Genomic DNA, 72,089 nt, shown 5'->3' on the forward strand with positions numbered 1-72,089 from the left:
CTACTCGACGAGTTGGACTCATAACTCGTCGAGTCCCTCAATAAATCTCAAAATAAACATATAATTAATATACCTGGGTTTCCGGATGTTACACCGGTGGTAGCAGTTGTGTTGACATTGATCGGTGGTGGTAGTTGTGGTGTTGAACTGTAGTTGTGGTTGTGTTGTTGACCAATGGTGATGTTGTTGAGTGATGTAAATGTTGTAACGTCAAAAAGGAGATAAGAAGTAGGGGTTACATTTTGCGTTTTTTTTGTTTAATTTTTAATCAAGAAAATACTAAAATTAAAAAAATAATAATAATAGAAAAAGAAAATAATAAGTGCATATCTATCACTTTAAGATTTAAAAAAAAAAAATTATGGACCAAAACTGCAACAAAAAATCTATTTTGAATCAGTGATGCTAGTTTAATTTTTTTTTTGGACAAATACTACATTTCTCGACAAACCACGTCGACCATTTTTACAATTTTGTCTTTAAAAATAGGGATGAGCGTGGGACCACTACTGGAAAATAGCTAATGTAGTACACCACATCTAATGCGGTTGTAATAAAAATCTGTATTATAAATGGCTAATGTTAATGGCATATAATATGGCTAATACGGTAAGAATTGTAATTGAATACGGGGACTTACTAATGTTATTAGCTTGAAATCTAATACAATTAAAACATATATCTAATACGGCTCAATTTGAAATCAAGTACAGAACTATCCATTTTCTAATAAGGCTCACCGTATAGATCGCAAAACCAATGCCACGTCAACCTTTTTAATAACAATTACATATGACAGATGATAAATTCGCCTTCGTAAAGACCACCATATAAACGTCAAAAAAAGAGACAAACCTGAAAAGCGCCCCCTAGGATTTTGCAATGCTTCGCGAAGGAACTGATCGACAGACCTCCGCCTCTGTTCTCCAGTCGACGACACCAACGAAGCTTCCTCGTCCGCCCTCCCGCTGCTTCCGCCTCCCCCTTCTTTCACGTTGTTTACAGTATGATCGGCCTTTGGGTTAGTTGATTGATTCGTTGAATGTGTTATACGTAATGCACTTGATTACACGAGTCTTGTTTAAGTGCAATCTCTTAGGAATTTTGATGACTAATGAAAAATTTTGTGATTAAAGCAGTTATTCTAGATCAATGATATCAATTCAATATCCTGATTTTTGTAGTTTCGATCCTTTGATCCTAATTTTCTAGGGTTTTGATTTATTGTTGTTTATACTGTTAGCTTTCGTTATTTATGATTATAAGTAATCAACAATTCGATCCTTAGTCTTAAACAACCAATTTACTTGTGAAAGAAGAAAAAAAACACTTTCACCAATTATAGTATTCTTTGGTTCTTTTATGTCAACCTTACTGAAGTGTTTATTTGGAAAAGTTTCATTTACATTTGGTTGTTTATGAAAGAGGTGATTGTTCAAAATGCTAATTCCCTCCATGATTATACATGTTTTGGCTTTCCTGTTCCCATAATCATCTTATTGGCTTTGTTTTAATCATAAAATCCAATCAAACAGAGTCTTCATTGACTTTGTTTTATAACTAGAGGTATGGCATTCTAACTGTAAAAATAGATACATTTGAATAATTGAATATTAAAATTGTTTATGGTTAGTAAGATAAAATATAAAGTTTATCTCCTAGAAACTAGTTTATAAGCTTGGTACTTCAATCAAGCCTACAGTACTTCAATAGAACTCCTATTTTTGATGTATCAAAATCTATATATAACCCATTCATCCCTCTCTACCCTCTCTTTAGCCTGCAAAGAATGGGGTTTCTTTCACATAATCAACCATGGAATATCAAAAAATCTTAACCACAAACTTATTTTTGTCATATCAAATTTTTAGTCTGTTTCTAGGTTGTTTCTAGTCTGGAGTTTGAGCCACAACAAGTCAATACTCATAAAAGACAAAAAAAATGACGAGTAAACCAGTGGTAGGGGCATATAAGTAATTAAGCACTTGAGTTACCTATACCATAAGTCTTTCAAACCATGGAACTAATAATTAACATTGTTCATATGTTAGTAAATTACATATGGAGGAGATACCCGTGCAACCAACCAAGAACAGGTGGAGAAGAAGTGTTGGTAAACCCAAAATGAAACATCTTGAAGCAAGGTATAAAGTATACATGTTATTCAATTCATGATTAGATCACTTAAATTCCTGATACCAAAAAACAAAAATCATTATAGCGTTGTAGTTTCATTTCTCATTACAATATTTTACTTCCAACTTATTTCTTATTAGGTAATTATATGTTTGGTGATTTTAAAACACTTGATTATGCATTCACTTGCTGCAGATCGAGGAATTGTAGCTGTCATGTATTGTATAGTATTATAAACATTTTTTATAATCAATAATCTTACATCTTATTGTGGTCTCTTTTTGTTTATTAAAAAAGCATAAATGGCGTGTGGGAAATCAGTTTCATACTATTTTATCTTATGATTTTTTTTTCATTCTTTTTTTTTTTCAGAATAAATGTGAGGAGTTATCTTTGCATCTTCAAACTGATGACCTTAAGGGTTTTAGAAAATATCAAAGCATTAAAAAGACTATGTTATATGAAGTTGTACGTATCTTTACCGATTCAAAATTTTGTTTCTATAAAAGGCTATTCTTTTTATCTAAAAAACTATTCTTTCTTTCAGGCTCATATGGTTTTCTCCGAACATGATGCAAAATTCTATGACCTTGATAAACAGGTAATACAAAATTCTACCAATTCTAGCATCTTTCTTTCAAAATTCTACCTAATTATAGACTGTACTTTAAAAACTCCATGAAATTACAACATTCTTTTAGAATGAAACTTTTAATCAAAAGCCTTTTTACTAATCTTATTTCATTATGAACAGCTCAAGCACGAGGCCAATGCTCTAGACTGGACAAGATCTACAGGTCATACCTTAAGTGGGTCCCACACAAATCAACAATATGACCCGAATTTCCATGTTGAAAACAATAATTTGTCCCATAAAATTTTCAAAGTACAATGCCATATAGTAAATAATTTAAAATCCCTTCTTTATACTTGTTTTGTTTTCTTTTTCATTTTTCATTTATATGTTTAAAAAAATGAAAATAATCATTTTTTCCTTTTTCATTGCATAATGCTTCAAGTAATATTATGAGTGTTAATGTTTTTGTAGGCATACAATGGATCGTCTACAAAAGAAAAAAGACAAATGTGGCATTGAAGTGAAGCCGCTTGGTTAGTGGTTAGTTGTTCTATATGTGTGATAACTTAAATTTACGATATAACAATATATATGTAATTAGATTATGTCATTATAATAAAATGATTAATTCAAGGAATAATGAGGTAATTAGTAGAGAATTATGGAGATTAATGACAAAAAACTGTCATCTTCAGTAGGGTTGTAAATTCGAGCATATGAAAGGGTTGCACCAGTTATAGACTTAGGTAATATATATAGTTTGAGAAATCAAGTGGAAACCCCACTAGAAGTGCGAAAAAGGGGGAAGAATCAAGGAAGAAATCGGAGGTAGAAGGTTGTGAAGGATTTCAGAGTTTTCTTAGAAATTAAGGTATGATTATTCGATTTAAGTCTGATGTAGTTACTTAGACAAATTAATAAGTCTGCTAAACGTGTTTTGGTTCAATCTATTGTCTCAATTTCATCCAACTAGTACCAAATCAACAAAATTTATAAGAAACGTTTTTTTTCCAGTAGTTGTTTTAATCCACACGGTTTGGGTGCATAACTTTCATAACTGTTTGTGGAAGGTTGTTAGGCAGAGGTGAAGATAAATGATAGTGATTTTTATTAAATTAATTAATACTGTTTTGAATAAAATCGAAACTTCAATATAATAGCAGAAAATATGAATTTTCGGGTAAAGAAGGAGATGGTCTCGGGTCTGAGTTATCCTTGTGGGTGGGTCAAAAGTCAAATATGATTTAAAAAGGAAAATGTAATGGGTGCAGCTGGTTGCTCTTTTGGTGTTATTTGCTTATGGATCGTCTATTAATTCAATTATTCAAAAATAACAGTTTTCACCCCTAAACTTTGAGTTTTATTTATATTAGGCTAAATTAAAGGAAATAAAAATTACAGAACCAGCCCCTGAGTTTTTTTAAATAAAATTGATTATTTAAAGTTGTATAAATGAACATACTTCGAGTTTAGCCCCTGTAATTTTCATACTTTATATCCAAAGTTGTCTTCAAATATTTTAGCATTGAGTTTTATTATTTTAGAATATTATTTCTAAAAGGAAATAACAATATCTAAGAACTTATTCAAAAGGTTGATACAAAAAAACGTAATTATCATTTATAATTATTATTAGTCGGTTGATTGAGACATATGGATGGTTGAACCAAAATGATCACATAAGATGTTTTTAAGATTATAGCCTTAGAAAAATCATATTGGCTAAATGTAGGGTACGTGTAGCGTAACAAGATTCGGTTACGATTTGTCGGTTACGAGGTGAGTTTTTTTCATGTTCTGTGGTTGCTCGCATATAAATGTTTGTCATGCGTTTATTATGTGGTTTTTATTTATTTATTGACCGTATGTTTTATGATAAGTATGGTTGCGTAAAAATGTTATTTTGGATTTGTTATCTACTTGGTGTGTTTTTGGACGACATGTTTAGCGGGAACGGATGGGTGTTTATTCGCCGTGAGCATGACAGATGTGTGTGATCGGCGGGGATAGGAATTGAGAGTCATACTCATTTCCTTGGATATTTAAAATACTTGAGTACAATGGATGATGAGTTGTCTCAAGGAGAAGGGAAATGAACTTTTGGTTCTTTCTCTGGATAATTAATCGTTCCCCTAAATTAGGTCATCACACCCCTAAACCAGAACGGCGGAAACGTTCGGGGGCGGATGACGTCATGCTCAGTATCATAACCATAGTGAAGAAAGTAAAACACAATCATCATAGATATAATTTAAAAGATTACATTGTTTCCAAAATACATGTTCCAAAAATACATGTTTCCAATTAAATTACATATGATGATAAAATGTAGCAAAATAATCTACGCCTTAGCGTCTTGACTTCAGAAATCTTGCGGTTACCTGTATTACTGATTACCTGAGAATACAAGTTGTTTTGAAAAGAGAGTATCAGCATAAAGCTGGTGAGTTCACAAGTATTTTATAAAAATAAATGTTGTTTCCTTAACGTTTGTTACAAGTTTGTATCCCGAAAATCCAATATTTTCTAAAATATTTGTTGTAAAATGAATTGAAACAAGGCCTAGTATGTGTAAGTAAATCGTCATACTTATGTGTGTGTTTTATATTTAAATAAAACTCCTTTGTATAAAGCCTTAGAAATTTCCGTGAATTTTATGCTGTGTTAATATTCCATGCGAGATGTTATAATCATACTAAAGACTAGATGGCCTCGAATGCGACGTTCTTCAGGCGTCGGATATTTATGACACTTGTCACGACAGACCTGCCGGTCTAGCTGTTGCAAGCAGCTCAGGTGCGGGTTTGTCAGACCCAGTATAGATCTATACACAACTATCACGTTCTCATTCCAAGAGATTCTGATTATAACTAAAGGACTTTTCTGTGGTACTTGGAGTACCCCGAAGGAGAATGTCTCACAATTATTCATTAACGAGTTCACGTAGTGTGTAGTGCAAGTTCGTTTTGTAAATCGATAAAGTTATTGTTTTCTTTGTTAAATGAAGTGTTTCAAAACTATACCCATTATAGTTTATCAAAAGTGTTGTATGATGGTATTAAAACCTGGTTACGCATGTATATGTATTTCAAATAAAGGACATTGGAAATACTAAGTGTAAATCTTACACACCTTGCTCAACATGTTACAAGGTGTGAATAACTCTTAAATATGTATTTGACAGTTTTACCCTTAACTGTCACTGTTTTTGAGTAATTATAGAAAAATCATCGTAAGTCAAAAACTAAATCCGCAAACTCTGAGTATTTGGAAAAAGTGTCTAAAGTGTTCATAAATTTTCCCATAATTTTTGGTGGTCTCAAACTAGTGTGAAAATGTTCATTTTCACAACCTGGTCTGATTTCGTTGCTGCAGTGATAGGCAGTTTTGTAAAAATCACCATAAATTGTAGAAAAATTGTATGGAGGTGTGCAAGTAGTCATTTTAAAGGTATAAACCTGAACTACTTGCATATTATACAGTTTTGAAAAATATTAAGTTTAAGTTGGGTAAAACAGTTCGTGAACAGGTCACAACTTTTCTGTTGTAAGCTGTCAAGTTGAGTTTTGAATATGTTTTGGTGTTTTAACTTGTATTCCCCCCTGAAAACTGAAGAAGACTAGAAAATGTAGGGGTATGAACTCACCTTGAGTGATTCTTGGAAGATTTGAAGGTCGAAGACGAGGAGTATCAAGTCAAGAACACTTGATGAACACGTAAAAGCTTGGATGATCCTAAGAACGATTCTTTGGCGTTAGAATGTGTGTAGATGATTCAAGGATGTTATGAAAACATGGAATAACACAATGAGTTTAGAGGAAATACTTACCAAAAAGTGAAGTAATAGCTCAAGAACACTTCCAAAAGTGGCTGGAAGTTGAGAGAAAATAAGCTTCTTTGTGTGGTAAGAAAGGTGTAAAAGTGTGGGAATGATCAAAGTGAATCAAGAAATCCTCCAGGGATTTCTTTATATAGAGGAGTTGTTGGAGCAATTTACAAGATTGATAGGATGTTTACCTTGGTTTGTGTGATGTGAATAGGGTTGGGTTAATAGGGAAGTGACACATGGAGGCAAGTGGGCACACTTGACCCACTTGTGGGGTAAAATATCCTTAGATATTTCTATTAATGAAATAATGATTTTAAATTAATAAATCCTTGAGAAATAAATAAAATATGAGTTTTGGGAGTTTAAAATGGTAAAAATATGAATTTGGTGAAAAAAATCCCGTCAAAAACGTCAAAAACGGGCTTAGGAGGCGAAAGTAGTCGAAAACCGGAAGAAGGGAGCGAACCTGCGAGGGGTTCGGTGCTTCAGGCTAAGGACCGAGAGTGGCGCAAGGAGGGACCGAAGGTTAGGGCCCGGGCCTGAAGGTGTGAGAGAAGCGAAATGGACCGAAGTTCGGTCTATTTCGGGTGTGAGAGGGAGGTTTCGGCTCTGACTGGCTTCGGTTCTTAGGTTTCGGTCCTAATGGGGCTTCGGTCCTAATAGGAGCTTCGGCCCTATATGACTATTTTTCAATTTAACTTCCCGTTTTGCGCGATTTTTGGCTATGTTAAGGGTCGAGATGATCCGGATGACTATAAAAAGTTGAGAGAGATTGGAGAGAGATTCACTTTTAGCCATATTTATCGAATAATCTTGCAATGCAAGGTCCGTGGACCCCGTTATACTTCGTTTATGATTATTTTAAGTCCCCAAAAGGGTTCATAGTCGTGTTTTGATGCGTTTAACTCCCTTCTGAGGGTTTCACATTGAAAAACACATAGATTCTTCTAGACACTTGAATTTTTGACATACAAATGCACATTTTTATAATAGAATAACTTTTTAACATACAAGTATTAGTTAAGTTTGACCAGTTTGACTTGTTGACTTTGACTTGAATTTGGCGGTTGTCACAGGTGATATATTTGTTGTATGATTTATTGAAGATATATGATAAAACTATTTGTTTTTTTAAGTGATGGACATGTATGTGCAACACGAACTCACTAGGCCCTAGGCTTACCCATTTAGAAACTTTAAATGTGCGCAACCCAGGAAACTATTTAGCAAGTGGCAGTGAAAAGTCCAAGGAAAAGGATTGATCCAGAAGACGGCAGAGGAATTCCGCAAAGACGTAACACCCGAAGTTGTTCAACTGAAGATTTTATTTTATTTTATTTTATTTTGCTTCCACTGTAGTTTAGTCTATAAGTAAGTTTAGAATTGATCTTGGGAGATGTTGGAACGATTATTTATTATATAATCTATATATGATAATTGGGGTGTTACAATATGCTAGGTTAGATGCTAGAAATAAAAATTTGCATTTATTTATATACAAGGTTAAAAGAGAAAAAAAAATGGAAAGTACAATGATATTATTTGATAGATTTTGTTTAAATGCCTTAATACGAAAAAGTTCATGTACATTATTAAAATTGCTTATGTTTTTCAAAGTACAATGCTATAGTGGGTTTTTCCAAAGTAAATTATCTTAATAAGTAAACCTTGAAAGTAAAATGTTATAATTTGTTGTATTTTTTTAAATTAGAATGTTATAATTTCATTTGAATGTTGTCCCATTTAATATATATCTTCCTTTTAATGTTGATTAGGTTTGGTTGGAATGGAAGAATCTAATATGATTTGTAATTAGGAGATGAATAAGGCTGGAATGTAAAGCCAAAATGGGTTGGAATGGGTTGGAATGCAATCAGGAATAGATTGTAGGAATGGGTGGAAGAATTGGGGGATGTGAGACATCAAGTACGGTTGTGTATAGCGTATTAGATGTGTATATATGGTGTATTAGATGATTGTATGTGATGATTATAAAAAGTAGATAGGATTCATATAGAGTACGGTTAAATAGTCGTACTCTATTAGGCAATGTAATCTAATACACTCATCTATTAATACGCCTTCAACCTATATACTATATATATATATATATATATATATATATATATATATATATATATATATATATATATATTTCAACCGTACTAGATTACACTTTTTCTAGTAGTGGACGGAACCGGTACCGACCCGTACCGTTCCCGATTTCCCGAAAATCGAATTTGGTCGAAAGTCAATCTCGAGTACCGAACCGAATTAAGAACATCAGTACCGGTACCGGTACCGGGAATGGTACCGATTTTCGGTACTAGTATCGGTACCGGCGGTACCGATTCCCGAATTTCATGTATTTGGAGTACCAAGTACCGTCTCATATTTTTAAATTCGGTACGGTTCGGTACCGGTTCCGGTACGGTACCGGTACATGATCGGGATTTGGGACAAACTACTCATCCCTATTTAAAAATATATGTGAAAATCTAAACCGCCACTTCCCGAAATTAAGGGCATGCGAGTAAAAATACATTGAATTATAAAGCGAAGATACTTTCAAACATGGGTAAATATACAAATGCATCAATTTATCTAATTATCGTATAGATGTGACATCTTATAAGAATCTATTGGATAGAAAGTGACTCAATACGGGATCGATTTTATAAGGTCGGTTTGAGTTGTTGTCTTGATTGGTTAATGCTATTGCTACGTACACTAGCCATCGCCCCAACTCCAATGTTTATAGTTAACATTGAAGTTTACAAATCGTTCATAATAAATAAATAAAATATCCCTTAAAAGTCCAAAATAATAATTATATATAATTAAATTTGGTTTCAAATTTTGGAGCGACAATGAATTTTATTAAGACCGGAGGGAGTGGGAAGGAAGTTTCCCTGACTTTTTGTGGGTCATACCACCATTTCCTTCACTTTCGTTTCTCTCACCTAAAACCCAAGGAATGGGTGGGAAGGGTTTCGCTCATTATTATTTTTTTTTTATTTTTTAAATAAAATTAATTTTTTTATGATTTATAGTTTTTAAATTAATACTAAACATAAAATTTAATTAAAAATAAAAAGCATTTCATTAATTAAAATAAAAATTACATTAAACCTAATATTTAAATAAGTAGAAAATAAAAAAAAAACGCAAACAAAAAATCAAACAACCCACAACATAGAAAACATAATTAATATCCTAATTTTAAAAATACCAAAATACGTCACTCGGAATCATCGTCCTCGTCATTGACCTCATCGTCTTCATCATTCTCCCGAACGTCACTCTGACTGGCTTCGGTTCTTAGGTTTCGGTCCTAATGGGGCTTCGGTCCTAATAGGAGCTTCGGCCCTATATGACTATTTTTCAATTTAACTTCCCGTTTTGCGCGATTTTTGGCCATGTTAAGGGTCGGGATGACCCGGATGACTTGTCACACCCCAAAACCGGAACGACGGAAACGTTCAGGGGTGGAGGACATCATGTTTAGTATCACGAGATATGTATATGGTAAGCAAGTAATGAACAACCATTTCATTTCGAAAGAAAATGTTTACAATGTGTGTGTTCACAAAACATAGAATTCATACACAAATAACAAAACAAGACTTGAAGCTATAAATGCTTCATCTTCTGAATCCCCAGCACGAGCACCTGTCTAACAGTCTCCTGAGAATACAAGTTATTTGAAAGAGTTAATCAGTAATTAATCTGGTGAGTTCATAAGAGTTTAGTAATGTAAGTAAGTGGTAAAGTGTTGTTAAAAATGTAAATGTAAAATGTTGTGAGTTGTAAGCTCTGTTTTGAAAAGATCGCCTGTTCCTCTAGAAAATCCTATATTTCCTACTTTGATGGAAGTTTAAGTAAAATGACACTACAACCCATTCTATAGGTACTAAGTGGGTACAAGTTATATAAGATTTAGAGTAAACAAACAATTGATTGTGCGCATCTGCCCTAAGCCCACAACCAAACAAGGAACATGAATTAAGGCGGATAGCACACATTCCATTGGTTGTTAGATCGTCGTCATATATAACCCTGGTGAATTCACTTGTTACTCATGGAGTTAGTTGTGATGGTTCCTTTGTATCTAATGAAAAGTTCTGTAAGAAAACCCTTATTTCTTATAATAAAATGGTGACCACAGTGACTACTTTTATAATAACTTAGTTTATACTGATATATATAATCTAATATCGGATAGAAAGTTAACTGGGTGAATCTGCCCTAAGCCCACAACCAAACAAGGAACAGGAAGTAAGGCGGAAAGCACACATCCAACTACCTATTGGGTAATAATTTTATATATAAACATGGTGTATAAACTAAGGTATTATAGAGTTACTCACCTAAGGTCCTTTAAATGTACTGGTTTAATAAAATGGATTAAACCCTCTACTGGGAAGTTTCTAGTTTTGAATACCAAAAGTACTGATTTTGGAAAGTATGTTTTGTACTAGAAAAACTGTGCTTTGACTCTGTGTCCTATAACCTGACCCATACCTGGTACCCTTATGATGACTTAATGTATATTAAGCATACATATATATAGAATCGGGTAGATAATAGATTGGGTGAATTCGTTCAAGCCCACAACCAAACAAGGAACAGGAAATGAAGCGGAGAGCACACATCCTATTAGCTGTCGGACCCTATTGGTATATATGTATCCTGTGATGTATACATTAAGGAATCATAAGACTAGCATTATGGTCCTATCTTTTAATCGTAGCCTTTTACCAAGGCATCTTCTGTTATGTGCTAGACTCGACTGATCCATTTGTCGATTGTAAAAATGTATATTTTCCCTAGTTTATAACTCGAAAATAGATTGAGTTCGACTCTCAAGTGGTACTGTCACTTTATGAAAGTAATGGGAAATGTAAGTACACAGCTGTCGTTTATAATGACAATGCAGATGTACTAATAACCTAAAAACGTATTTGTTTTATTACGGTTATAATGTGAAGGCTAGAACCCCTACTATACGCTCTCCCTGTCAGGAGATTAAGGGTACTAAACGCGACCTCTGCAAATTCTTGCAAGCCGTGTAATTCACATTAAAGTATATGATCATGTATACCCAATATAACTATCACCTTTTGTTTAAAACAATGAGTTAGTGATTCATTGGTATAATTAGATCCTGTATGTGTGTTCTCATGCTATAGCAACCTAACTTGTTTGTTCTGTATGGTATTGTTTGATTCTCTTCACTATATGTTCTGTATGGTATTGTTTGATTCTCTTCACTATATGTTCTGTATGGTATTGACTCTTTGTGTGCTTCATTGTACTAGAAGTAATGAATAGCATTATCCTAAACTATACCTATTATAGTTTACTAATGTTCTACTTGGACTGTTATTGAAAAGACTCATTTATCTACTAAGTTATGCTTGTACTTTAAAACGGAGTTTTGTATAACTATAAAGTAACATAACTTTAAAAGAGTTTTGAAATGTTTTGACAACTTATAAATGACATAAGTAACATTTTGAAAGATGTTTATAACAAACATTTACACAATTATCATTGTGTTCAACTTGTATTCCCCCCTTAAAACAGTTAAAACAGTTAAAAGATTCATTACGGGGTATGAACTCACCTGATGTGGGTGATTCAATCGGGTATGCGTGTAAGGATGAGAAGTTCCACGAATGAAGTCCCGAGACACAATAGGTCCTCAATGACATATATTGGCATGAATATAGTGTTTATAAACAACTATATGAGAGGAAACACCTTCCGGGACTAGGAAACACTTTGATTCAGGTGCTATAGGCACCGAAGGGTTGCATCGAAAGGTTGTATGGCATGGAATTTGGCGTTTATGGCCCAAGGACCACTCCTTATGGAGTTTACGGCCTAAGGTCAATTCCCCCATGAGTTTACGGCCGTAAACTCATGGTACTAAGTGCCATAGGGTGTTTTGAGGTCTTATAAGTCAAGATTGAGCATCCAATGATCAAGTCCAATCCTTAGGAAGCATTAGGGGCACAATATCACCCCTTTATAGAGTTTACGACCTAAGGACCATTTCCTTATGAGTTTACGGCCGTAAACTCTATGTGGACATGTTTTCTTTGATGTTTAAGGTCTTTAACACTTCAAGGATGTGATCTAGGCTAGGTTCTAGGCATAAGGAAGGAAATTAGGGCAACATTGCACCCTTATAGGGAGTTTACGGCCTTGGGAGATCCTTGGCCATAAACTCTCTTCCAACCCTTGATTCTTGATGTTTCTAAGACATAAACATGTTAAATCTAGTACATAACAAGTTAGAACAAGAGTACTTACGATATAGGGGCTTGAATGGTCGGTTTTGGCCAAGAACACTAGTGTGTGTTCTTGGTGTTCTTGGTGTAACTTGAATATCTAAACAATCATGATTTCCATGGATGAAATCAATATATGTAGCTAGTTAATAAGATGTATCAACTAATCAAGGGAAAGAACACTTACACTTTTGAAGATCTAAGGTGAATGTTGTATGATAGTTGAGAGAGAATGAGGGAAAATCGGCCAAGGAATGAGAGAAATGACTAGAAATGACCAATTGCCTTATATATGCTCTTGAGTTTACGGCCACATGAGTTTACGGCCGTAAACTCATGGTCTGGTGGCCGTGAACTCACTTAGATGAGGTTAAGATTCGATTTGCTACACTTTGGCTCTAGCAGGTACTTTCCAACACTTATTCCTTAAGTGTATTAGGCTCAAAACTCCTTAGAATGACCTTTAACCGGGCTAGAACTCCGTACTAATGAGTTTGACACTCAGTTTAGTTGACTGACTGAGCTTATAAAGTAAAAAAATTTCGGGTTGTCACATCGTCCCCCCGTTAGATGGAATTTCGTCCCGAAATTAGCTCTCTTTGCATTACTACTGGGGTTGCGCTTGTTCGATTTGTAGAATACCCACTCGTAGACCTGACAACTTTGCCCTGGTGTTCCTGATAGGATTCATACTTGGTCCATCTATCATTACCTCGTGTATACAAGCCGTATATAATTAGGATTAGTAAGACGGTCGGATGTGCGACTCTGCCCCAGGTCCACAACCAAACAAGGAATAGGAGATAGGGCGGAAACACACATACTAAATCTGCGTAATCATAATCATATACCACCCTCGCGTATACACTGAATAGTAATAGGTGGGCTGTATTCGTCCTTAGCCTCTGTGCTCGAACTTGGTCTGCTGGACGAGCAGTATTTCGTGACGGTCTGCGAATATCTGACGATAAGGCTTCGGAGGACAAAGTACTCTTCGCATGAGTACTTCGGGGTTTAGAGTACGAAAGATAAAATCGAGGTTTAGGTTGGACTTTCGATACGAAGGATGAAAGTTTCGAGAACTTGCCGATCGAGGCGATAGGAACATATGAACTCAGTATGGTAAGGACCACGCCAACTCATGACGAAAGATAGTAACGGACTCTTTACTGAACAACGTTTTGGTCAAATGAAAGAAACGTCTGATATACGACGATGTATCCCTTGTATGCTCGATACTGTACTCCTAGTATGTTCGACAATGTAATCTTTGTAACTGTTCCCGTGTTTCCTGTTTTCTCTTTGAAGTTAACACTCCTACGTCTCGTACCGCTATGTGCGCATACATACGAACAAAAGTGCTTTACTAATTGGTGGGGATACTTTACATTATGGTCCTCCTTGGTACCACTACAATAACCTGCCATATACAAGTTATGAATATTTAAGATGAACCAGGCAGTCGACTGAGTAACTCTGCCTCAAATCCTCAACCAATTAAGGAATGGGGACTTAAGCGGAGTCACTCACTCTAAGTCTGCAACATCTTAGTTGTGCACAACCCTGATGTATATGGTAAGCCATAATAGCTTCTCTAAACGGATCTTTTAGTTCTCTTGAATACTGTGACCTATTTCAACATGTGAGTTGTTATAGTTACTTTTAAGTGTTATCCCCAAATTTTAATCTTATATGTATATAAATTAATTTTTAAAAGTAATTACTGTTTCGAAAACGTACCGCTACTCGTCGACGACTCCAGGGAAGATTCTCCTGCGGTGATCATCATAATGCGTCCATCCGCGCCTGAGTTCCTTTTTATCGGGCAGTCCCTCTGAAAATGTCCAGCCTCACCACAGCCATAGCAGGCTTGGTTTTCTTCAGCTCCGAGGACTTGGGAGATCGGTTGAGCCGGTGCCTTGCAGAAACGGACTGTGTGTCCCTTTCTGTGGCAGTTCAGACACTGCATTTCCCGGCATACTCCGGTGTGGTGAAAGTTGCACTTTCCACACTTCGGAAGGTTTCCAGCATATCGACTGGCAGGTGCTGAAGCAGTAGGCGTCGTAGCGGCGTACATAGTACTCGCTCGTTGCTCTTGCGGGGTGTCTTGTGTTGTTTGCTTCTTCTTTCTCTTGTTCCCCGACTTCTGATTATAGTCCTCTTCCCTCGATGGCTCGGGAATAGGGACTTTTACACCATGGCGGACTCCATGGTCGATGAGTCGCTGAGCCAGGCGCTTAGCACTATCGAACGTGGTTGGGTTAGAAGACAACACATTTCCTTGGGTCGGAGCAGTCAGACCCCAAATGTATCTTTCTATCTTCTTGCTCTCCGAGGTAATCATCCCGGGGCATAGAGTTGCTAGTTCGCTGAACCGGTCAGTGTAGGTCACTATGTCTGAGCCGACCATAGTGAGATCCCACAGCTCTTGTTCCAGTTTTTGAATCTCGCCTAACGGGCAGTATTCCTCCCGCATTAACTCTTTTAGGTTTTCCCAACCTATTGAGTTAGCCACTGATAGGGTCAGTGACTTAACATGGCTGTTCCACCATGTTAGGGCCTTGCCAGAGAAGGTGCAGGCAGTAAACTTCACTTTGCTTCCTTCTGGGCATAAACAGATTTCGAAGATCGACTCTGTTTTCTCGAACCATTGCATGAGGGCAATGACTCCTTCAGTCCCATTAAAGGACAATGGCTGGCATTTGGTGAAGTCCTTGTAGGAGAACTCTCTCGAGCGCACGAGGACCTCACCTCGAGTAGAATCAGTAGGCGTTCCACCTCCATTGGTACTGATGGAGTGATATTGAGCCATGCCTGTTGCCAGAGCCGCGGCCACTGCAGCGTTTATAGCTGCCATATCTATTTGCGAAGGAGGTGGCGTTGGAGTTATCAGAGTAGTGCGTCTGTTAGATCTGTGAGGAGGCATCTTTGCTAAAAGAATACAAAGATGAGACAGAATAAGTATAAAGCAATGGACACAAGCCGAAAGCTGAAAAGACAAGGTTATCCTAGTTCTGGATGTATCGGGTCCTGACTTCCACAGGGTTCTAGAAACAATTCATAAATGAGTCTATACCTAATAAACTCTATGAATTCGAAATAACTATCCTCGAATGAATATCTGTTTCCTGAATAATTGTTACCAGCTGCATGTAAGAAAATAATCTCAATATATAATGTGAGCAGTGTTCCCACTCGCTTATTAAATTAACCAGATTATTATTTATTAGTGTGACGTGTAAGACGTTTTGGTTATTTCGGCTGATCCCTGTTTCAAAACTTCTCATGAACTTGTTCTTGCTCCTCCTGGACTCTTCTGTTGTCTACTATGAGGAAGTGGTTACATCTATCTGGGCTTGTCGTGCGAGAATGAAAGTGACTAAAGAATCTATGAGCTTTAAGGTAACTTTATGGGGTGATCCTTACGGAGTCCTCCTATAATGGTACAAGGTATACAAGTTTGTATATATAATTGAAGATTAAATAGACCTTCGAATAAGTGATCCTACCCCTACACTACACCCTTAAGAGGAATGGATAGTGAAGCGTAGACCATAGATTCTAAGTCTATAAGATCTTGATTATATATAAAAATTTTAGGAATATACCTTGTAAGATTATAGTCCTATCCGCAAGGGTCTTTTAAGTTCTCACATAAGTTATTTATCTGGACTAAAATACTCCTATAGTATTCTACTCTGAATGTACTTGTTCTGGTGTTCTGGTAAGTTTTAACACTGTTGCAACACCACATCATTCCCAAACACATGTCGGTCACATCTCGAATGAATATAGTTGATCAGGCTATATTGATCCTAGCTATGATTACATAACTGTTCAGGTTGACGATAGTGCCCAACATTTAAATACTTTAGTTCTGTTCTCCTCGTGATACTGGTTCTATTATGTACATGTATAAGCAAGTAGATATATTTTTATAACTTGTAGTTATATCCTAAAATATATCATTATCCAGAGCACTTAAGCCCCATTGTATTTATAGTTGTATATCTTTTATCGGTTGATATACTTAGTTCACTATAAACAATGCTCTGATACCAATCTGTCACACCCCAAAACCGGAACGGCGGAAACATTCAGGGGTGGAGGACGCCATGTTTAGTATCACGAGATATGCATATGGTAAGCAAGTAATGAACAACCATTTCATTTCGAAAGAAAGTGTTTACAATGTGTGTGTTCACAAAACATAGAATTCATACACAAATAACAAAACAAGACTTGAAGCTATAAATGCTTCATCTTCTGAATACCCAGCACGAGCACCTGTCTAATAGTCTCCTGAGAATACAAGTTATTTGAAAGAGTTAATCAGCAATTAAGCTGGTGAGTTCATAAGAGTTTAGTGATGTAAGTAAGTGGTAAAGTGTTGTTAAAAATGTAAATGTAAAATGTTGTGAGTTGTAAGCTCTGTTTTGAAAAGATCGCCTGTTCCTCTAGAAAATCCTATATTTCCTACTTTGATGGAAGTTTAAGTAAAATGACACTACAATCCATTCTATGGGTACTAAGTGGGTACAAGTTATATAAGATTTAGAGTAAACAAACAATCGATTGTGTGCATCTGCCCTAAGCCCACAACCAAACAAGGAACAGGAATTAAGGCGGATAGCACACATTCCATTGGTTGTTAGATCGTCGTCATATATAACCCTGGTGAATTCACTTGTTACTCATGAAGTTAGTTGTGATGGTTCCTTTGTATCTAATGAAAAGTTCTGTAAGAAAACCCTTATTTCTTATAATAAAATGGTGACCACAGTGACTACTTTTATAATAACTTAGTTTATACTGATATATATAATCTAATATCGGATAGAAAGTTAACTGGGTGAATCTGCCCTAAGCCCACAACCAAACAAGGAACAGGAAGTAAGGCGGAAAGCACACATCCAACTACCTATTGGGTATTAGTTTTATATATAAACATGGTGTATAAACTAAGGTATTATAGAGTTACTCACCTAAGGTCCTTTAAATGTACTGGTTTAATAAAATGGATTAAACCCTCTACTGGGAAGTTTCTAGTTTTGAATACCAAAAGTACTGATTTTGGAAAGTATGTTTTGTACTAGAAAAACTGTGCTTTGACTCTGTGTCCTATAACCTGACCCATACCTGGTACCCTTATGATGACTTAATGTATACTAAGCATACATATATATAGAATCGGGTAGATAATAGATTGGGTGAATTCGTTCAAGCCCACAACCAAACAAGGAACAGGAAATGAAGCGGAGAGCACACATCCTATTAGCTGTCGGACCCTATTGGTATATATGTATCCTGTGATGTATACATTAAGGAATCATAAGACTAGCATTATGGTCCTATCTTTTAATCGTAGCCTTTTACCAAGGCATCTTCTGTTATGTGCTAGACTCGACTGATCCATTTGTCGATTGTAAAAATGTATATTTTCCCTAGTTTATAACTCGAAAATAGATTGAGTTCGACTCTCAAGTGGTACTGTCACTTTATGAAAGTAATGGGAAATGTAAGTACACAGCTGTGACAACCGTCAAATTTCGGTCAAGTCAAAGTCAAACAAAGTCAACAAGTCAAACCGGTCAACTCCATTAACCCTTGTATGTTAGGGTTTACGTTGTACAATTCGCTATTTTAATGAGAAAACATCATTTGGAAAATTCATGTGTTTGATTTTCCTTAGCCTTAACAGTGCTAAACAACGAACCAAAGCGATAAAACACTATTGCACAATTATCGGGGGTTGTGTAAGACTCTTAAACATGGCTTAACGGGGTTTACAAATATGACAATTGTAAAAATTTCATCATATTTACTATTTACTATTTACTATTTACTATTTACTATTTACTACCTACTATTTACTATTTACGTTTTAAAAATTACTATTATTAGCCAATTAGTATTAACCATCTTCTAGAAACATTTGTCATGATTACATCATGAATATGTCATATACACTAACTAGTTATATGGAGAATGTCAACATTTAACACTTATTATTAAAGAATTATATATGAATAGTAATTCTTACTAGTATAAATACAAGGCTTAAGTCACTCATTTTCTACACCATTCTCTCTCAATTTCAAGACTTCCAAGGTTAATCATCAAGCTTTCTTCCACTCTTGGTTCTCGATTCGTCAAGGCATCTTCTAAGTGTTTTTGAGTTGAACACTTCTCTTCTCCAACATCCATCCTCTAAGAACACATAAGGTGAGTTCATACCCCTACATTTACATGTTTTTCTTAAGTTTTAAGGGGGGGATACAAGTAAAATCATCAAGAACACAATTAAACTTTTTCTATCAGATTACATCAGAAAAGATGAACTTCGATCACGGACTGTTTTGGTCAACTTAAATATTTTAGTTTTCAAAACTGTTCCAGGTGCAAGTAGTTCAAACTCTTAGCTTTAAAATGGCTACTTTCACATCTCCATATGATTTTTCTACAATTTATGGTGATTTTTACAAAACTGCCTATCATTTCAGAGGCAAACCTGGACCAGTCTGTGATTATGAATATTTTCACCTCTGTTAGAGATCACTAAAAATCATGATAAAATTTACGAACAAACTAGACTCATATTCCAAACTCTCAGAATTTGCGGATTTGGATTTAGAGCCTTGATGATTTTTCTATAAATTTTCTAAGAACAGTAACAGAAACTGTATTCAACGAAAAGTTGCTGTCAATTTCATTTCACCTTGTAACATGTTGAGCAAGGTGTATATCTTTATGTGATTATATGTTATTGCAATATATGACATTTTATCTTAATATTTAGACACACATCAGTTTACAAATGGATTTGGACATATAAAATATAAAGAATAACAAGTGATTATAATCAAAGTACAACCGATACATTCAAACATTTAATAAACTATTTTGAATATAGTTTGCATACATTACTACGTACTACCCTTGGTTGATAAACTATAATAGGTATAGTTTATGATACATTACATAACACATACATTTAAAAAGGGTACATTTATACAAATGATATTTTCATTAAGCAAGGTACGGCCATACGGTACCAAGTTTTCATAACACGTAATTCCGTTAATGACTTTGTGAGACATTTACTTCAAATTACCATTAAGTCCTGTATTGTAACTAGAGTCTCCTTGAGGGAGAGCGTGATAGTTGTGTATAGATCTATATTGGGTTTGACAAACCCACACCTAAACTGCATGCAACAGTTAGACCGATAGGTCTGGGGTGACAAATGTCATAACATTTTCGACGCCCGAAGAACGTCGTTTTAGGCAACCTTGGTCATAGTATGGTTATAATAAACTCACATAAAGTATTAATAAACATTGGAATTTACGGGAACTTCATTAAAATTTAACGAGTTTATGTCGATTTAAACTTGCATTGTTTTACTATAAATATGACAAATTACTGGTACATTTCGGTCTTTGGGTTTTAAAACTACATTTACACATTAAGGAAAATATTGGATTTTCTAACACAAATACTACTTTTACAAACGAAAGGCTTTTAATAATACCAAACAAAAGCTTATGAACTCACCAACCTTTGTGTTGACACTTTTTCAAACAACTTGTATTCTCAGGAAATCATTAAACAGGTAACCAAGTGCTTTTGAGGATGGGGCGCTAAGGCGTCTACTATTTCATATTTTGTCAACATATTGTAATTGATTCGTAAACATGTAATTCATACAATGATGTCACTTTTTCAATTATATATATGTTGGTTGTGTTTGCTTCAATTACTATTACAATTGTTGTTATGATACTATACATGAAGTCATCCACCCCCGGACGTTTCCGCCATCCTTGGTTTGGGGGTGTGACAACAGCTGTCGTTTATAATGACAATGCGGATGTACTAATAACCTAAAAACGTATTTGTTTTATTACGGTTATAATGTGAAGGCTAGAACCCCTACTATACGCTCTCACTGTCAAGAGATTAAGGGTACTAAACGCGACCTCTGCAAATTCTTGCAAGCCGTGTAATTCACATTAAAGTATATGATCATGTATACCCAATATAACTATCACCTTTTGTTTAAAACAATGAGTTAGTGATTCATTGGTATAATTAGATCCTGTATGTGTGTTCTCATGCTATAGCAACCTAACTTGTTTGTTCTGTATGGTATTGTTTGATTCTCTTCACTATATGTTTTGTATGGTATTGTTTGATTCTCTTCACTATATGTTCTGTATGGTATTGACTCTTTGTGTGCTTCATTGTACTAGAAGTAATGAATAGCATTCTCCTAAACTATACCTATTATAGTTTACTAATGTTCTACTTGGACTGTTATTGAAAAGACTCATTTATCTACTAAGTTACGCTTGTACTTTAAAAACGGAGTTTTGTATAACTATAAAGTAACATAACTTTAAAAGAGTTTTGAAATGTTTTGACAACTTATAAATGACATAAGTAACATTTTGAAAGATGTTTATAACAAACATTTACACAATTATCATTGTGTTCAACTTGTATTCCCCCCCCCCCCCTTAAAACAGTTAAAAGATTCATTACGAGGTATGAACTCACCTGATGTGGGTGATTCAATCGGGTATGCGTGTAAGGATGAGAAGTTCCACGAATGAAGTCCCGAGACACAATAGGTCCTAAATGACATATATTGGCATGAATATAGTGTTTATAAACAACTATATGAGAGGAAACACCTTCCGGGACTAGGAAACACTTTGATTCAGGTGCTATAGGCACCGAAGGGTTGCATCGAAAGGTTGTATGGCATGGCATTTGGAGTTTATGGCCCAAGGACCACTCCTTATGGAGTTTACGGCCTAAGGTTAATTCCCCCATGAGTTTACGGCCGTAAACTCATGGTACTAAGTGCCATAGGGTGTTTTGAGGTCTTATAAGTCAAGATTGAGCATCCAATGATCAAGTCCAAGCCTTAGGAAGCATTAGGGGCACAATATCACCCCTTTATAGAGTTTACGGCCTAAGGACCATTTCCTTATGAGTTTACGGCCGTAAACTCTATGTGGAAATGTTTTCTTTGATGTTTAAGGTCTTTAACACTTCAAGGATGTGATCTAGGCTAGGTTCTAGGCATAAGGAAGGAAATTAGAGCAACATTGCACCCTTATAGGGAGTTTACGGCCTTGGGAGATCCTTGGCCGTAAACTCTCTTCCAACCCTTGATTCTTGATGTTTCTAAGACATAAACATGTTAAATCTAGTACATAACAAGTTAGAACAAGAGTACTTACGATATAGGGGCTTGAATGGTCGGTTTTGGCCAAGAACACTAGTGTGTGTTCTTGGTGTTCTTGGTGTAACTTGAATATCTAAACAATCATGATTTCCATGGATGAAATCAATATATGTAGCTAGTTAATAAGATGTATCAACTAATCAAGGGAAAGAACACTTACACTTTTGAAGATCTAAGGTGAATGTTGTATGATAGTTGAGAGAGAATGAGGGAAAATCGGCCAAGGAATGAGAGAAATGACTAGAAATGACCAATTGCCTTATATATGCTCTTGAGTTTACGGCCACATGAGTTTACGGCCGTAAACTCATGGTCTTGTGGCCGTGAACTCACTTAGATGAGGTTAAGGTTCGATTTGCTACACTTTGGCTCTAGCAGGTACTTTCCAACACTTATTCCTTAAATGTATTAGGCTCAAAACTCCTTAGAATGACCTTTAACCGGGCTAGAACTCCGTACTAATGAGTTTGACACTCAGTTTAGCTGACTGACTGAGCTTATAAAGTAAAAAATTTTCGGGTTGTCACATGACTATAAAAAGTTGAGAGAGATTTAGAGAGAGATTTGGGAGAGATTTGGGAGAGATTGGGAGAGATTTGAGAGAGATTCACTTTTAGCCATTTTTATCGAATAATCTTGCAATGCAAGGTCCGTGGACCCCGTTATACTTCGTTTATGATTATTTTAAGTCCCCAAAAGGGTTCATAGTCGTGTTTTGATGCGTTTAACTCCCTTCTAAGGGTTTCACATTGAAAAACACATAGATTCTTCTAGACACTTGAATTTTTGACATACAAATGCACATTTTTATACATAGAATAACTTTTTAACATACAAGTATTAGTTAAGTTTGACCGGTTTGACTTGTTGACTCTGACTTGAATTTGGCGGTTGTCACATTATCCCCCTGTTAGAAGGAATTTCGTCCCGAAATTTGCATTTTGAGTGGGACTTCAAGGGTCGGGGAATAGATGTGGGTATTTTTGCTTCATTTGGTCCTCATGCTCCCAAGTAAACTTGGGTCCTCGCTTGGCGTTCCACCGGACCTTTACGATGGGAATGCGGCTTTGTTTCGTCGATTTGACCTCTCGGTCCATGATTTCAACAGGTTCCTCTACGAAGTGGAGGTTCTCATTGATCTCAATTTCTTCCAAAGGAATGAAAAGGGTCTCATCCAACAAACATTTCTTCAGGTTTGACACATGGAATGTAGGATGAACGTGCTTGAGTTCCTGTGGTAATCGTAGCTTGTATGCCACCGGGCCAATCCTGGCGAGGATTTCGAATGGCCCGATATACCTTGGATTTAATTTCCCTCGTTTTCCGAAGCGTATTAAGCCCTTCCAAGGTAATACTTTTAGAAGTACCCGATCTCCAACTTGGAACTCCAAAGGTTTTCGTCTCTTATCTGCGTAGCTCTTTTGTCGGTCTTGCGAAGCCTTCATTCGTTCTCGAATTTGGACGATCTTCTCGGTTGTTTCCCTTATGATCTCCGGGCCATTGAGTGCGGTGTTAGGGACTTGCCCTTTTGCTAGTTGCGTATCGCCCACCTCGGCCCAGCACATGGGTGATCTGCACTTTCGGCCGTAGAGGGCTTCGAACGGAGCAACTTTGATGCTAGTGTGATAACTATTATTGTAGGAAAACTCAATAAGAGGTAAATGAGTATCCCAAGCTTTACCAAAGTCTATCACACAAGCCCTTAGCATGTCCTCTAACGTCTGAATGGTTCTTTCACTCTGACCGTCAGTCTGTGGGTGGTAGGCTGTACTCATATCCAGCCTAGTTCCCATAGCCTTCTGTAGTGACTGCCAGAATCATGACGTGAACCTACTATCTCTGTCGGAGATGATGGATATCGGTACTCCGTGAAGGCGCACTATTTCTCTAATGTAAATCCTTGCCAGCTTCTCCATTTTGTCTGTCTCTTTTATTGGTAGGAAGTGTGCGGATTTGGTTAATCTGTCGACGATTACCCAGATGGTGTCAAGCCCACCCGTGGTCTTAGGTAACTTGGTAATGAAATCCATCGTAATCCGCTCCCACTTCCACTCGGGTATCTCTGGTTGTTGAAGTAGTCCCGAGGGCTTTTGGTATTCTACCTTAACCTTGGCGCAAGTCAGGCACTTGCCCATGAAGGTAGCTATTTCAGCTTTCATGTTCGGCCACCAATACATCTTCTACATCTTGTCTGAGCCGGGATGCACGGAGTAGCGAGTTTTATGAGCTTCGTTCATGACAACCTCCCTGAATCCACCAAATTTTGGTGTCCAGATCCGGTTCATGAGACAACGAACTCCGTCATCCCTGACTTCAAGATTTTTGTCCATTCCTCTTAATGCTTCACCTGTCACGTTCTCTGGCTTCAAGGCTTCCTCCTGGGCTTCCTTGATTTGTGCGGACAGGTGTGAGTGAATGGTCATGGTCAATGCCTTCACTTGGCGGCCCGAGTACTCCTTTCTGCTTAAAGCGTCTGCAACCACATTGGCCTTTCCGGGGTGATAACGAATCTCGCATTCATAATCGTTTAGTAATTCCACCCATCGCCTTTGTCTCATGTTGAGTTCTTTCTGATTAAGGATATGCTGGAGGCTTTTGTGATTGGTGAAGATGGTGCATTTGGTGCCGTAAAGGTAATGCCTCCAGATTTTTAGGGCGAAAACTACTGCTCCTAATTCAAGGTCGTGCGTCGTGTAGTTTACCTCATGCGTCTTCAGTTGTCTTGAGGCGTAAGCAATGGCTTTTCCTCGTTGCATTAACACACACCCTAGACCTTGGTTTGATGCATCGCAGTAACCCACAAAGTCTTCGGTTCCATCTGGTAGGGACAAGATCGGAGCACTGCATAGAGTTCGTTTTAGTGTTTGGAATGCAGCCTCTTGCTTGTCTCCCCAGACGAACGCCACCCCTTTTGAGTCAGAGTGGTGAGTGGTTTTGCAATTTTGGAGAAGTTTTGAATGAATCTCCGGTAGTAACCGGCGAGCCCTAAAAATTGTCAGATCTCCGTGGGTGTTCTTGGTGCTGCCCAACTTTCAATTGCCTTGATCTTTGAAGGGTCCACATGGATTCCTTCCTTGCTGACTACATGCCCGAGGAAATTCACCTCTCGGATCCAGAACTCACACTTTGAAAACTTTGCGTACAATTTCTCCGCTCTCAGCGTCTCTAGGACTCGACGTAAATATTGGTCGTGTTCTTCCTTACTTCGGGAGTAGACTAGTATATCATCAATGAAAACAACTACGAACTTGTCTAAGTAAGGTCGACACACCCGATTCATCAGGTCCATAAACGATGCGGGTGCGTTTGTTAAGCCGAAAGGCATCACTACAAATTCGTAGTGACCATAGCGCGTTCTGAACGCCGTCTTGGGAATATCCTCCTCTTGAACTCGTAGTTGATGGTATCCAGATCTAAGGTCAATCTTCGAGAAGAAACACGCTCCTTGTAGTTGGTCGAAGAGGTCATCGATTCGAGGCAAAGGGTATCGGTTTTTGATGGTGAGTTTGTTTAATTCGCGGTAGTCAATACACATACAGAACGATCCGTCCTTCTTCTTAATGAACAAAATCGGTGCTCCCCAAGGCGAGAAGCTTGGTCTAATGAAGCCTTTGCTCAGTAGTTCGTTCAGTTGACTGGACAGTTCCTGCATCTCGGCTGGAGCTAGACGGTATGGCGATTTGGCTACGGGGGTAGCTCCGGGAATTAAGTCGATTCGGAATTCGACTTGTCGAGGAGGGGGCACTCCGGGAAGGTCTTCTGGGAATACATCGGGGAAATTGCAGACCTCCGGAATGTCCCTGATGTCTTTCATTCCTTGACCCTTATCTACGACGTGGGCTAGGAAGGCGTGGTACTCCTTGCGGAGGTACTTTTGAGCCTTGATACAAGAGATGATCTGAAAGTTTGTGCTAGGCTTGTCGCCATAAACGACGAGAGCTTCGCCACTCGGCAGATTAAAGCGAACGGCCTTTTCGTGACATAGGATTTCCGCATGGTGACGGCATAACCAATCCATGCCAATGATAACGTCAAAAATTTTTATGGTGACCGGCATAAGGTCGATTAGGAAAGAGTGATTATTTAAGGTGAGGGTATACCCGATGTAAATATCATTAGTGTTCTCTGTTTTTCCGTTAGCCATTTCTACGGTGAATGTGTCTTTTAGTGTTTGTGGTGTTTGATTAAGAAAGCATTTAAATTGGTGGCTCACGAACCTTTTCTCCGCGCCACTATCGAAAAGAATGCATGCGTAGGTATTGTTGAGGGGAAACGTACCGGTAACCACAGTTGGATCTGCGACGGCTTCCTCATGACCTATTGCCAGAACTCTACCCACTTCGTCGGGGTTGGGGTTCCTTGCCTTCGGGCAGTTACGTTTGAGGTGTCCTGCTTCTCCACATCCATAGCAGGTTCGGCTTGCTCCGGCGTTGGCAGCTTGTGCGTTCGGTTGGGCTGGAGTTCTACAGAATCGGGCGGTGTGCCCCTTTTTGTTACAGTTGGTGCAATGCATTTCACGGCATGCACCGTTGTGGTGGTAGCTGCATTTGTTGCACTTGGGCAGGTTTCCGACGTATTGCCTTATCGGAGTGGGGTTGGCAGTGGTTGTGGCAGCGTGAACTGCAACCACTTGTTGTTTCTTGGCAGGGTCTTGAGTAGACTGGTCCTTTTTCTTGTTCCAGAATTTTCTTTTGTTGTTTCCCCCTTTGGCTTGCTCGGAGGTGGTCGTTACAGTGCCATGGCTGGCGTTATGGTCGATGAGTTGCTGTGCCAGTTCCTTGGCACTGTCGAAGGTAATTGGCTTTGAGGCCAACACGTGTCCTTGGAGTTGTTGACATAATCCCCATACGTATCTTTCCACCTTCTTGCTTTCAGTAGGAACCATCCCGGGACACAGCATGGCTAGATCGCTGAACCTTGAGGTGTACGACAGGATGTCAGAGCCTGTCATTTTAAGACCCCAAAATTCTTCTTCCAGCTTCTGTATCTCACCCCTGGGGCAGTACTCCTTCATTAACATGGTTTTCAGATCTTCCCATGTTATCGCATTAGCCACCGGGAGCGTTAATGCCTTGACGTGACCCTTCCACCAAGTGAGGGCTCTTTCGGAGAATGTGCATGAAGCAAATTTGACCTTGCTTGCTTCATGGCATGCGCATATTTCGAAGATGGTCTCGGTTTTCTTGAACCATTGTAGCAACACTATGACACCTCCGCTTCCGTTGAAGGTTTTGGGCTTGGCGTTAGTAAAGTCTTTGTAGGTACACTCTCTCGAGCGTCCCTGACCGTCCCCGTTATTAGAATTCGAGGCGCCACTGCCTGCACCTCCCGAATTACTAGGGTTGATTTGGGCTATCACGGCTTCCACTGCGGCTGCTATCGCAGCCTGGAACATGGTTGGGTCGAACTGAGGAGGTAGTGGTGGGGGTGGTGCAGCCCCAGCTGCTTCGCCGCATCTAGGATTCCTACGAGGTGGCATTTTCTGCCATTTTACAAGAATGAAAAGACAATAAGTCTTTGATACAAGTCGAGTGTTAAACTAAACATTATTAGTTCTTTATATGCATCATGATTCTGACTTGTAAAAATGTTGTAAGAATTCATTCATACTAGAAGTCTATAAACAATGAAATATAGACTTTATGAATTTCGATAGTATTGATTCTCATGAAATGTCTGTGATAGTATCCACACCGGGTCCAACCAATAATCACTTGATGTATAATATTTACATGTAATTAAGATTAAATAAACCTTCGAATCTAATGGTTCTGCCTTGGGCCCACAACCAAACAAGGAACAGGATCCAAGGCGGAACCACAATTTCTAGATCGACATGGTCTCAATTACATATAACTTTGGTTTATACCTCAGGCGATCATAGGTTGAGCACCAGTAAATTTTTATCTGAAAAATAGTTCATGTTATGAATCTGATGTAGTGTTCCCAATAAAACAAATGGCGCGTCAATATCATTGATATAACTTAGTATACAGTACTTTGGAAAAATTCGACCCTACTAGGGGTCTATGCTACATCAATGTACGGAAAATTTTGACCGCCTAACAGATCCCGGAAGTGTAAACACTTAAATTGCGAGATCGGAACTAGAATACTAGAAAATAATAGTAATATTTATCCGCAAACTAGATTAAACTGGAGCGAGCAGTGCAATACTACTTGCGGCGGTTGAAGCTCTGAGGATCACGAAGTATAGACACGAAGTTCCTCATTTCAGCTCGGGATTCCGCCGCTTGGCGCTCTGCTTCAGCCAGGCGTCCTTCAAAAGTGGCTCGGTGTTCTCGGAGTTCTTGCACTTCAGCTCGGGTCGCAGCCATTTCCCGTCGAAGAAGCTCGGTGCGGTCTCGAGTCTGATCGTGTTCATCATCCAAACGGCGAATGCGAACGGAATTGACTTGGCTGGTGGCACCAACCTCCATGAGATGTCGGGTGTTAACTCTTGTTTGCTCTTCGTGGCGTGTGACATGGTGAACTATGACAGGGAGGGCTCGGTCGGCTGACCCTCCTCTGCTGAGATCGTAGAAACCTCGTTGCATGCCATAGGGAGGTCGTTGACCTTGCTCTCGGCTCCATCGATGTATAGTTTCAGCCCATTGGGGCATCGGGCCCTGGAAGTGTTGCGGAGGAATAGGGGCAAGGTTCTTCTTCGGGATCTTCCTTTTCTCCTTCACCATCTACTGATTCTTCATCTTCTATGGGCTGCTCATCTTCCATGGGTTCTTCTTCGGGATCTTCCTTTGGGTTTTCCACGATCCAACCGGCATTCCCTTGGTTAGGAAAGTAGGGGTCACCTGGTAAGTGGAATCCTGCCATCGTACCTGTACGAGAATGGGGATAAGGAGGAATGTCGCGAGAAAAACTTTGGGAACAAGAAGTTAATTGTCGAAGTTGTGACTACGGCTTTTTGTGTTAAAATACTCCTATAGTATTTTTAAGTTTGATTTTTGAAATTTTTGGTAAGCTGCAGACTTGTTGCTCACCATGATCCTTCTTCGGCATACATTGGTCCTACCTTGGCTGAATATAGTTGATCAGGCTATATTCATCCAAAATCTGACTACATACCCCGAAGCGGAATCATGGTGTTCAACTGGTCTTGATACTTTTATGTTATTGCCACTATGATACTGAATTAGTATGTGCGATTGTGCGAATACTTTTATAAAAATATAAATTTTTATTTTAAAGCATTTTTTTGAAAAGCTACGTCAGAGAATTTTGTCCCGTTGTATTTATAGTTTGTATATCTTACGTGGTTCGATATACTTAGTTCACTATAAACAAAGCTCTGATACCAATCTGTCACACCCCCAAACCAGAACGGCGGAAACGTTCGGGGGCGGATGACGTCATGCTCAGTATCATAACCATAGTGAAGAAAGTAAAACACAACCATCATAGATATAATTTAAAAGATTACATTGTTTCCAAAATACATGTTCCAAAAATACATGTTTCCAATTAAATTACATATGATGATAAAATGTAGCAAAATAATCTACGCCTTAGCGTCTTGACTTCAGAAATCTTGCGGTTACTTGTATTACTGATTACCTGAAAATACAAGTTGTTTTGAAAAGAGAGTATCAGCATAAAGCTGGTGAGTTCACAAGTATTTTATAAAAATAAATGTTGTTTCCTTAACGTTTGTTACAAGTTTGTTTCCCGAAAATCCAATATTTTCTAAAAGATTTGTTGTAAACTGAATTGAAACAAGGCCTAGTATGTGTAAGTAAATCGTCATACTTATGTGTGTGTTTTATATTTAAATAAAACTCCTTTGTATAAAGCCTTAGAAATTTCCGTGAATTTTATGCTGTGTTAATATTCCATGCGAGATGTTATAATCATACTAAAGACTAGATGGCCTCGAATGCGACGTTCTTCAGGCGTCGGAAAGTTATGACACTTGTCACCACAGACCTGCCGGTCTAGCTGTTGCAAGCAGCTCAGGTGCGGGTTTGTCGGACCCAGTATAGATCTATACACAACTATCACGTTCTCATTCCAAGAGATTCTGATTATAACTAAAGGACTTTTCTGTGGTACTTGGAGTACCCCGAAGGAGAATGTCTCACAATTATTCATTAACGAGTTCACGTAGTGTGTAGTGAAAGTTCGTTTTGTAAATCGATAAAGTTATTGTTTTCTTTGTTAAATGAAGTGTTTCAAAACTATACCCATTATAGTTTATCAAAAGTGTTGTATGATGGTATTAAAACCTGGTTACGCATGTATATGTATTACAAATAAAGGACATTGGAAATACTAAGTGTAAATCTTACACACCTTGCTCAACATGTTACAAGGTGTGAATAACTCTTAAATATGTATTTGACAGTTTTACCCTTAACTGTCACTGTTTTTGAGTAATTATAGAAAAATCATCGTAAGTCAAAAACTGAATCCGCAAACTCTGAGTATTTGGAAAAAGTGTCTACAGTGTTCATAAATTTTCCCATAATTTTTGGTGGTCTCAAACTAGTGTGAAAATGTTCATTTTCACAACCTGGTCTGATTTCGTTGCTGCAGTGATGGGCAGTTTTGTAAAAATCACCATAAATTGTAGAAAAATCGTATAGAGGTGTGCAAGTAGTCATTTTAAAGGTATAAACCTGAACTACTTTCATATTATACAGTTTTGAAAAATATTAAGTTTAAGTTGGGTAAAACAGTTCGTGAACAGGTCACAACTTTTCTGTTGTAAGCTGTCAAGTTGAGTATTGAATATGTTTTGGTGTTTTAACTTGTATTCCCCCCTGAAAACTGAAGAAGAATAGAAAATGTATGGGTATGAACTCACCTTGAGTGATTCTTGGAAGAGTTGAAGGTCGAAGACGAGGAGTATCAAGTCAAGAACACTTGATGAACACGTAAAAGCTTGGATGATCCTAAGAACGATTCTTTGGCGTTAAAATGTGTGTAGATGATTCAAGGATGTTATGAAAACATGGAATAAAACAATGAGTTTAGAGGAAATACTTACCAAAAAGTGAAGTAATAGCTCAAGAACACTTCCAAAAGTGGCTGGAAGTTGAGAGAAAATAAGCTTCTTTGTGTGGTAAGAAAGGTGTAAAAGTGTGGGAATGATCAAAGTGAATCAAGAAATCCTCCAGGGATTTCTTTATATAGAGGAGTTGCTGGAGCAATTTGCAAGATTGATAGGATGTTTGCCTTGGTTTGTGTGATGTGGATAGGGTTGGGTTAATGGGGAAGCGACACATGGAGGCAAGTGGGCACACTTGACCCACTTGTGGGGTAAAATATCCTTAGATATTTCTATTAATGAAATAATGATTTTAAATTAATAAATCCTTGAGAAATAAATAAAATATGAGTTTTGGGAGTTTAAAATGGTAAAAATATGAATTTGGTGAAAAAAATCCCGTCAAAAACGTCAAAAACGGGCTTAGGAGGCGAAAGTAGTCGAAAACCGGAAGAAGGGAGCGAACCTGCGAGGGGTTCGGTGCTTCAGGCTAAGGACCGAGAGTGGCGCAAGGAGGGACCGAAGGTTAGGACCCGGGCCCGAAGGTGTGAGAGAAGCGAAATGGACCGAAGTTCGGTCTATTTCGGGTGTGAGAGGGAGGTTTCGGCTCTGACTGGCTTCGGTTCTTAGGTTTCGGTCCTAATGGGGCTTCGGTCCTAATAGGAGCTTCGGCCCTATATGACTATTTTTCAATTTAACTTCCCGTTTTGCGCGATTTTTGGCTATGTTAAGGGTCGAGATGATCCGAATGACTATAAAAAGTTGAGAGAGATTTGGGAGAGATTGGAGAGAGATTCACTTTTAGCCATATTTATCGAATAATCTTGCAATGCAAGGTCCGTGGACCCTGTTATACTTCGTTTATGATTATTTTAAGTCCCCAAAAGGGTTCATAGTCGTGTTTTGATGCGTTTAACTCCCTTCTGAGGGTTTCACATTGAAAAACACATAGATTCTTCTAGACACTTGAATCTTTGACATACAAATGCACATTTTTATAATAGAATAACTTTTTAACATACAAGTATTAGTTAAGTTTGACCAGTTTGACTTGTTGACTTTGACTTGAATTTGGCGGTTGTCACAGGTGATATATTTGTTGTATGATTTATTGAAGATATATGATAAAACTATTTGTTTTTTTACGTGATGGACATGTATGTGCAACACGAACTCACTAGGCCCTAGGCTTACCGATTTAGAAACTTTAAATGTGCGCAACCCAGGAAACTATTTAGCAAGTGGCAGTGAAAAGTCCAAGGAGAAGGATTGATCCAGAAGACGGCAGAGGAATTCCGCAAAGACGTAACACCCGAAGTTGTTCAACTGAAGATTTTATTTTATTTTATTTTGCTTCCGCTGTAGTTTAGTCTATAAGTAAGTTTAGAATTGATCTTGGGAGATGTTGGAACGATTATTTATTATATAATCTATATATGATAATTGGGGTGTTACAATATGCTAGGTTAGATGCTAGAAATAAAAATTTGCATTTATTTATATACAAGGTTAAAAGAGAAAAAAAAATGGAAAGTACAATGATATTATTTGATAGATTTTTTTAAATGCCTTAATACGAAAAAGTTCATGTACATTATTAAAATTGCTTATGTTTTTCAAAGTACAATGCTATAGTAGGTTTTTCCAAAGTAAATTATCTTAATAAGCAAACCTTGAAAGTAAAATGTTATAATTTGTTGTATTTTTTTAAATTAGAATGTTATAATTTCATTTGAATGTTGTCCCATTTAATATATATCTTCCTTTTAATGTTGATTAGGTTTGGTTGGAATGGAAGAATCTAATATGATTTGTAATTAGGTGATGAATAAGGCTGGAATGTAAAGCCAAAATGGGTTGGAATGGGTTGGAATGCAATCAGGAATGGATTGTAGGAATGGGTGGAAGAATTGGGGGATGTGAGACATCAAGTACGGTTGTGTATGGCGTATTAGATGTGTATATATGGTGTATTAGATGATTGTATGTGATGATTATAAAAAGTAGATAGGATTCATATAGAGTACGGTTAAATAGTCGTACTCTATTAGGCAATGTAATCTAATACACTCATCTATTAATACGCCTTCAACTTATATATATATATATATATATATATATATATATATATATATATATATATATATATATATATATATTCAACCGTACTAGATTACACTTTTTCTAGTAGTGGACGGAACCGGTACCGACCCGTACCGTTCCCGATTTCCCGAAAATCGAATTTGGTCGAAAGTCAATCTCGAGTACCGAACCGAATTAAGAACATCGGTACCGGTACCGGTACCGGGAATGGTAAAATCGGTACTAGTATCGGTACCGGCGGTACCGATTCCCGAATTTCATGTATTTGGAGTACCAAGTACCGTCTCATATTTTTAAATTCGGTACGGTTCGGTACCGGTTCCGGTACGGTACCGGTACATGATCGGGATTTGGGACAAACTGCTCATCCCTATTTAAAAATATATGTGAAAATCTAAACCGCCACTTCCCGAAATTAAGGGCATGCGAGTAAAAATACATTGAATTATAAAGCGAAGATACTTTCAAACATGGGTAAATATACAAATGCATCAATTTATCTAATTATCGTATAGATGTGACATCTTATAAGAATCTATTGGATAGAAAGTGACTCAATACGGGATCGATTTTATAAGGCGGTTTGAGTTGTTGTGTTGATTGGTTAATGCTATTGCTACGTACACTAGCCATCGCCCCAACTCCAATGTTTATAGTTAACATTGAAGTTTACAAATCGTTCATAATAAATAAATAAAATATCCCTTAAAAGTCCAAAATAATAATTATATATAATTAAATTTGGTTTCTAATTTTGGAGCGACAATGAATTTTATTAAGACCGGAGGGAGTGGGAAGGAAGTTTCCCTCACTTTTTGTGGGTCATACCACCATTTCATTCACTTTCGTTTCTCTCACCTAAAACCCAAGGAATGAGTGGGAAGGGCTTCGCTCATTATTTTTTTTTTTTTTTAAATAAAATTAATTTTTTTATGATTTATAGTTTTTAAATTAATACTAAACATAAAATTTAATTAAAAGTAAAAAGCATTTCATTAATTAAAATAAAAATTACATTAAACCTAATATTTAAATAAGTAGAAAATAAAAAAAAACGCAAACAAAAAATCAAACAACCCACAACATAGAAAACATAATTAATATCCTAATTTTAAAATACCAAAATACGTCACTCGGAATCATCGTCCTCGTCATTGACCTCATCGTCTTCATCATTCTCCCGAACGTCACTCTCGTCATCGGAATCTTTGCTCTCGACGAACATATCAGAATCCTCGTCTGATTCGTCAAACAAATTATCGTGAGAAAACTCTATCGGGGGCTGAATATGAGCACTATAAATGTGCTCCACCAAATCAGCACGAAGGGCGTGATGAATGTCGCGATTGTGTACTTCTCTTCTATTCGCCCTATACTCTTGTGTACCAACGGTTACTCCTTCGACATTTGGCAAAACTTCATTATCGTTGTACCGACATATCGCTCTTCCTTCGTCATCAAGAATCATATTATGCAATATGATACATGCATACATTACGTCCTGTAACCTTTTCACTTCATATGACATTGCACCGATTGCTAGTACTTGCCAACGTCTCTTAAGTACACCAAATGTTCGTTCCACATCCTTCCTAGCTGACTCTTGCGCCTCTTTAAACTTTTTCCTTTTCGGGTCGTTAGGACATGTAAACGATTTCACAAAAACAGACAAGGGAGGATATATACCGTCAGTAAGATAGTATCCACGCTTATATGCTACCCCATTTGCTTGAAAAGGTACATCGTGCGACTTTCCAAGGTAGATATCGTTGAATACCGGCGACTGGTCTAGCACATTGATGTCATTGTTTGCACCAGCTGGACCAAAGAATGCATGCCATATCCAAAGATCATGTGATGCGATAGCCTCTAGAACGATCGTCGGCTCTTTGTGGTCGCCTCTCATGTACTGACAACGCCATGCGTTGGGGCATAATAACCAACCCCAATACATGCAATCGATACTACCAAACATTCCAGGGAATCCATGCTTGCCTTCATGCACCCTGTACAATTGGTGGATATCCTTGATAGTTGGTTTGCGCAAATATCGTTGCCCGTAAACCAAACAGATCGCTTTGCAGAACTTGTACACACACTCCCGCACGGTACGCTCTGACATCCTAAAATACTCGTCCCATTTTTCTACGCAACAGCGACTTTCTTGGTTTAGATCATGCACGCGATGTTTCGTCTAGTCGGTTTTGATAGTATACAACCGTTTTCGCCATGACGGAACCAATAAACTTAGCCTCCTCTACAGCCGTCGAATCGGATGATGAAGATGATGACATTTTGATTAATATTTTTTAGAAAGAAGTATAAGGTATGGGTTAAAAAAATGGTTAATGTTGTGGTATTTATAGTTTAAAAAAACAGAAAAAAAACAAAGACAATGACAAAAAATTATGTAAATAAAAAAATGATTGGGAGGTTATCGTATTATTAACATTTAACGTGAACACTCACCACACAATTAAAAGCGCCTAGCCAGGGAAAAAACATATAAACAAAAAAAAACGGATAATAAGTTGAAGAGTTATATATAAACTTGAAGGGTTTTTTTTTTTTTTTTTTCTCAAAATGTTGTTGATAGCAAAAGTTTTAGAATATTTTAAAAATACGTAAATTTAGTTAATAGCAAAAGTTGAACCTTTTTAAAATATAAAAGTACTAATATTAGTCAAAATAGAAATATAAATAAACTAATAGATAATTAGCTCTATAAGAAAAAAAGAAATGACATGGTATCATCGTGATCACATAATCATCTGTTTAAGGATAAATACGTTTTTATTAAATAAACAGTAATTACTATTAAGTAAGCACTCAAGTACTAAAAAATTTCAAGGTAAAACTTACTCCATTGTCGTGTAGTAGCTCTTTTTGTTGTAGCAGTGATGACAGGCCACATGTAGACCCAGGTTTTGTTGTTGACTTTGAAGACCCAAAGGACGGAAAGAAATCCTGCATCTAATGAACATTATTACATGTTTTAATCTTGATGTCAAATTTTTCAAGGAACTTTTTTTTGGCCTTTTTCTTTCTATTAGGCCTGCGGGAATCGTTCGACAAGGATTTCGGTACCCCTTAGGCGGGGTGGCTGCAACGGCTACTTTCATTTATTATTATTATTATTATTATTATTATTATTATTATTATTATTATTTTTTAAAAACCTCTTATAAGTACTATAACATTTAACCATTTTAACTCATCAAAATCAATTTACAACTCATATATACTCTCTCAAAATATTGTCTTTGTCATCATCATCGGACATGTTTGATGTCTTGTTTGAAACGACCATAGAGGTTATTCAGGAGGCTGAACAGACGATCGAGCAACTACAACAAGAAAATGCGGATAATTTCTATGTTTTTATTTTAAGTTTAATGAATTTTTAGTTTTTAAAAAATGCTATGTTTGAAATATTTATTTTGTATATTAAAAAAAAGTAGCATGGCAAGTGTGGCCTACGCCTAGAAAATGACAAAATTTGGCTAAAGTATGACAAATGTGACGTGACGCTTACGTAGACCGTGGCAAGTGTGGCACCACACCCACCAGCCTTATGCGGTCTCAGCACACACCGCATCGCGTACTCGGCATGGTCAACTAGGCAGCCCTCTACCAAGTTTAAATCTCATTCATTTCCTCTAACTACCAATCAATGACTAGCATTTAAAAAATACTAAATTTTAATTTACAAAAAGTGTGATAAATCATCCTCCTAAATAGCTAAAGTTGTATGTGGTAGGTGACATGAAAAAGAGTGGTAAAAATGACATTACTCCTTCTAGCCTTACAATATTGCATTTTCATTATTTTTCCTAATTAAAGCATGAAAAAAATAATTTATAAGGGTAAGAAAGTATCAAAAGTATACGAAAAAATATTTATTATATTTGTTTGTAGGTGTATTACGAGCAAACTATAGTCTTTGTACACATATCACCATTAAAGTTTATATTTTGTTCAAAAAGTACCATTGGTGTTACTGAATAAGAGGTTACTAGCCACGTGGCAAGACATGTATCATCCCACATGACAGTTGACATAGATTTTAGGGTTAATAGTGTATATATTTTACCATTAAATTTTTTTGTACACATTTTAGCATTAAATATTTATGTACACATTTTATTATTAATCTTACACAATTTGTTCAAAAAATACTATGTCTAAAATACTTATATAAATGCATATTTTTACTTATAGATAAAGTAGTTTTTGATGAAATTTTTTTTGTCTGAATACCAATTCATTATCAAAAGGTTTTATCTTAATGATCCAAATAACCTATATCACTGGTTTAGTATATTATGACATTTTTTTGATTGAATACTCATCATTCCTGCAAATCCAACAAATTGATATCATAGCATTTGAGGTATGGGAAATCCATGTACATTTTTTAAACATCACCATCCACGAGGCCAAAATTTTAATCATTGCTAACTAAAACACTTTTTCCAAAAAATATTCATGTTGTGGCTTTACCATGTTTGGGAGAACTTACACCTAAACCGTATGTTTTTCCCGCTGCATGAAATATTGATATAAAGGTGGTATTCTTTCTTTATACTCATGCTTGGTAAAATGCAAGATTAATGGTAAAATGTATACATAAAAGTTTAATGGTAAAATATATACATCAAAGTTTAATGGTAAAATGTATATAAAAAAAGTTTAATGGTAAAATTTAAAAGTTTAATGATAAAATGTGTATAAAAAATCTAATGGTAAGATGTGTAAACAATCAACACTAAAATCTATGTCGGGTGCCACATGGGATGACATGTGTCATGTCACGTGGCTGGTAACCTATTATGTCGGTAAAACCAATGGTACTTTTTGAACAAAATGTAAGTTCTAATGATCATAAGTGTACAAAGACTATAGTTTGCTTGTAATACGTATATAAAGAAAAGTTAAATGGTCATTTTTGTATAATTTTGATACTTTGTTACTCTTGTAAGTCATTTTCTCTTAAAGCATTGCACTTTGCCTGCAATGCCAAATCTTGTTGCTAACTTTGAATCACTAAACGAGGGAAAGAAGTCTGATATGTAATGAACATCCAATTTATTAACCTAAATATCAAATTAATTTTGCCTAACTTTAAAATGTCCATAACAAGAATCCATATGGATTTTTCATCAGTGCTTAAAATTATCTCGGTATCATTTTTTAGACAATCGGCTACGTAGCCGGTAGTCCTCTTCATTGTCGTTTACATTGCTCCATAGCCTACTAAAGTATCTTCTTAAAACCATTTTAACTGATAAAATATAATAAATTTCAATGACTTAACAATAATCTAATATTAATCATAGATGTATCACATTAATTAACTATACAAATTATATATGGAGTCTTACTTGTTTGCAAAGTGTAATCCTCACCTTTGCCAATCCCACCTTTCAGCAGTGGCGGAGCTAGAATTTGGTAATGACGGGGGCTTGCATCAGTATAAGACTTTAATTTTATTTTCCAAATAATGTATTAAATTGAGACAAATTTAGAAAACAATCATTTGAGTATAACCAATTAAAAACATAAACATTTATTTGTATTCAGCCAAGTGATATTTCTGTGTTTTGAAATTAAATCTAAAAAAAAATAAGGTATCCACTATTTAGTTTAATTAGGATGAACTCATAAAAGTTTTGAACATGATTGCCTTAAAACAATATATATCATTGGTAGTTAACAAAAAATAGTTTATAGATTTTAGCTTCAATATCATATTTTAAATAAAACTTGAGCTCTTTTATTTTCAACCACAATCTGAAATCAAAACGAATTTCAATAACCACAATTATCACACGAACATCTAAAATTGAGTCATTCTTAATTTCAGTAGTAATTTACGTTAATTTTATATGTATATTTTAATATAATAATAATCTAATATTTACAAACATTGACACGTATCTTTGAAAATAATTGAATATAGCAATAATTTTAACAAATATAAAAAGTAGATGAATAAATAACTTAACTTTTAGTTATCTATTTATTTGTGTAATTGACGTAACTAGATTTTTATGTGATAAGTAAAATTATTATTTTTTTTTTAAAAAAAGTTTGGGCTATATGGGTTGGCTGGCTAAGGTGGCTAAGGTGATATAATTTATATTATGGCTAAATTAAAAGAGTCATGTTTCAGTATTGCAATTTAAGAAAAAATAAAGAGAAAAATCATCAACCCAGAAAAGTATTACACTTAAATCCTTTATATCTAGTAAAATCTAAATTATAAACATACCATGTGGAATTTAGATAGCAAACAACTAACCAATTGAATTTAGTCACGTTTAAAACATCCCAATCTACATATAGTCCCAAACGTACAATTCTTAATTAAAAAATAAGATTTTTCAAATACAACGTTGTAATTGAAAAAGAAGAAAGTACCAAACTATAATAAACAAATACATGAAAGTGCATTGTTGCTTCTTGCATTTAGCTCATTTAATAACCCCACACTTTCTTAGAACCTAAGTACTTATGTCAAATTGACACCTAAAAAGTAATATTTTGACTCTAAAATCAAATGATATTAATAAAAACTATTAGTGATTGAACTTACCTAAGGTTCTAAATGGCGTGAGACGTGACTTGGTGGTAAGGTCGAGCCTAAACAATGACGAGTATTGGCGAGCCATGACATTTTTCAAGGCATGACAATTATATATACATTAAAAAAGATAAATCATATAATTAGAGAATTATATAAAATACATCAAGTTTTTAGAAGTGTTATATTACCATTTTAATATAAAAAAGTTAATAAAAACTAACTTTTTAGGTTTGATAAGAGAAAACAAAAACAAAAAAACAAAAAATCCTATGCCTTGAGAAAAAACTCGCGCCATAATGCGATAAGACGCGCTTTGACACGTTATTTGGCCACTACACTTAACAAACCTGCATTGAACGTTTTCGTAAAGGCTACACCACACCTTGTGTCATGACACGCCTTGGTGTGCACCATGGCACACCTTTTATAACCATGAACTTACCTTAACATCACAACCATTTATTAGTGTTTCTTCATCTTTGAACTTCGTGATTTGTAACGAAGTTGCAAACTGGCTTAAAGTGGTAGTTGGCTTGAAGTGGCAACTAAGAACACATGAGAAGAAGAAGAAGATAAATCCACAAATCAACACTATTTATGTTTTTTTTTACTAAATGGTCATAATCCCTCCAAAAATATACATTTTGACTTAATATTTTGTTAAAAAAACCAACACCATGGGCTGTAATTCACTAAATAATCAACTTTCTAAAGACAACTTTATCATCTGCCTTTACATATCTACTTTACCCCTATATAATCAAACACAGAAAACCATAATTGATTTTTGTGATTATAAACCTTTTTAAGATCAGGTGATCAAATTTCTTCGAAAACACCATCCAATATAAAAGATAACTCTTCCCCTCAATATATTCTCATAGTTGTGTAATAAAAATAAATACATTTAAGAACAGATAAGCAAAGTATCAAACTTTATGCCTAAATATTATCATATTTACCCTAATTATTAATCAAAATTATTCCAAAACGTATTCAACCAAACATGTTCTAAAATATGCTTTCAGTTGAGCGTAATTTGGCTTTACTTTTAGCAAATCATTATTCTCATAAAAATACTTAAAAATCACTACCATCTATAACTACATTTTTCGCTTTTATATATTTCCAATTGAAATGTACTTCGAAAGTTCTATCCAATTAAGGCCTTGTAATTTGAAAGTTCACTGAAATAAAACATTGTATTTTTAATTCTTTTTGTTTATTATGACATTATACATTGAAATATCTACCCAATTATAGCACCTAAAATTGTTTCTTGGTTGATGTAGCTATAATTGATAGATATACATTGCTATTTCAGGTAAGGAACGGAGGTCAAAGTTATATGTGATTCCTAATGTGCAATAAGTATACAACTTCTTTGCTATGTTTTTTTTGTTAGTATTTAGCAACAAAGTTCATAGGAGTAAGCAGCTTATACTAAGAAAAGTTAAAAATTTTAATTGTTAATTAAGAGACATTTTATTAGTCTTGGTTGTGCTAATCACATACCATGTATAAAAAAGTAATGGAATTTTGGGAATGTAGACTTATAAAATGTCTCTTAATTAACAATACAAGATTGACTTTTGAGTTTTATATTTGCATATAAAACAAGAAATAAGACTAGAATTGGAAAAGATATCTTGAAGATAGGTGTGTAAGACGTGCAACCATTTTACCTTTTAAATTACCTTTTAGAATTGGTTGTTTTGAGTATTTCACTTTTGAGTTTTGTAGATGTCATAATATATAATTCTGAATTTATGATGGCATATATGATGAATCTTGCAAATATTTAAATTATTTTTGGTTGTTTCTATTTTATGATTTGACTATAATAGCAATGTTGCTTTTGATTCGTTTAGTACACTTTTTTCAACAACAAAGCCTTTGATTCGTTTTATAAGTTTGGAGAAACTCTACGTTTCCTCATGAGACAAAATCTTTTCCTCTATTTACAGTCAAGCTTCATCATGTTCCACACTTCCACTTGTTCCCTACAAATACATTTCATTTTCAAGTAATAAACAATGGACAAATACCAAAAAAAATCCCAAGTTTTACACATAAACTTGACAAAAGCTTTAAATTTTTTTAGTTGGTAAAAACCATAAGTTTTCGAATAACCTTTCATTTTTAACCTTTTATTCGGTCATCAATCGGTCGTCCCTATTTTATGTTTATTTTTTTAAATGGAAGGTTTTCTGAAAACATACGATTTTTATCAAAACAAAAAGTTAGGGCTTTTGCTAACAAAGCGTATAAAACTTGGGACTTTTTTGGTATTGGTATAAAATACCAAAAAAATCCCAAGTTTTACACGTTTTGTTGGCAAAAGCCCTAACTTTTTGTTTTGGTAAAAATCATAAGTTTTCAGAAAACCTTCCATTTTAAAAATAATAATAATAATAAGGACAACTGATTGATGACCGAACAAAAGGTTAAAAATGAAAGTTCATAAAACTTATGGATTTTACTAACCAAAATAGGATTTTACTAACCAAAATAAAAAGTTACAACTTTTGTCTAACATGTGTAAAACTTGAGACTTTCTTGGTATTTTCCCAATAAACAATCAATTCAAGAGATCGATTTTATAGCTGTTACCATGCTCCATTAACATTTTTTTTCAAGAAGGCTTATTCTGTTCAAATAAGATTATACAAAATGGTAAGAGTATTACACAACCCATCAACCAAATGCACACATACCACTTTCTCCACAGTTACAACTAAAGACACACACGCACACTAGTACCACATTCTATCATGCTCTCTTTACACGATATAAACACTCCTACCATTTTCTATAATCTTATTTCCATACTCTTTTACAAAAGAATAACATTACATTACACCCCACAACTACCGATGATAACCCATGGCTACAACGGGTACCCGAACCTTATGCCCTCTGTTTCCCTTCAACATAACTTCTCCAAAACTATAATTTCCGATTACTGACCTCACGGTTAGGGTCACGGTGAACCTACGTGATGCACCGGGTCCTATGGTCATGGACCGTGGGCTCGAGTCAATGGCTATGGCTGGACCCATTCTTGTGGTGATTGTGTATGTTTCTTTTTCATTGACATTTGTAACAATTCGTGTTACGGTTTGGGTTCTAACAAGATGGGAGATTGCGATTGAAGGGGAGTTTAGATTGTAGGGGTGACCGAGGGTGTAGTTACATGGGTGGTGTGTGTAGTTAAGGAGCTCGTGGTAGTTGATTCCGGGTGTTGTGCATAGGAATCCGAGGTAGTCTTGATAACCTGGAAAAAAAAAGTAAAACTTGTTAGAGTGCGTTTGGTTGCGGAAAATTTTCTAGTTTTCCAGGAAAATTTCAAATGAAAATGAAAATTTTGAAAACGGGTTTGGTTGATTTAGGTTTTAAAATTTTTCCAAGAAAATGAAAATTTTCTGTTTTCCAAATTGTATGTAAATTAGAAAAGTGATTTTTATAGTTTTCCAAAGTTTTTCTAAATTTCTAAGATGGAGGATGAAAACTTCATCGGTTCCAACCAAACATGTTTTCAAAAAATTTCATTGAAAACTGAAAATGAAAACTCAACTTTATTTTCTGAAAAAAAAATTGGAAAATGAAAACAGTTTTCCACAACCAAACGCACCCTATTGTGGAAAATTGTTTTTATTTTTCTAGAAACGTTTTCAGAAAATAGAGTTGAGTTTTCATTTTTGGTTTTCAATAAAAATTTAAGAAAACAGGTTTGGTTGAAACCGGTGGAGTTTCCATTTTCCATCTTAGAAATTTAGAAAACTTTGGAAAACTGTAAAAATCATTTTTCTAATTTACATACAATTTGGAAAACAGAAAATTTTCATTTTCTTGGAAATTTTTTAAAAACTAAATCAACCAAACGCGTTTTCAAAATTTTCATTTTCATTCGAAAATTTTCATGGAAAACTGAAAGATTTTCCACATCCAAACCAAACGCACTCTTAGATTTTGAGTGGAAAGTTCATGTGTGTTGCATTGCAATAACGGTACGAATGCATGTTTTTGATGTTATGTTTATGATGAAGGCTAAAGGGTTTTCCAATTTTATGTGAAAGTTTTTGGTTTCCTTTGGGATTTTGAAGTCAAAGATTGGTTTGTTTGACCTTACAAAAAGCCAAAAGTCAAAATATTCCATTGACCTTAAAAAAGTCAAAAGTCAAAACATACATACCTGCATCAAAGACAAGACCAGGGTCCAAAGCAGCTCTAGGATTGACATGTCCACTTCCATAATCAAAAGGTGTTGCAGGGACAAAAATCAATGTTTCTGACTCTGAATATTGTTCGGATAAAATCGGTTTTTGGCCTCTATCCAAAATATTTGCACTTGTCATTAAAGCCGATTTAATAGCTGCTGGGCTCCAATGAGGATGCTTTTGCTTTACAAGAGCTGCTATTCCTGCTATATGTGGTGCAGCCATGCTTGTTCCCGAAACCATAGCAAAGTTTTCACCTATTCCAACAACAAAAAAAAAAAATCATTTGTCTGTCTGGATAAAGTGTTGTTTGGATAAATGATGTTTAAACAGTGTTTGAGAAAGTAACGAATGTTATTTTTTTAGTTAACAAATATTGCTTTAATAAAAGCTTAATTAATTCAAATTAATTTATATTCAAATATTATATTTTGTTATAACTTTGTGATAATATAATTTATAAAGTTATTGTAATAAAAACATGTAATACATATTTGTTAAAAACTAATTAATAGAAGAGACATTTTTTGCAATGGGAAATCGTCAGAAAAGTCCCAATATTTTCAGGAAAGTTACACTTTAGTCCCAAGATTTTTTTTTGAACATTAAAGTCCCGATTATTTTTAAAAACACGATAATATGTCATTTCCTGTTAAAAGAAAAAAAAGGACTTTTTTGTAAACTTGAGCTAAAATGAAATAATCGGGACTTTTATGTTCAAAAAAAAAATCTTGGAACTAAAGTGTAACTTTCCTGAAAATATTGGGACTTTTCTGACAATTTCTCTTTTGCAATCTATATAAGTTACAAAAACGTAATATACTTCTTGATGTAATAAATAGTGTTTGTACCATTTTTAACTCCATTTTGATGTAAAAAAATAAAGTTGGGTTATATGTGACCTACAAAATAAGAGTTTTATGCAGAAAAATCCTATTATTTTGAGAAAACTTTTGATAAAGTCCTAAATCCTTTTTTTTAACAGAAAAGTCTCATTGTTTTGGGAAAATCACATAATCTGTCATTTCCTGTTAAAAAAAAGGGATTAATGCAGAAAAGTCCCATTATTTTGGGAATTTTTTTAATGAAGTCCTAAAAGTTTTTTTTTAACAGAAAAGTCTCGATTATTTAACATTTTGCTCAAATTAACGAAAAAGTCATTTTTTATATTTGAATAGTAAAAACTTTTTTTTAGGACTTTATCAAAATAATGAGATTTTTCTGTTCAAAAACTTTTTTTTAGGACTTTTTGAAACTTTTCCCAAAAGTTTGGGACTTTTTGTAGATTTCCCTAAAAAAGACTTTTTCATTAATATGGACAAATAGTTAAATAATCGGGACTTTTCTTTTCAAAAACCAAAAGAGTTAAAAGAACTTTATCAAAAATTTTCCCAAAATAATGAGAGTTTTTTTACATAAAACCCTACAAAATAAAATTAACCAAATCAAGCTTTCTTTTTTTACCTATATAATTAACATCATCCGTCCCATTCGGGCTCCAAGAAGCCCAAATCAAAGAACCCGGTGCTAAAATATCGGGCTTTAAAAGATCCGCATCACGATAACTATAATCTCTTATATTGGGCCCACGGGCCGAAAACAATGCAACTATTGGAGCCGATTTATGAAGAATCGGCTCCAAACCATTTCCAATCATTCCCTTAGCTTTAAAACTTTTCACTCTTCCGGTCCAATCCCTTAAAGTAGACGCTTTATAATACTCAATCAACTCCTACATATTTCAAAAACTTTACAAATAACGTTACCATGAATTTAAACACCAAAATTAAACAACTTATAACAAATATTTATGATTTACCATTGATTTGTCAACATCGATGATTAAAATTCCCGGAATTCCGATAGCCATTGGATCAAATTTTGTGCCTGGTGAGACATTTTCAACTGCAAGAACGAATCCAATTGCACCTAGGGTTTTTGCGGTTTGGGCGACTTTTGTAACAGATGAAGAGCCGATTACAAAATTGAAGGAATATCCGCATAAAAGAATGTTTCCTTTTACCATGTTTTTGTTTAGAAGTTCGGGTCTTTGGCAATCTGTAGGACTGAATTTTGTAACTGAAGAATCTAATACGACGTCGTTTGCTGCAACGAGAGTGTACTTTTGATTTGGATTTGTAGCGGCTGCATTCGTTGAGTATATAATGAAAGTTTAAAGATTAAAAATTAAAAATTGAATCGTTTTACAAAATATTTTTATATAATCATTTAGTAATACAATAAATTTAGAAAATAGCAAACCACTAAGGGGGTGTTTGGCTTAGCGTTTGCAAAAAGTCACCAGACTTTTCCAAATAGTTCATTTTCCATATATCCAAATTTTCCATATATCCAAAAGTAACTTTTACAATATCTGTTGTTTTTACCAAACATTTTTTAGCTTTTTATTTTTCCTAAAAGCTAAAAGATGTTCTAAAAGATAAAACAAACACCCAAAAATAACCAAAAGTGGAAAGATCATGTCACAAAATGACAACCTTTTGAACATTTATCATAATGAGTAGTTAATGACCATGTGTTTCGAAAAATATCTTTTCTTTGTGAAATTGAGTTCCACTACTAAAAAATTGCAATTTAAAAAAAAAATTGGTATGGACCACAAATAAATACAATTCGAAAAAAAAGGTGGTCATTTTGTGAATATAAGTATATAACCTTCCCATTTCATTATTGTGATTAGCGCTTTAAATAAACCTCTAACACAATGTTATTAGCTTTTTATAATTACAAACTTTTTTTATTTTTTTTTATTTTTTTATTTTTTTTATTTTTAACGGCAAGCAGGCAATTAACCATTACAAACTAGAAACGTAACTTGGAAAGTAGAGTATATATATATATATCTTAAATTGTTACATCTTTAATTCTTCTACCAATATTTAACCTTTAGTCCTAAATGTTGTATATTTATTCGACTTCATTAATTGTATGTAATTTGAAACTCACATCATTAACTTCCTATCCGTCTTATTGATTATTCTAATACTAACAATTAATCTCTTTCCTTATTAGTATATACTAACATATTTATTATTCGAAATTTCTCTCTTTCCATATTGATAAAAAATATATTCCAAAAAAAAATAAAAAAATCTTCTGGTTAGAAACCGGTTTAACTTGTTTTTGTCCGGTTTGAAACCGGTCTTCAAATATTACGGACCAGTTTCGTGTCGGTCCAGGACAATTTGAGTGAAACTGTCCTGAACTAGACTGTTTGAGTCAAACTGTCATGAACTAACCGGTTTAACTTGTTTTTGTCTGTTTTGAAACCGGTCCGGTTGTGTCAGTCCAGACAGTTTGAATCCAACTGTCTTTCTTGAACTAGACTGTTTGACTCAAACTGTCATGTACTGGACTGTTTGACTCAAACACCAGAAGGTTTTGACTAAAGAATCATAAAAATAAAACTTACGTGACAAACCAATTCCCGCTAAAATCTTTCCATTTCCAAGTGTCAAATGGTTTTTATATCTTCGATCATCAACAGCAGCAGCTACAGACATAATCCATGGACTATAAGACACCAAAGATTTTGCATACGGCCCACCATTTCCAGCCGCCTGAGCAACAAAAACTCCCGCCTTCACAGCCGCCAGAAGCGTAGCATCAAAGGGGTTCAAGAAGGTGGTTCTGGTGGTGGCCGGAGGACTATTGGGCCCCACTGAAAGATTCAAAATGTCAACACCATCATAAACCGCCTGATCAATCGCTGCAACAACATCAGCAACAAATCCTCCAAACAGCCTGTAAAGCGCCTTGTATACAGCAATCCTATTTGAAGATAACATTTAAAGTTTTAGTATTTTAATATTTTTAAATAAGTATAATATGTGTGAAAAAAGTTTTATTATTTATTTGTTTATTATATTTACCTAGCACGAGGGGCCATTCCACTTGCTTTTCCAAATTCGTATCCATGAACTCGAACTGGGATCCCGTTATTTCCCGCAGCTATTGCTGCAGTGTGACTGTGAATGATATTAGGATTAAAATTTAAAATTAAAAGAATTTGGAGGTTATTGTGAAATTAAATCGATATTTATAAATCTGAGTATATTGGATTTGTATATAAATATGAAGATATCGGCGATGAATTTGTGTGGAAGTTTCGCTAGGTTTGACCTTAAAAGTCAAACGGCACTTCTTTTGAAAAAAAAATTGAGCACGTGAATTCGAAAGAAGTTTGAGAAATTCACGATAAGGTATGTTTAATTTTATAACGTTTACAAAGAATTTCATATCAATGGACAATGATATATAGGAATAGACCACATAAAATATGGAAATTACTAGTTTTGACCTCCAAGTTACACTATTTTCCTAAGGGCAAATTTGTAAAAACTCAAGACCTAATCGAAAAACATCATTTCCGATACTTTCTTTGTTAAGTTGTTCTTTCTGCTTTTAATAAAAAACAACCATATATAGCTTACCAGATTAAATCATATCCAGATAAAAATAAAATCTCAATAATTCAAAAAGAAACTATAATTATTTGAGGTAATGAAATGACAAAACTAACCTTCCATGTCCATCACCATCCAAAGGCGAAGCAAAATCAACCTCGGGATTAAAAGCACCGGCTGCAATGGCGGCTTTTGCAAAATGTTGGGCACCAACGATTTTTCCGTTGCAAAAACTTTTCTTTGTATCGGAATCAACTTCACATTTCCCTCTGAACTTCGGAATCGGACCATATGGTTCGGAATCAGGATTCCGAAAGCTTGGATGATGTGGGAAAACACCGGAATCAATGAATCCGATCACGATATCTTCACCGGCTCGATCAAATCCGCCCCCCATTGGCCAAACTCCGGTGGGTAGCCCGAGAAATTGCGGTGTGTGTGTCGTAAGTTTCTTCACTTTCCAATCTTTATCCACTGATTTCACACCAAGGGATCCCCTAAGTGTTTCTGCCTACTAATATGTTAAGATTGGTTTATGACAAGTGTATATGCAAGAAATAGCAATGTACTTTTATTTATTATTATTATTTTTTTTGTAGTTGTAGGTTTATAGCATCCTACTTTCTTGTGCATTGTATTTTGAAAGATGTGTTAGCCATGTCACTTTTCTTTTTACAAAAATTGTTAGAGTTAGTTATGTGAAAAGGGTATTTTAGTAATTTACCGTTAGTTTAGTTATTTCTATGTTTTTGTAATCGTGTATATATGTGGTTGATTAGCTTCATTTCTAGTAATGAGAATTTGATTGATTCATGTTCATCATTTTCTTTATCTCTTTGATTCTTTCATCATAACAAGATCTACCAAATTATAGCAATGTCATGTATTTAGAAAATGATTTATAGTGTTATTATTAGATAGGTTAATAGCAAAAAGGGACAAATTTTGGATGCTATAAATATAATAAACAAATAAATAAATGAAAATACGTTACTATACAATTAAAAGTCAAAAAGTCCTGATTTTGACCTGTTCGGGAGATAAGTCAACAGCAAACCCATTGATAAGATGCTTGTAACTATACAGTTTCTTGTAAGTCCCTTCATCAAACAAAGTTTCAAGAAGAGAATCATGCTTCGATTCCAGATGGAGGGAATATGATGAAACCAAATCACTAATAAAAAAAAGATTCAAGTGTTAAAATAATCATAATTGCAACATTTTAAGTGAAAAACCTTGAATACGATAAAGTTTTGTGATTTTTTAATATGAAGGAATTGGAAAATTTGAAAGATAATTTGAAGAACACGAACCTAGTGACATCAAGTGTCTCATCGGCTTCAACAGCAGTGGCTTCAAAACCACTAACGCCACCAGTGTAACTTATAACAGGCTCTCCTTCAATTGTTACGATATAAATCTCTGATTCCCCGATAATAAAAAGACTAAATAAAATTATAATTGTAAACATATCTTCAGTTATCAATTATCATCAACCTCCTACAATGATACATCATTTATTAGAAAAAAAAGATTAGAAAGTAATAAAATTAATCAAGAACAAGAGAAAGAAGGAGATTTCGAGTGTTTACCAGTTTGATTCAATCTGAAACGGATTCTTTTATTTGCATCTGATAACCCATGTGATCAACCTGGATATTATATTCACACATTTACACACACAGATACATATATGTGTATATTTATATATAAATAAATATATATATGTACGTATTGATGACGACGATAAGAATCAAAAAAAGATTATTGTGAACTTCACTTTTTTACTTAATTAATAAAACCCAGTAGAGATAAAAGCATTTAAATCAAACCCAAATGAAAAAGATAAGAACTTTACTCACATTGATCCAAGAAAAGAATCAAATCAGATATAACACCATCTTCACTAATCCACCATAGATGACAACATAGCAAAGAGATTTGATTCCCAAAGTCAACAACAGTGAAAGAAAGAGCTACATTACTCTATAAGGGAGACCTATGTTTAAATTATAGTAAAGCTTGATCAAGAAAGTGCCTAATTTTGCAAATGGGGATATATTTAAAGAGAAGAGTAAAGGAGGGATAGTGAGGGAGAGAGAGAATTAGTTAGGGTTCTTCACTTTTTGGGAACGCAGACAAGAGGGCAAAGATGGTGGAGTGTTGATTGAATTAAATTCATAAATCAGAGAATTTATATATAAATAAATTTGGGATATTATATCAAAATTAAACTTTGGATGCTATATTTTATTTATTTTATTAAAGGTTTATATTTTATCACATGATGAAATTTTGCTACTTGTTTTGTGCTCAAGTATTTTGAGTTGGTTAGTGGGCAAAAGAGAAAGAACACAAAAAGAGATAAATTGTTGAATTATTTGAGTGTGTAATGTCGGACACCATTTTCTTGGTATCCGGAAGTCTTGACTCACATGCACTTTATTTTCCTATGTTTTCTTAGATTTTCTTCATCGACATGTATTCTAGAAAACAAAATCCATAAACCAAATTCTACACGTTCATTATATATATATATATATATATATATATATATATATATATATATATATATATATATATATATATATATATATATATATAGGTTTATGTTATTTTGTTTTTACTAACTATTGTGTGCCAGAATGCACAGATCTGGACCACCGGATGGAATAAAATCAAAGGTCATGATCTGAGAGTCTATGATATTAGAATAGGGTAACATGCACCATATAATCACACAATTTTCAGCATAAGAGTATTTTGGTCAATTTACCTATATTAAAAAAAGGAAATTTCCATAATTTAAGGGATAATTAATTCCTTTATTTTTTAAAAATCTGAATATTTTAAATTAATTCAAATTTAAAAATCCGATTTTATTCTGTCAGAATGACAGAATGCCAACCATAAACTAGTACATATATTTTCGGTTTTATTCTTGTAGAATACATTTCCAATGCAGTTATATTTGGTAATTGACCTGATTTAAGAATAAGATATTATTCATATACATCCAACTTGAGTCTATGATTTTATTCTTAATATACATCCGAAATTATACATATTCTAACAGAATATCATCAAAAATGAATAAAATTCTTAAAAAAAATATCATTCTTGAATATACAATTATTGAACAAATACACTTGATCATCTCCAATGGTCTATATAATTAACTTGATCTTCACATATATACTTGTTGTTGAACTCGATTCCAAATATTTCTCTTGTATGATCAATATTGAATTCCTTCTCCATACAATTCTGAAAGAATAAGATACATTACTCGTTAGTTTTACCATTTAAACAAATATACTTGTTGTTAACAAACATTCTCAAAGACATTCTAACAGAATGCATTTATATAAATAAATTCTAACAGAATACATTACAGAATGCACTTAAATCATAGTCTTTTCTTCTATATGCATAAACATTCTAAAGCGTGTATAAATGTATTCTGTCAGAATTACTAGAGAACAATCATTGTAAAAGAATAAAATTAAAGCTTCCTTGCCTTTTTTGGTTGTCTAGGTCTGATCAATTTGCAGGATTACATGTGAAGAATATTTCCCTTCTTCATTCTGAAAGAATAGTAGCCTTCTTCAAACTAAAGCCCTCTTTATTCTAAAAGAATATTGCCCTCATTCTGAAAGAATTTACAGGTTAACATTCATTTGGTAAAGCAAACAGAACATACCTGTAAGTGAACATTTTGGTTACCTGTGGTAGAATGAATTTTAGAGAGAGAAGCTTCTGTCTTTACTTTGTCAATCTAGAATAGTCAAATTTATTCTATAAAGAACCAAACCTGATACTTTCTAATGTTAAAACTTGATATAGAGTCTATTAGTTCTTTTTGCATACTCTAAACGACCCGCTTTACAAAAGGTGTGGATAATCGAATTCCTATCGTGGGTACCAATTGACAACCAAAACTAATAACATATAAAGAATTATAAAAAAATGAGTGAATACCAGTACTTGGATCAGTACCTATGCAAAAATCCTTAAGTGGATGGTCGGTGTGGATAATAGAATTCCTATCGTGGGTACCAATTGATTACAACCATGAAAACACTGACTAAAGAATGAAAATTAACAAAATGGAAAGAAGCAAGAAGTAATCCATTCCATTCCATCAGACAAAAAAAAAGCTTTTTTTTAATTCCAATGGAATCAATCATTCCATTCCATCATTCCAAAACACTACCGAAGTCCAGAAAATGTAAACCATATACCTTAGAGATAAATGATCCACTCAATTTTTGAGCCCTATACCATCTTGTTGACAGCACACGAAAAACTGCATTCACTTTTCTCACAATTCCAACCTACCACAAAACATACCAAATAACATGTGTCAAAATTCATTTTCTTTTATTTTTTGAACATAATTTAATTTTTTTGGATACATCAATTTCATTGGCCTTGAAGTCTTGTTGTAGAACAGATTGCAAAGCAGAAATTGCAGTCTGCAGTCAAACATGGGATGCATCAAGGATATGTCAATGTTAAATACAATTACACAATAGTTGCAACTCAAAGAAAGTGTAGTGATTCACCTGTTAGTCAATCGCTCAAGAGCTATGTAGAAGAGAGGCGTAGCAGTTCAAAGATGTCGATGATTGCAGAAAAAAAAATCGATTAGAGTAGATGGTGGGAAGTAAATGTGGAGAAGAAGAAGCCGATGAATGGCACTTTGGGTTTCGGTTCGAAGGTGGAAAATTCGACTGGAGAGCGGTGGCGAAACTGAGAAACAAAACCTTGTGGGCCTTAACGGATTGATGATAATAGAATGAAAGAAGTCGGTGGGGGAGGCGTCATCGCTTCCGTCGTATGGAGACCGGAGGCAGTGGTGGCCGACATGAAGACGACCAGGAGTGCATCGTGGTGTAGTCGACACTGTTTCAACCCTACTCGAATAAAAAAAACCCTCCGGGTCGATCTATTGCCTCTTGATTCATTGTTGTTGGTTGGTATGACTATTGATCTTGTTGATATTGTTGTTGTTGAAGATTGAACAGATAAAAATCATTGAGACCACACGCGTAGAAGAAGAAGCAGAAGCGGAACGACGGTGGGTTTGATTTAAGGCTAATGTTCTAAATTTATCTTTGTTTCTTGCGTGATATAAGGAATTGTTGTTGATCTACCATAATTAACTATGCAAAGATTACTATAATACCCTTAAATAATTTATTTAATGATTTATTTTTTCCTAAATTCCTATTGGTGCATTTATGCACACAATAGTTGCTAAAAACATTTGAACCTAGCTCTCTCTCTCTCTCTCTCTCTCTATATATATATATATATATATATATATATATATATAGGAGGGTTCAATTGAGAAAAAAAAACGTTGAGAATGGGGAATCATTCTCAGCCACTCATTTATTTTTGCCGCAAAAGTCTCCGTCGTACCAGCGAAAATGGGAAATGAATAGACATGTGTTTTCCAACAAAACATATTTCCTTAAACTATGCTAATAATTACCTTAATATATACAAAAACATAGTTTTTTTTTTGTTTTTTTAATTTTTAAGAAGCTATTTTTATCGAAAAATGATTTTAAATATACCAAAATTCATGGTTTTTTATTCTCTACAAATAGACATCCATATTGATATAGTTTTAAGATAAAATAAAAAATTTATTTTTTTATATTTTCAGCTATCGTTATTCATAACTGAATAAAAATGTATCAGGTTTAATTACAGTACATTCGTTATTCACTTATGAATAAAAAGTATGATTAATTTTTTTTACAATTTAAGTATCATTCATATATGAATATAGCATATAATAAACATAGTATATTCATATTTAAATATTAGACGATGCATTCACTTGTGAATATTAACATAGTATATTCACTTGTGAATATTAGATGGTATATTCACTTATGAATATTAAATGATATTTTCATATGTGAATATTACATAGTATTACATGGTATATCACATGTGAATATTATATAGTATATTCACTTGTGAATATTAGATGATATATTCACTTATGAATATTACACAATATATTCACATATGAATATTACAAGGTATATTCACTTGTGAATATATTCACTTATGAATATTAGAAGGTATTTTCACAAATATATATAACTTTCATATGTTATTCACATATGAATAACATACAGACTTGCATATTTGTTTTGTGTTTTTAATAATCATATACTGATTCATGTGAGAAAACATATTCATATGTGAATATAACGTGGTAATTTAGTTTATGCATTTCATCAAACAGTTGGAGTGCATACAATTTAACTATTTTAAAAATGTTAAAAACATGATACTTCCAATTCAAGTTATCAATTCCAAATCATCATATACTTCTGATTTCGACTTCAGATGCGACATCCTATGTCTGATCGATTTCTCATTTTGATTTTGATTTTCGAAAATCCGATTGGGAACCTGTGAGTACCGATTCCGAGTCCTTCAATGTCGACTGTGACTGCGAGTCCAGAACTCCGATTCCAATTTCATGAACAGCGAAGAAATTCCGATTCCAACTCAGTTCGTTTGCGAATCTGGGAAATTCCAGTTCCAAATCCGTTATGAACTTTAACAGATGCTTGCAAGCTACGAACATTCAGAGTATTCAACAAAGAAATCGATGAAATTGATGAATTTGGGTTGCGAATCTGTCTTGAACGGCGAACCTCCCAGCCACGAATATCGATGATTGATTAACATTGGATGACATTGATGATTGTTTAGTTGAAGAAATCTGGATGATTGTTGAAGGTTGGAGGAGAAATTTTGATGATAAACGTATTGTTATCGAATTCTCTATAGTTACGTATTTGAGATTGAAAGTTATTAACATATTTACAAGTTTGCCACCGTGTCTTTTTATGCTTAGATTAAATGAGTGGCTGAGAATGATTCCCCCATTCTAAAATCATAAAAATGCATAAAAAAATACTTAAAGATCAGAAAACTTTTTTTTATGAAAAAATCGCAACTTTTTTAATAAAATCGCTGAAAAAAAAATAAAAAATCAATTTTTTTTTATAAAAAAAAATTTGTTTTTTTTTAAAAAAAATTCAGCGATTTTGTAGTAAAAGCTGCGATTTTTTCATAAAAAAATTCAAAAAAATGTTTTATGATCTCTAAGTATTTTTTTTATGTATTTTTATGGTTTTTTGTTTTCCATAGAACGTAAACTATATATATATATATATATATATATATATATATATATATATATATATATATATATATATATATATATACACGTAACTTTTTTTTTATACTTTCATATAATTTTAGAACATTCTTTTTAAACCAAATATTTTATAAATGTTTTAAAATTTTCTTACAAGTTTTTAACTTGTTTTTTTTTACATTTTCATACAACTTTTTTATAACTTTCGTATATATATATTTCTAAACTTTCTTTTACAACATTTTTAAAGTGTTTCATAGATTTTTGTATGACAATTTAATATTTTTTTATAACATTTTCGTTAAATAATAGTTTAAAACCTTGTATTAGAAAAATAAAAGTTTATAAACTTCTAATTAAAAAGTATTAAAAAGTTGGATTAAATTTAAAACATTTATATTATATAGATTTATTTTTGTTTTTTTATTTGCTAAGTATAATTTTCTTTTTATTTTTTTTAAAAGACCCTTCATACTTATTGTCACACATTTAATTTATTTAATTTTATTGTTAGATACTATTTACTCTAAAAATATTGTATATGCTTAAAAACAAAAGGAAAAAAAATATAAGAGGCTATTTAAAAATTTCACAAAACAAAAACATATTTATTAATTAAAAAGTAAAGTTTAAAATTGATCAATATTTAATTAATATTTAGGAAATTATGGATATTTTAAAAATAACGTTTGAAAAAATTAATACAAACAAATATGAAAAAAATCGTTATTAAAAGTGGGGAAAATGACTTATCAGGGTAATCAACTTTTCGTTTTATTCACATTTAGACAACTTTCTTTTTTTGTATACATTTAACCATTTAACTTGTTAATTTGATCACATATTACCATTGTCACCTCCTATAGCCGGTGACAATGGCAATATGTGAACACATATAACAAGTTAAATGGTCAAATGTGTACAAAAATAAAGAAGTTACCTAAATGTGAACAAAGCGACAAAGATGATTACCCTGGTAAGTCATTTTCCCTTATATTCACATATAAATATTACCTATCCCTCGTCGCGCCGGTACGACAGAGCGTTTTACAGCAAAAATAAATTATTGACTAAGAAATGATTCATCCATTCTCAACATTTTTTTCAACTGAACTTACATCTCTCTCTCTCTCTATCTCTCTCTCTCTCTCTCTCTATATATATATATATATATATATATATATATATATATATATATATATATATATATATATATATATATATATATATATATATATATATATATATATATATATATATATATTTGAAAACTTATAGTTTCCCGAGAATCCGAGAACTATTTTAGGCCATTAGATCAGAAAAAGAAGGGTCCAGATGCAAGATGACATTTTTGTAAATAAGTTAAAAACTAAGTAGACAATGGCATCTTAATTAAATCAAATAGAGGGCAATTTAGGAATATAAAAATTTACTTCCATACACATATACGTATATCCTCACCGTTTCTCGCTTTCTCTTTCTCTCTCTCTCTCTCTCTCTCTCTCTCTCTCTCTTTCTCACACACACACAAATATGTCAGCATCACTTCACTTCATATATACATCCAGATCTATTCAGCTTTCATTGACACTGCATCAATTTGAAATCCTACAACGTTCGAGAGTAATCATGTTTATGATTGATCAAGAAATCGTGAGGCTCTCAAAAGTGAAAACCATAGATTTGGAACTTGTAATCTCGGATGCAGATAGTCTCTATACGATGTTGTCGTTGTCATCGTCCACCATAGGGATGTAATAGAGGGATGCATTACAGGTTTGGTTTATATTCACTTCTTATTCCTTTATATTTTAAACATTTAGCCCTAAAAATATATATTTTAGCAATTCAATCGATTCCAGCCCTAAAAACTCTGGATTGAGTGGATTCGCGGATTCCATTGAGATGTTACATTACCTTTCAGACATTGAAAATATGCAAATTCTTGACATTATTGATCTTCTTGATGAAATTAGTAATTCAAACACATCATCACCATATGAAGGTCTTGAGATACCTGGTAGAAAGTTCTGGCTTGCATTAAGGTTTCAGCAAATTTATAAGAGGTCAAATCTTCTTGAAGGATTGTATCGATCAAATACACTTTAAGTATAATAAACAAGAATGAATTAACTAAGCAAACAAAGAACAGACAAAGTAAAGAACACGAAAGATTCACTAAATTGCCTTTCACCAAGAAAGGGGTTTGTTTTCACAAAGAAAACGGATTGTCACAAAGACGGTCACCAAGACGTTAACATTAGGGTTTCACCCTAATGTTGAACATATACTAAACTATACTAGTATATCCGTTCAATCAAGGGATTGTATCTAATCTATACTAAGAACTGATCCTTATCACCAAGATATCGGATTTGCTATATATATATATAATTACCTAATATACAAAGATTACATTAAATTACTATCTATACGGTGATGCTAATGTTGGCGTTGGCGCTGACGGTCAACGTATAGAGTGTTTGACTCATCATATCATAAGGTGTGATCTTACAATCTCCCCATATCTGATGATGTCAAAACTAATCTTCTTTAGTGGAGTCATCAAAAGAACCATTGCAGAATTTATCAGCTTCTTTCAAGATTTTAGGCTTTACCCACCTGAATTCATTAATTTGAGTTCTTCCAATCTTTTGCTAAGCTCAAGAGAAATCAGCACATGGTATCCTTTTTCAAGTCCTAAATGACTAAGTCCTTCCAAGAGAAGATGAAATAAATGCTCAGTGGGTGCATCGGGAAGATCATCAGTGCGTTGAAAACACATGTGATTTTGATTATCAAGAGAAAAATACCATGTTCTGGTGCTCGAATAAACATGTGTTGAACAGGTTCAACACCCACTAATAGTTCGTTATTGATGTAACGAGTGCCATATGGAAGAAGAAACTTAGTATTCTTGGACCTTCTAGGGGCGTTGGTTTTTCCTGAAGTGGATGGTCTAGATGGACCAACTGATGACACAAGATTCAGCTTCTTGACTTTGTTGAGAAACTGTTGAATTGGTAACTTCACCTCTTGAGCATGAATACTTTTATGTTTGTCAATAATTTGCTGAATTTGTATCCACTCACTGTAGCTAAATTTGACAAGCTCACGAGCGAGTATAACCTCAGTGTATTCATACAATCTTCTTTTTTACCAAGTGAAGCTTCAGTAACTCGTTCCTTGGTTTAGCGCACCTTACCCTGATGATAGGATCCGGTTTTTATCTATGAGCCAGAACATCTCCAAACATTTTTATGTTGATACTATCATTTAACTCCGAAATCCTATGTTGTTTGTCCACATTATTGTTGAACAGCTGAATATTCTTGTTTTAAACATTGGTACTTTGAACATCAACACTTTCATCAGCGGAAGCAAGAGCCTGAGCAAGTTTATTGGACCGACGTTCTTCTTTTCTAGCTCGAATGCCAACATTATTCTCTATCATAATTTCTCTAACTTCCTCAACAGTTATATCCCATTCTTCAGCTAAAACATTCAAATCAACAATGAGCTTACTTTTCTTGGAAGGAGGAGGTGTTGAAGGATCACCGATAGCAGAAGAGCTTCCAGCTTCAGCGTCATGGGTTCCCCCTGAGAAGGAAGTCTTCCTCTTTCGAGGATTGAGCTGATCATCGTCATACTCTATGTCACCGTTATTTCCCCAAGTAATCTCCTCCTCAAAGTATAAATCAGGGTAAACTATACTCAAAGGAACATTATAACAACAACTATTTAATAATGTTATGATATATTGGGATATAGTCATCACATTAATACTTGTTGTGTTCTATATTAACATGTTTGATCCATGAATAATGTTATTATTCTAAAGGTTCATAGGCGGTTATAATTGTGGGAGCAATTATAAATTAAGACTAATATGAATTGGATTGGTTGACTCTCACTAGATGAAAGTAGGTAAGCAGTTGTAACCAAGTTTCATAGGTACTTGTCAGAGAACTAGTATTGAACTGACCCGCATCAAGATCATCTCATGTATCTCTATCATGAATGATAATTGATTAAAAAGGTACTATCTTTGTATCCTTAACACCTGAGATACATAGTGGGACTTAAGTGTAGTAAAGATGGAATTTGTTATGGTCAAATGTTGTTCCTTAACCGAGCAGTTATAAAAGCCATTTTCAGGTATGATGTGAACTATGCAAGAGGCTTATGTAGTAAAGATGGAATTTGTTACTCTTATGTGTTGAGAGTTAGACATCTAAGGCGCCTTACCAAAAGTTGAACAACTAATGAGATTGATCGCGATTTGTATCTCATGTTCAACATGATGTCTGTAACAAGGGGATAACTAATAAACTTACCTTATACACCAATTGTAGCTTTGAGCTTTTTGGGAATTGGCCATTGATAGAATGGCACAAAGTCGTATGTTGTTAGGGGCAGTGAAATGTTGCTAGACGCTCACCACTGTCTATATCAGTCTAATATGAATCTTGCGCAAGTGGGAGATTGAAAGGTCTAGTATGCTCAAGAGTCATATAAAATTGATATTACTAATTAACATATGATACTAATGGGTCACACTAACAACAACTTGATATAATTGATTATTTATTAGAAATTGATTTTAATAAATATTCAATAAAAGTCTTATAATTAAATTGGAATTATTTATTTCATGGAAATAATAATTTTCATTAGCAAGTAACATTACATAATCCATATGGTATGGATTAATAAGTCATGTACAAACTTTTGGACTAGCTGAATCTTTTTTGTCTTTTACCTAAAGACAAACTTTATATTTTATAAACTTTGAGTTTATAAAATTTAAACATAATCTTCTCTTTTTCTTCACTATGGCCGAAAGTTGAAGGATAGAGGAGGTGCATGGGATTTCAAATTGTTTAATCAAAAGTATTAAGTCTAGAAGCATGGTACAAAGCATGGGGGACAAGGTTATCTAAAGGTTTTAATGCTTAAAGACCTTTAGATCATGTGCATGCTTTAAATAGCTAAAGTCTTGCACTCTTGGGGTGGTTCTTTTCTAGCAATTGTCGATATCATCTTCCCTCTCCTCTTCTCTTCTCTTGCTTTAAACACTTGAAGATTTGATGCTTGCATTTTTCTCTCTTTGAACTATAGTTGGGTTTGGTTCAAAGCTTAAGAGTTTTTATACAAAGAACTAGCATTCTACATCAAGTTGAGTCATTGTTGGTGTCTCAAAGGTTCCACATTTTTCATCAACTTCCACGCCTCCCAAGAGGACCCAAAGAACTACAAAGGTTGTTATTTCTTCATCCTTTCTTTGGTTGGTGTTTAAATCATTCTATAACTTGCAAGGAGATCCTTGGTGGGTATAAAATGTTATGTTATGTTCAAAATTTTAAGTCTTCCGTTGACATATTTGTCAAGTTTATGAAACTATTTTTGAACTAAAACCCAACAGCTATGTTACCTAAATTCACTTCATCCCATTTTAACAGAGATAGGCTCTCTAAGAAGGAAGAGATATGTGCCCAGAAGAACACATTTGGCACAATTATCTCCAATATGGCCTCATCAACAAGATGTTTCATGTCAATCAGCATGAGCATCAACATCAGGGAGTGAGCAGTTGGCGCTGAAGAAAAGATGCAGAGACAGCTTCAATCAACTCTACTCTGAAGATGCTGCATTGAAGGAATGATACATTGATCCTTTTCAAAGGAACAAAACAGTTCAGGTCACTATTGAAAGAGAAGAACGTGCATAAGCAATGTTAGCAATATAATGTACAATGTATACTTCTTTGGTAAAATAAAAGTTAAAAAGAATTTTTGAAGCAAAAAGGTCATAGCAAATTAAAATTTTAGCAGCATATGTTCAGAAGTTTTAAAGGTAGCAAAGCAAAAAAGTTAAAAACATAAAGTAGCATTGTCTAAACACATAAAATCAAAACATATAATGTTGTTGTCCCTGAGTGTAGTGAGCACAATTTTGTTCTTGGAGTCAAGAACCTTTCCTTCATGGAGATAAAAGAAAACCTCATAACCAACATCACAAAGTTGACTGATGGAGATAAGATTGTTTGTAGACCCTTAACATAGAACACCTCCTTCAGCTTTAATTCCTTGCACTCAAATGTCCCAACGCCCATGACAGCTTCTTCCTTGTTGTCACCACAAACCGAAATAGGACCATCTTTCTCCATAAAACCTGTTAAGAGAGACTTGAGACCGGTCATGTGTCTAGATCAACCACTATCAAGGAACCAAGTATGTTCTAGAATTTGACTCGATCCTTAGACATCTTGAGAGGTATCAAAGTCACACCTGTTGAGATTACCATTAGGGGAATCATTGATAAGAGCCATAAGACCTTTAACAATCAACCCCTCATCTTCAGATGTCTCCTATTCTCCCACCTATTCTTCACGATCGTCTTGTTTTCCAATAAAAGCTTGTGGAAGAGAGATTTTCTCCTTCTTCATGTGATCCAACAGCTTCTTGTACAACACATCATAGTTCTCTAGACTTTAAGCTTCTTTCTTCTCTTTGCAGTCCCTAGCAAAATGGCCATGGCTTCCACAGTTAAAACAATTACATGATTTTCTCTTCTCTGAAGTGGATCTCCTTGCTTAACTGCCTCCCTTAAAATGAGCTCTTTGAACCCCATTTGATATGCTTTCTTCATAATGTTTGACAATAAGTGCAACACTGGCAACATGTTCATCAGTGATTTATTCACCACTCTCTTCACCCTGACCAGAGTCATCGAATTCACTAATGAGCTTCATTACTTCCTTTCGAGAAACCAAGACTACAGACTTTTCCTTGTTTGAGTCCTTCATGATGTCTTTACAAAGAGCTTTGGTCTCTTCGTAATTTCGTAGATTTCCAAACAAGGAGTTCAGATCCATGTCATTGATCTTCTCATTGTCCTTAAGGACATCAACGTGATGTTCCCAACTTTTCCCAAGAGAGTCCAGGAACTTCAGAACCAACTGAGAAGAATGCTTGATAGTTCCCAGCCTGGGCATATCATTTACCAAATAATTATAACTATTAAACGTTTGGGTTAGTGACTCACCTTGGTGAGCGAAGAAATGCTTGTATCTTTGATTGAGGTTGTTGATGGTAGAGGATTAAACTTCTACAATACCTTCATAAGCCATTGTCAGTGTATCCATTATCTCTTGAGCCAACTCACAATTATGTACAAGATGATACACGTAACAGGCAAGAGAGTTTTCTATCATTTCTCTAGCTTTTACATCAATACTAATTAGTTTCTTGTCATCGTTATCATAACTAGTGTCTGGTTTTTGCTTCAAAGGACCAACAGGAGCATTGTTGACCATCGGTTGATACTTAGGAATATGAGGACCTTTTTCAATAATTCTAGGCATCTCATAGTCCATGGTTTCAAGAACAACCATGGCCTTAGTTTTCCATATGGAGAAGTTGTGCTCATTGAAGGGAGGAATCTTGTTGAGACCAAAAGACTTGGGATTATAGGAAGTCGACATGATTACTTGAGTGTATCAAAAACTCGTTCTGATACCAATTGAAGGTTTATATTGATCAGATACACTTCAAGTATAATAAACAAGAACAAATTAACTAAGCAAACAAATAACAGAATAAGTAAAGAACATGAAATATTCACCAAATTGTCTTTCACCAAGAAAGGGGTTTGTTTTCATAAAGAAAACAGGTTGTCACAAAGATGGTCACCAAGACATTAATATTAGGGTTTCACCCTGATGTTGAATATATACTAAACTATACTAGTATATCCCTTCAATTAAGGGATTATATCTAATGTATACTAAAAACCGATCCTTATCACCAAGATATCGCATCTGCTATCTATTATATATATATATATATATATATATATATATATATATATATATATATATATATATATATATCTGTATAAACACCTAATATACAAAGATTACATTAGATTACTATCTACAAGTTGATGCTGATAAGACTTGAGACGTTGGCGCTGATGCTGATGTTAGCGTTGGCGGTCAGTGTATAGGGTGTTTGACTTATTAGATCATAAGGTGTGACCTTACACTTCTTATCTTCATCTATTTTCTATTTAATGATTCGATTGATTTATATTTAATCGATTTAATTTTTCTCAATCTTTCTCCTGTTGGTATTTAATTTAATCGAGAAATCAGTTCAGTGATTCAATTTGTTCTGTGATAATTTCTTGATTGAAGAAATTTGTTTTTGTTGCTGAATCATGAATTGAGAAATATGAATCAATAAATCATTTCAACTTGTTCTGATTTCTACATCTTCTGAATTTTTTTGTCACCACAATCGATTATCCATTCATTTCAACTTTATTATATAGTTATTGCATATTAATAAACTTGAATTAATTTTGTACAGGAGGAGAACCTTCTTCAATCCTCAAACCAGTCGACCTCTAATGGTCAATCTGAGGTCAAGTTTAAGTTAATTTTTTCATCCGTTTTGTAATCTTTCTGTGAGTGCTTTAATTAAACACTAACTAGTGGTGTTTCTTCTGTTCCTAAACATTCAATTCATGATTTTACTATGAAGGTCGCCTTCAATCTGCATATTCTGATTCGTAGTCCTTTTATGTTTTCATTATGTTTTTTGGTTTATAGGTAACAAGGACTTTATGTGTGTGAATAGAGAGTGAAAGAGAAGGAGATTGCGGGAGACGAGTACGATTACTTATTCATTGTTGTACATGTCTGCAATTAGGATCTGACAATTCGAATTGTGATTTCTTTTTCATTGTATTTTTTTGTTCAATTAGGGCCCTACTTTGCCATATTTGACCATTTGAACCTATTTTGTTAATTGTAATATATGTTCTGTTTTATCTTGGATGCATTATCAATTGGATTTTGTGAGTGGATATTGACTGATTGAATTTGATTTCGTTTTTGTAGGGAGGAAACCTATAATTTTGGTCCGATCCATAATGTAGTTAAATATAGTGAAAAAATCATTTGACCAAAAGCCCATGTCATGTGTACATACAGTTGAAAATCAATTCGAAGCTACAATTTCCGGTATAAGCATGAACTACATGGCTTGGAGTTTGTTTTTATGTGGTGGATTCATTAACTAAAGGATTTGAAGAAGAAGATCAAAGCATGCCAAATTTCTTTTACCCTTTGGAACTGTCTACATCAATAATTCTTTATCAATGGGAGTTGTTCCTATTCAACATCTTTTCATTCGAGAGCCAGAACATGGAATATTTTATGTTGATGAAAATAATCACATGTGTTTCCAAAGATCTATTGAGCTTTATAAGGCTCCCACTGAACACTTGTTTCATTTGAGTCTAGAATGTTTGAGCAAACCTGAAGCTGACAACTATCATTGGTTGGTATCTTTTGAGCTGAACAAAAGAAAAGAAGAACTTGTGTGTGATGATTTTTGTTAGATCAAGCCATATATTATGGTTGAAGCTGGTAAAGTTCTTTTTCTTGGCTTCTCACTGGAATAGGTTTTGACATCATCAGATTGGGGAACATTGTTAGGTTAAACCTTATAACTCGATGAGTCAAACCGACTTCATGCTAATATTGATGGGTTTTATAGGTAACAAAAATCCTATATTTGGCGGAAAACCTAAAACTCTAAGTTCGCATACACCCGAAAGGATCTATGTTCTCACTATGATATGCAAGGTTCTAAAAATCGCTCAACGGTAGCTTGACGGTTGACTGGTGTTAAGAGATTAATCGGGGACCATAGATTATTAATAAAATATTAAAATTAATCAAATATTAATATATCTTAAGAAAAACAAGTACTTCAAAATTAGAAAATAAGAAAAATTGTAAATATGAACATTTTGGTATAATATTTGAAATTTTGAAAATTTGAAAATTTTGGAGTAAAAAAAAGTTGGTTTTTTTTGACATTTTTTTTACTTTTGTTGACCGATTAATCCCGTCAAATCCGATTAACTCTAAATTTCCGACTAATACCCTAATCCTCGGCATTTGGAGAACGCCAAACGATTAATCCACGATTAATCGCCGATTAATCTCGATTTCTACAACCATGATGATATGCAGACAACAATTTGAATTTAAGAACCCTAAAGTACATTTCTATTTTTGATTTAGGAGAAGGGATAATAGAAAATACACCTTTTAGTTTACTTTTGTATAAACTAGTAACTCTTCTTTGTAGAACTTCAGAAAGCCAGCACCAGAAATCTCGTGCCTCTGATGGCTCACACCCAAACCCTAGTAGTTGCAGGCTATTGAAGAGGGAGGAGTAAAAGGTATAATTTTCAACTCTAAGGGTTCCTTGGAAGAGCTCCATAAGCCCCTCTAGAACCGTCCCCTCTCCTAGGGAGGTTCTAGAATCAGACAATGTTTATCTTTTGGACATTGACACTTTTAGTCCTTCTACGTTTAATTAATCCAATTAATTCCAAAATTAATTCCTTATAGTTTCTGATTAATTCTTAATTAAATAATATAATTTCTAATTAATAGATTTTTATCAAAACATATTAATAAATTATTTATTTTGATTTCTGATTAAGTTATTAATCATATAATAAATTAACAAATCATTCTTTCTCTCCAAAAAGCATTCCAGTCAGTTACTGGGTTTGATGGCAACCTAAAAGGACTTTGCTAATAATTTAAGCTCATAATAATTTAGTTTATAGCTTAGACACCTTATCCAACAGTCTCTCACTTGGATAAGTCTATAACTAAATTACAACTTCAAAGTTAAAGTAGCAAAGTGTGCTTTCCAAAGCAACTACCGAACTCTGATCTAATCATACATTGGTCCTATGATAAGTGATCAAATATTACTCCGTTCTACTAGATATCATATAGACATGAGACATAGATTAGAATCAATCTCATTGTCCATAATATTGCTTCCCGATTTCTTATTTGTAATGACGACATAAGACTTCTAATTGAACACATCAATTTAGTCCTGGCTGGGCCCAATACTATAACTCAACACCAAATCACCGAGGGGCCCAAAAATATTTCTTTTCTTGTTAGGGAAAAAGGAACGAATAAAATTTGACTTATATGCTTGTATCCTTACCCACCACGTCATACATGACACTGCGTTTTATAACATCAAGTTACTGATGCATTTTCGCAACACCAATGCACAACCAATTTGTAAATTACAACTCATATATCTCTGTTTCAAGAATATAAGATATTATCGTCAAAGAATTACTCGTGATATAATCCATGAATTAATTCTATGAGTGTGGGATTATCCAATACTTAAATCTCCATTTCTAAGTACTCATGAATGTTGCATCAACACATGTGCTATGTCTAACTCCCTTAGATAATCTACAATCCAATTCATGACAATCTTAATTCACTAGTTACTCCCCAAAGTATGAGTGACTATGAAATTTTAATAATTAAATTCTTTGGGAAGTAAAACATGCAAAAAATGAAACACAAGAATAACAATTGACAGAGGCGGTAACAGACTCATAAATAATCTCTATTATTTAATCACCAAAAATCAATTACATTTATTTTGTTACGAGTTTCAAACTACTCATCTAACTACTAAAAACTAATATCATCTATCAAACCAATGCTTCTAGCATGCCGATTGTGCTTGTCCCTACTCAGAGCCTTCGCCAAAGGATCCACAAGATTCTCTTCCGATGATACCTGCTTCACAATGAGATGACCTTCTTCTACTCTATGTCTAATATAATGGTACTTTCTGTCCATATTTCTTGACTTGCCATGGTCTCTTAGTTCTTTAGTCAAAGCAACCGCTCCTTCATTATAGCAAAAAAGTTCCATTGGCTCTTCAATGGTTGGAATTACTCCAAGATCTCCAATAAAGTTTTTCAACCAAGCCGCTTCCTTTGATGCTTCACTTGCTGCTATGTACTCTGATTCACAATTAGAATCAGCCACCATATCTTGCTTGGAACCATTCTAAGTAACTACACCACCATTTAATGTGAACACCCACCTAGATTGAGAACAAAAGTTATCTTTGTCTGTTAGAAAACTAGCGTCACTATACCCAGTCACTCTCAACGTATCATTGCCTCCAAAGACTAGAATCATATTCTTTTTCCTTTATAGATACTTGAGAATGTTCTTTACTGTTGTCCAATGAGCTCTGCCAGGATTTTCCTGATAGCGACTAACCATGCTTAAAGCAAAGGACACATCAGGGTGAATGCATGTCATAGCGAACATGATTGATCCTACAACCGAAGCATAGGGGAATCGACTCATATCAGCTATTTCTTCATCTATACTAGGGCTTTGATTCTTACTCAATTTGGCATTGCTTTGAATAGGTATCTCCCCTTTCTTGGAATTTTCCATACTAAACCATTTTAGTATGTACTTTGACTAAGTCCAATTAGTCTTTTCTTTCTATCACTCAAAATTCTTATCCCGAGAATATTGGCAGCGTCTCCTAGATCCTTCATAGCAAAACACTTTCCAATCCTAGATTTTACTTCTTGCAAGGTTGGAATGTCATTTCCTATAAGTAGTATGCAATCAACATACAATACTAGAAAAGTTACTATACTCCCACTAGCCTTGAAATACACACAAGACTCATCCTCACTTTTAGAGAAACCAAACTCTTTGATTTTCTCATGGAAGCAAAGATTCTAGATGGGAGATGATTGTTTTAATCCATAGATGGATTTATCAAGCTTACACACTCTATTGGGAAACTTTGCATCAACAAAGCCCTATGGATGACTCATGTAAACATCTTTAGCCAGCTTCCCATTAAGGAAAACAGTTTTGACATCCATCTGGCAAATTTCATAATCATGAAAGGCAGCTATGGCGAGCATTATCCGAGTAGATTTTAACTTTCCCGCTAGTGAGAAGGTCTCTTCATAGTCAATCCCTAGGGCTTGAGTAATGCCCTTCGCAACCAGTCGTGCCTTGAATGTGTGCACATTTCCATCCATGTCAGTATTCTTCTTGAAGATCCATTTGCAATCAACTGCCTTTCGACCATGTTCTTGATCAATTGATCAACCAAATTCCAAACTTGGTTGTCATACATGGACTTGATTCCATTATTCATTGCCTCTTTCCATTTTGAAGCCTCAGGGCCTGCCATCGCTTCATTGTAGTTAATAAGCTCATCCAAATTTACCAGTGTTTGATCACTGATAAACGTATCACCATCTGACATTATATGGAATCCATAGAACGTTGGTGGCATGCTAACTCTACTGGAATGACGAAGAGGTAATGAATTGTCAACTGGATCAAGTGGAATTTCTTCCTCTGGTTGAGTGGTAGTGTCTTCTAAGGTTCCTTCATTGGTTGACTCCTGAATCTCTTCAAGTTCAGTTGTGCTCCTACTATCCTCTTTGCATATAAGCTCTCTCTCTCTCTCTCTCTCTCTCTCTCTCTCTCAGGACTCATCTTCATGCTACAAAGACCACGTTCTCACTAGGTATGTAGGACAGATATCCAAAAGACGTTTGTGGGTAACCAATAAAAATACACTTCTCATTTCTAGCTTCTAGCTTGTCATGAGTCTCTCGTCTAATGAAAGCTTCACAACCCTAGACTTTGATATGTTGCTAACGAGGAAACTTTCCCTATCTACATCACGTGAGGTGTTTTGGCAACCTTTGTTGGATTAGGTGTCTAAGCCCATAACTATAATTGGTATGTACTTGATTTGATAGTAGCATGGTCCTTTTGGGTTGCCTTCACCATGGCAACTAGTCAGGACGAGTTTTGGAGAAAGAGGTTAATTAATGATTTATCAATATATTATAAGAATAATATAATAATTGAGAAATCATATTATTTAATTAGTATTAATCAGAAATTAATTTAGAATTAATTTTGGGATTAAAGGAACTAATTAAAAGTATAGGGACTGATATTGCAGATCACTGATAGTTGCAATATTGGGCTGCTGGACTCCCTTGTAAAGGGTTGGACGAAATCTGTAAGAGGCTCTATAGAAATTGTCCAAGGCCTTATAAAAAGGGGGTTCATGGACTGCTTGGAGCCTAAGTCAAGAATTAGGGTTTTCACCTAGAAACCTTAGCAGCCACAAGTATTTAAAGGCCCCCTGACTTCTCAATTTTGGCCACTGCTTCCAAGGGAAACCCTAGCCAAAATTCTGCTCTCCTTGTCCTCATTCTTTGCTAAGTAGTGTTTGTGACTCCATTAGAGGTGCAACGCTTGAGGCACTAAGCTCTTGAAGGTCAAGATCAAGTTATCAACAAGAAAGGTATTCTTCTAACCCTAATATGATTAGATTTCGTTTTTTCTTGTATTCTAGATTAGGGTTTTGCTTTGGAAAATTAATTTGCATGTATAACTTGAGAAAAACCTAGATCCAAAGCAAATAGGGTTGCATGCGCACCATAGGAATGTTGTAATGCTTAAAACCCATTAGTGGTATCAGAGGTTAGGGTGTCTTTCTGTTATATATATGATGCAATTGTAATTTGTTCAAAGCTGAATCAAATTCGATTTTGGTCTCTGTCTGCTGAACTCGATGAGTCCAAAGATGAACTCGACGAGTCCAAGCCCTGACTCGACGAGTTGATTCATCTGTTGGCAGATGTTTCGGATTTCAGGCCTAAATTAGATAAGGATCATTACCTTAAATTTTTTTTAACTGTTTAAAGTCGAATTTTCTGATATGGTAATGAATATCCTCATCTATTTAAAAGATAATGGTCAAATTTTAAGATAATGTTGAAAATTATCTGATTAGTTTAATTATTTAAAATTTGATCTAGAAGTTTTGAAAAGTTTCAAAATTTGCCATCAAGTTTTGGAATTTAAAAATTGATTAAAAGTTTTAATTTTGAAATATTAAATTCTAAAACCCTAGTGTTTTAAAAGTTTAAAATACATCCCTTATACTATTATAATATTAAAAGATTAATATGTATATATATGTATAAGATGAGTCAGTCTTACCGTTAGTAGGCCTCATTCACTAAGCCGATCTGTAAGGGGTGTATAAGGAAACTGCCTATAAAATGGCGGTTGAATGGGTGTCCACTCTGACCCACCGCTTCCTTTATTAGTGGAGGGTTGTTAGCCGAACGGGTATGATAGGAGATTAATTCCTCATTAATAAGTATAATGAATATCATAAAGTAACTAAATGTGTTTTATAAATTCCCAATCTTAGTTACTTTAGGAAAATGTGAAAATGATGTTAGTCCATGAAATTGCACTTTGCACCTTTCCAAGTCATTAGTGGAGCGCGTGTGGTTAACCGGCACACTAACTTGGACTAACAAGTGTGGTAAGGGGTAGCTCGAGAATTACCATAGATCAATGGAGTGTGTGTAGTTAATTGGCACACTAACTTGGACTAACAGGTGTGGTAAAGGGTAGCTCGAGAATTACCATAGATCAAAGGAGCGTGTGTGGTTAACCGGCACATTGATTAGGTGGTAAATGACATCAAGAGTGCCAAGCTAATTTTCATGGTTATTCACACCTTGTTTGTGATCGTCGGTATCCCAATCACAAACTTGAAGGGTATAATCGAGATTAAACATGCCATTGATAAGTTCAATGAATCTTAAAGAATATAGGAATTTCATTTCATTTAAAACCTAATTTTTCATTTCGTTTTTCATGGTGGAATTGGTAAATCGTCATTTACCTACCTTCAAATAATTTGCAATTGGATTACAACGTCCCCCTTCCGAATTGTGATTTATTGTGTTGGGTCCTAGCCTTAATATTTCATTTGGGTGTTATATTAAGGATTCTTTATCTAATCAAAACTTTGTTCCTTTTCTTTTTCAGATGTCTGGCTCAAACAACGCTTCTGGCTCGAACTCCAACTCCTCACGCTCCTTTTCTCTTTTGAACATTTATGGGAGGGTCACTTTCGATGGATCAAATTTCAATGATTGGATTTGCAACATTCGAATGGCCCTACGATACGAGGAGAAAGAGTACGTCCTCGACTAAGAACTCAAAGAGATAGATGAAACCAAAGATACTGCTGATCAAATAGCTGAGTATAGGGCTCACGAAAAGGACGCGACAAAGGTGTCGTGTATTATGGTAGCCACTATGACTCCTGAGCCGAATCGGTTCTACGAGGACTACTGGCCTTACGACATGTGCCAAGATTTGATGGAAAAGTACCATCAAAGCGCGCGTCAAGAAAGGTACGATATTGTCGCCTCGATAACAACCAAGATGAAAGATGGAGAGTCCATCACGAGCCACTTGCAAAGGATGTAAAGGTATGTGGATCGTTTGCTCAAGTTGAATGTCAAATTTGACGAAGAGTTGGCGATTGATATAATCCTACACTCTTTACCTCCTTGTTATGATCAGTTCAAGATGACTTATCATATGAAAAAGGAGGAAGTCACCTTGATCAAGCTTCAAGGTTTGTTGAGAATTGCTGAAAGTGGACTTAAAGGCAAGATTGTCGAGTCCATCCCTACTGTTG

The 72,089-nt window shown here is 34.6% G+C and overlaps 2 protein-coding genes across 2 annotated transcripts; both read right to left on the minus strand.

The window, feature by feature from the left end:
- Nucleotides 1–34,339: 34,339 nt before the first annotated feature.
- Nucleotides 34,340–35,116, minus strand: LOC145112638 (uncharacterized). Its single transcript, XM_079048779.1, has one exon. It carries the CDS (start codon nt 35,114–35,116, stop codon nt 34,340–34,342), a length of 777 nt encoding a protein of 258 aa, XP_078904905.1.
- Nucleotides 35,117–42,393: 7,277 nt separating this feature from the next.
- Nucleotides 42,394–50,622, minus strand: LOC145111557 (subtilisin-like protease SBT2.6). Its single transcript, XM_079047827.1, has 11 exons — nt 50,309–50,622; nt 50,039–50,098; nt 49,760–49,946; nt 49,476–49,620; nt 48,563–48,957; nt 47,913–48,008; nt 47,453–47,811; nt 45,839–46,164; nt 45,484–45,751; nt 43,995–44,276; nt 42,394–43,076 (listed from the first exon to the last, which is right to left on the minus strand). The coding sequence occupies exons 3-11, from the start codon at nt 49,915–49,917 to the stop codon at nt 42,670–42,672; spliced, it is 2,436 nt and encodes an 811-aa protein (XP_078903953.1). The 5' UTR covers nt 49,918–49,946; nt 50,039–50,098; nt 50,309–50,622; the 3' UTR covers nt 42,394–42,669.
- Between the last annotated feature and the right edge of the window lie 21,467 nt (nt 50,623–72,089).

This window comes from Lactuca virosa, chromosome 5 (assembly GCF_052849685.1).
Source record: "Lactuca virosa cultivar CGN04683 chromosome 5, Lactuca_virosa_CGN04683_v6, whole genome shotgun sequence".
Lineage (NCBI taxonomy): Eukaryota > Viridiplantae > Streptophyta > Magnoliopsida > Asterales > Asteraceae > Lactuca > Lactuca virosa.

Coding starts and splice junctions, on each gene's coding strand:
- LOC145112638 (XM_079048779.1), bottom strand. CDS start 35,116: ATGAGAGGCGACCACAAAGAGCCGACGATCGTTCTAGAGGCTATCGCA.
- LOC145111557 (XM_079047827.1), bottom strand. CDS start 49,917: ATGTTTACAATTATAATTTTATTTAGTCTTTTTATTATCGGGGAATCA. Junction 47,812..47,912: donor GGAATGGCCCCTCGTGCTAG/GTAAATATAATA, acceptor ATCTTCAAATAG/GATTGCTGTATACAAGGCGC. Junction 43,077..43,994: donor TGGTCTTGTCTTTGATGCAG/GTATGTATGTTT, acceptor TTTTTTTTCCAG/GTTATCAAGACTACCTCGGA.